The sequence below is a fragment of the Polyergus mexicanus genome, unplaced genomic scaffold (genome assembly GCF_030449975.1).
Source record: "Polyergus mexicanus isolate NDT 795.1 unplaced genomic scaffold, iyPolMexi1.0 SCAF_6, whole genome shotgun sequence".
NCBI classification, from domain to species: Eukaryota; Metazoa; Arthropoda; class Insecta; order Hymenoptera; family Formicidae; genus Polyergus; species Polyergus mexicanus.
Window position 1 is genome coordinate 2157849 of NW_027223326.1, and position 72089 is coordinate 2229937.

General features: G+C 31.3%; 2 protein-coding genes across 5 annotated transcripts; one reads left to right on the forward strand and one right to left on the reverse strand.

The window, feature by feature from the left end:
* The first annotated feature begins 273 nt into the window (after nucleotides 1-273).
* On the forward strand, nucleotides 274-59166 carry LOC138933943 (myelin regulatory factor-like protein). 4 transcript variants are annotated; one of them, XM_070297218.1, is made up of 18 exons: nucleotides 274-845; nucleotides 33569-33662; nucleotides 40736-40960; nucleotides 42032-42123; nucleotides 42216-42523; nucleotides 42596-42859; nucleotides 43833-44011; nucleotides 44087-44306; nucleotides 44383-44541; nucleotides 45498-45824; nucleotides 47811-48070; nucleotides 48367-48714; nucleotides 48806-48980; nucleotides 50745-50820; nucleotides 53312-53427; nucleotides 53512-53762; nucleotides 53845-54061; nucleotides 55722-59166. In XM_070297218.1, the coding sequence occupies exons 1-18, from the start codon at nucleotides 797-799 to the stop codon at nucleotides 55797-55799; spliced, it is 3438 nt and encodes a 1145-aa protein (XP_070153319.1). In that variant the 5' UTR covers nucleotides 274-796; the 3' UTR covers nucleotides 55800-59166. The 4 variants fall into 4 exon arrangements, with proteins under 4 accessions (XP_070153319.1, XP_070153320.1, XP_070153321.1 ...); XM_070297219.1 differs by having other exon boundaries at nucleotides 53315-53427; XM_070297220.1 differs by having other exon boundaries at nucleotides 44102-44306; nucleotides 55722-59165.
* Nucleotides 59167-69532: 10366 nt separating this feature from the next.
* Nucleotides 69533-72046, reverse strand: LOC138934120 (uncharacterized). Its single transcript, XM_070297557.1, has one exon. The coding sequence runs from the start codon at nucleotides 72044-72046 to the stop codon at nucleotides 69533-69535; it is 2514 nt and encodes an 837-aa protein (XP_070153658.1).
* Nucleotides 72047-72089: the final 43 nt, after the last annotated feature.

Here is a 72089-nt window from a genome sequence, read left to right on the forward strand (position 1 = left end):
AATGACATTTTCTCACTTTATTCAAGTGCCATTGAAATAGAGTGAGAATTGAGAGAAAGTATGAAGAATACGAAGTTTATTCTCAACAATCGCGCTGATAAGAAAATAAGTTTGATTTTGAAAGATATTAACTTGCTCAGGGTCCCGAAAGAAGTGGACACGGCATTGCTTATCGTACACATACGGGGCTACGGAATCTGTATGTATGCATGTATGTGTGCGCGTTGCATTACGTCTCGCGCGCGAGGCTTGGATTTTAGTCCGTGACACGGTATTACCGCGACTCGAGCGACTCGCGGAACAGTTCGCCGACTGGCAGGACCGCGAGACGGCGACATTTCGCGGTTATTGCTCGTGTTCTCGCGAAGAAAAGCGGAACGCGCGCGCCGCTTCCGCTTCCGCTCGTCCATCGCGCTCGTCTAAACCCGCGAAACGATTTGGTTTCGCGCGAAATGGTCGCGTTCGATGTGCATCGATACGCGTAGTCGGTAGTTGATCCAGCTCGTGCTCCGACTTGGATTGGAGGCGAGAGTGAGCAAGAAGGAAATAGTGATTCGCAAGAAGCGAGTATCCCCCTTCTCCCTTACGAGCGTGTAACGAGGCGAGATTTTGTCCCAAGGAGGAAAAAAGCAAGACCTCGCGCGGACGACTTGACTTTTCGGTTCACGCTCTTCGCTCCGGGATTATGTGGGACATCGCGACGGAGCGAGTCCTCATCGCGGCCGGAACGTCGCGGAATGGGGCCCGTTGATCGGGTCCACAGCAACGGGCTTCGACGACCATCCACGGCGGAGGTATGGACGTCATCGGTGATGGGGACGAGCAGACCCTCCAGGCGATTCTCGGTGAGTTCCGCGCTTTCTTCGTTTTTTTTTTTTTTTTTTTTTTTATTGCTTTCTTCTGTTGCATATCGCATTTGCATGATTCGAAGCGGCATTCTATAATTTTGAACATGTTTTTATAACGATACTACATATTTTTTAAATCGCGATGGTAAGCGCGGATCAAAAGCGATAATCGCGAACAATCCAGACAGCACAAAACATCCTTAGGATCATCCTGAATATGTCCAGAACGGTTCAGGACATTTGTAGGATGTTTGAAGATATTATTATAAATATATTTATAAAAGTTTAATATGCATACATAATTATTTTTAGTTGTGTCGGCTATTTTATATAATTTAGAAATCTTAAGTATTATAATAAGTATTAATGTCCTATAAATGTCCACTGGATAACCCCTGGATGTCTGTAGGATATATCTGCCCTATCTATTATATTGGATGTCTTTTGGATTTCCAGAGGACATATACATGTGCAATTAATTGTTAACGTTAATTTCGTTTAATATTAATAATTGCATTTGATGCGCACATTTTCATATATCCAAAATTATTATTTATTTAATATTTCATGAGAAATGTTACTGTTTGCAACATTCCAAAAACTTTACAAACAATAGTATTCAACCGCTAGTTCGTTGGTTTACCGCTATGCGACACGCGAACTCGTATTTGAGATTTGGTCATGAGAATTATATAAAGCTTGCAAAGAGCAACCGATGAGGAAATTACAAATGTAATTATTTTCTATTAGTTCAATTTCTGATGCAATCCCAACATAGGGAATTCAGATATTGGATTGTTTTAGAAAATATTACACTACTCAAACCCGGGAGCCAAACCTAAAATATTCATGTATAGCACGAAAGCCTCAAATACTAAAGAACGGTGAACTATTTTTAATATTAGATGTTTAATATTGGCAGTAAATAACAAAAGAATTTTAATTTATATTTAAATTTTTAAATTTGCTCCTTGAAACATACGAAAAATATCCCTAACATATCCTATAAAAATCCTTAGGATGTTCTACAGGATCTCCCTGGATTCTCCAGACGTTAATATACGGCTATCATTTACTCTTCCTCAGGATATCCAGAGGAGATCTGAGGATTACAATGGGATATCCTGAGGATATCCTACATGTATGTCCTGGATGCCCTTTGGACGTCCTAAGGACATCCTTGTGCTATCTGGGAAGTTACGATGACAGCTACGGAATGTCGCGCAAATTTGACACCGACACCGTTAGCGTACAGCTCGGCTATACGATCTTCCTCGGGGCCTCGGATGTTATGGCCACACGTAAGCGCGTACGTTGACCTTAAACGCACACCGGATTTTCAGCGTTTTCATCCTTCAACGTAGATACAGTTGAGAGGAGCTGAACGAGATGTGTCGTTGGTCCAACAATGCTTGGAATCGAAAGCGATGGAATAAAATTCGTGGAATTCGCGGCGTGTTAAATGTGGTGGGGCTGGAACCATCGCGGTTTAGGATTCAATTGCCACTGGCAAGATTCTTATTCCACCATATAGTGTTTTTGCTTTTTGCGTCGCTTCTCATTTGGGAAGAGATTCGATTCTGCACAGATAATTTAGTCGACTTTGGATTTTTTGTATTTATTCGTATATCGATATATATATATATATATATATATATATATATATATATATATATATCGATATACGAATAAATACAAAAAATCCAAAGTCGACTAAATTTAAATTCTTTTTAACGAAATAATAAAAGTCCTCGTTATCGCGAAATACGAAGAACCCTTTCTTCCTGTTCGCATTCCTCTTTACATTGGGGCTTTGAGTTTTCTTATTTACAATTCTGATGAATAGTTGGAAAAAAGAAACAAACTTACCACAAGTCGATGGTAATAACGTGAATCGAATGCAAAATATTTTAGCAACGATTTAAGTTTCATATTTGAAGCATAATTTGAAGATACTTATTGGGATTCAGTGATGTGAGGGTTAAAAGAGGAAAGTCACGCCGCTTATGTGGATACATTTTTATCCTACTTTTTCCTTGACTGCGGTTTTCTCCCCACCACACTTGCGTGAAAAACCGCCTTCACATACTTGTTATGCATTTCTTACAATTAGTTTGATGCGCATCAGCGCCGATTTTCTTTACATCCTCGCATCGAATGCGTCACTGTCCGCGACGTCCAATAATTGCGATTGCAGAATACAAAACTTCGCGGGGATACCTTCCAAGTAATCGATATATCTCGTTCCTTTGCAGATATTTGTATTTCCTTCGTGTGTACTCGCAATTTACCGCGTGCTCCACGCCGAGTGCATTCACCTGTAACGAGTCCAGCGTGGCATTCTTTATGTAGGTCGGAGGTTGTAACGCGCGTAACGTCTCTCTCTCTCTCTCTCTCTCTTCTCTCTAAATGGATGTATCGTTTCGCTTACTGGTAAAATTTTTGAAACAAAGCCTTGTTATCACGTTAAGTTTTCTCATACGCATAACAGTAGTTTAAAAAAATCTTACCCCATTAATTTATCATACATCGGATTTTATGGGATATATTTATTTAGTTCAATTATATGAGAGATTATGGAGAAGTAGATGGAATCATTATTACAAATTATGTTTATTAGTTTTTTAATCACAACAAATATTATATTTTGTATAATACTTATCGTAAAATTAGATAAAGACTTAGAAAATGATGGAGGTGTTTTCTCTAAAATGTTACTATCCAGGGACCGCGTTAGTCACTATAAAGCTTGATCTTTATGGTAATAATCACAAGATACTTTTCCAGCCGTGTTTCATATACATTTTTTTTTTTTTTTTTTGCTCTCGCGCACGCTGTCAGCATTAAAATGCTATTCTCCAACCTATTCATCAACTATTTCACTGTTCTCTCTGTTGCTGCTGCTGCGAACCGATAGTGAAAGTAGCGTGGCGAATGTTCTTTTCCGTTTATTTGGAATTAATGGCTTGATAATTTACGGTATAACCTATATCAAGACGGGCAATGTACCGCTACTATGCATTCACTTTTTAAGTGTCCACCTGTTTGTTCCAGCGATACCAACTTTTCTCCAACTTGTTTTCCGAGCCGCGTTCCTTTTCGGGAGTCATATCTTTCGTTTATTCATTAATCTATTAAATATCTATTTTTTAAATAGAATGCCCAATTAATAAGAGAAAAAACGATGCATTATTTAATGAATGATCGATTTAAGTTATTTTGTATAACTGAGAAGATGAATAAGTAATGGTAACGTATTCTTACGTACTGTATGCTTTTACACAAAGATAACAGAACATGTCATGAAAGATGCGATTTGCGTAATGACAAAACACAAATAAAATGATACGACGAAAGATATAACTTGATTTTAGTCATACGATCCAGTTTTTTTATTTATTTCTTTTTTGAGCAAATATTGTATAACGAAACATATTCGCTAATTTTTGTCATACAATAATAAATATTTAATACTTTTTTTTTACATTCTCACTACTCTATAGATTAGTATTAAGTAAAATTTATAAAGAAAATCGGGGTGAGAAAGTCCCTATATGCCTGTATATATGTATATATACATACGTGTCTATTTTATTTATTCAGGCTGTCCACTCAAATCTTGTAAAAAAAAGTCCTTGAAATTTCTCTGATCTTCATATTTTAAAGATTTTTTGTGGTGCAACTTTTTAAAATAAATTTTTTATTGCATACGTTTTTTATGCGTATGAAGGAAAAACACAGAGTCTCGTAAGTTTCAAGTGCTAGATTTGTAAATGTGCTGAGGAAAACTGAATAATTTCCATAAGATAAACATTTTTTACTTGCATAACATTTTCGTTTTTTTTTAACACTAAAAATTACAATAAAAATATGTGTATTACATATTCGATATTTTGGTAAGACATAGAATATATAAATACACAAACAAAGATATATATTTATTATATATTTTAAATATATAATTCACTTGGCTTGTCGACTGCTTACATTTTGTATAAAAACAAAATTATCGAAAAAAAAGAATTTTTTTTTAATTCCTTAAAGTTCCATGAGAACTTGCTAATTTTTCCAGGTACAAAAGAAAGCCCCGAGAATTCCAGGATTTTCATGGGAGACAGGATTTTTCTAGGGAGACATTATTTATTGGAATAACTTCTTTTCTTTGAAAGAGAGATTTGAGTAATGAATAATGCTGCTGAATTTCACATTCATCTGATTCGTTTATAAATAGTATAGCAAGTGGTTCATAAGTTGTGTAGTCTATTACACTCGATATAATAATAGCAGGCATAAATTGTAATAAACGGTGTATGTTATCGAGAGAAACAATTTAATACTTATTACTTACGCGCTTAGGCGCGAGTCTCGCGATATAGGATAGATGTCCCAATTATTGCCAGCGTCCCTATAACTGTCGTTTTATAAATTTTACTTGATAAAAAATAAATTTGTAGACAAACATGTTCAAAAAAAATTTTATTATTAAATCAATACTTTAATTTATATAAAAACAAAATAATGATACGTATTCGTTTTTACTTAGTATTTAAAAATTAATGTTAAAAACTGAACATTAAGTTTGATTATCAAAAGTAAGGTTATGTAAATAAAAGGCGATGCGAAAGTTGTACTAAAGAAAGAGCAATACTTTTTTTATATAACTTACATTGATTATGTAAAATCAATTATAATGAGCTAATATAAGAATCATTTTAATGAAATAATGTGTGAAAAAAGTGATATATTTTACGTTAAATTATTATAATTAACGCTGACAGCAATAGGGACAATATTTTCTGGTTTATCCGTCGGACTGCCATCAGTATTCGAGACAAGAAACACGTTACAAGTATATACTGACACTCACTGACAGATTACTTTAACATTTTTTCGGGCGCAGCGAAACTGGCAATGATCTAATCACAGTGTCAAAGGGACTGGCAATTATCGGGTGTCAGTCATACGGACAACATATTTTTTTAATAATAGTCATAGGGACATCGCAGATTTCTATAGATTTTTATTTATTATTAAGTTGAATATTTATATGTAACGCATAATAATTTTTTTTTATAACAATAGAGATACTAAGCAACATTATGATTCAAAGTGAGGTATTTTTTAGCTTCAACAACGCCCAAAACGGTTAAATGAAGTGAGGCTATAAGCTTAAGGTGGCAGTAATTGGGACATTTACCCTACATTTAGTTCGAAAGCTTTATTGCATCGCAGATTTTACGATAATTTGTTAGCGATTTACTTTCTTTGAAAATTAATCGAAACTTGACCTTTGCGTCCCTCGCATTTCTTCGCTTCGAAGTTTAATCGAATTTGCTCGCAAATTATTTTTATACGCAATTTTTCTTCGCCGCAATTACTTACTGATTGTATCGATGAGATCCGTCAGAGGGGAACTTACCGGGTTGCCATCGATCGCGACCTAAAATTTATTTTGAACTACGACGAATGTTTGCGACAAACTTAAATAAAACGATAATGAAAGTAGAGTTCGATCGCCGAGAGCTTAACGGCAATAGTTGAAGCACGCGGATGAGTTATGGGACTTCATCGCGCATAAGCATGGCCGTTCAGGATGCCGCGCAAACCGGAGGACGACCTGTGCCACCCACGAAAGCACATTGGTTGATGAAAAGCTCCGCCTTTCGCGAAAAGCTCGAGCATGCGCATTCTTCTTGCGATGTTGAGTAGGAGACTAGTTTATTTACCAAGTGTTTATTGTGTGTGTTACTTTTTATATACAAAGCGATCGAAATAGTCGCATATAACTTCATATATAACTTCATATTTAATTTATATACTTCATATATAACTTCATATTTAATGTCGTATTACGAGAAATAATGTCTTTTTTTTTGAAAGATTATTGTTTATTATTACATTCACATGAATTAACTCTTAATTTGATAAAAAATTTAAGAAGAAATTTCTATACTTTGGATCTCTGTGTATACAATAATTTGGTGAATAAGATAAAATAAATCAATTAATATAAAATAAATTAATTTATGTAAAATAAATTAATATAATATTAATAAAATATAAGAAAATTGTGTATATCTTATAAGATCTAAAATGTCAAATATTAAGGATTAAAAATACTTAACTGAATATATAAACTTTATGCTTTAGTATATATATTTCTAATTTATAATATTCTTTATTTATAAATTATACAACGACGCAAATTATTATTATAATTGCATTATACGCTTTTGTTTATTAATTGTAAAACATATAAAATTATGCCATGCAAACTTTTTAATTTCCACGAGAAAAAGTGTGTGCATCCATATATATACGTGTATATGGGTATCGCAAATATATTGTGAATCTCATAAATGTAGACACGTGTCCCAGACATAATGGGGCGATTTGTTTAATCGATGGTAAGTCCCTTTGATTCTGATAGGCGTCACGATCACTCACATATATATTTTCTTCAAGTATTACGAAGTGAATAAAGTCTAATAAAAAGTGTGTGTGTGTTTTTGGGTTTTGGGTAGGTTGGGTGGGTAGGTTAGGTGGGTTTTGGATAGGTTGGGTAGGTAGGTTTTGAATGGGTGGGTGGGTGGGTTTTGTGTGTGTGTGCGTGTGTATGTGTGTGTGTGTGTGTGTGTGTGTGTGTGTGTGTGTGATAACTGCATTATTATTAATATTTTTGCTTTAATTTATAATGTTATTAACATGACATGTATTTTGAACATCTTAAATATATTTGCAGTGTAATTATTCAATACATTTTGTTAGAGAGCAACCTTTTTCCATTTTAACAAGTTTCCGCAACAATTATTGCTAATATGTAATAATTATTGCTGATATTGTTGATATAGTTTTCACAATGATACCCATACAGCACTAGCTTGCAACAACATTGCTGCAATATTACAATATCGCATATTGTAGTTTAATGTTGCAGAAATATTACAAAGACATTATTTTACAATATAACTTTAGTAATGTTACAGCAACATTCCAAAAATATTCCAAAGAAAGTATTCGATAATCGCTAGTTCATTCGTTTACCGCTATGCGGCGCATATTGCGCTATCTATTCCGCATTTAATTTTTAGTCACGATGATTATATAAAGTTTACAAAGAGCGACTAAAAAGATTAAAGATATAATAACTATTTTTATTAGCTTAAATTGTATGATATAATCCCAACACAAGGGCACTCAGACATTGAACTAAGAATTCTTTTAATAGTTTTCATTCTTATATAAAATCAAAAATTTGATAATAATTTTTTAACATGCAAAAGATACTTCAGATTTTAATAAATAAATTTTGAGATTATATGAAGACAAGAGAGATGTGAAAAAACTCGTTGTATGCGTAAATCCACCACAATCTTTTTGCATATCTGAATATTTCGGATACAAAGAGATTGTGAATTTACAAAATTGCAAATTGAGTTTTTTCTCATTTCTCTTAGATATTCTCTGTCACTGAAGGAAGTCGAATGTGTATCGAAAAATTTACAATTTATAATTTCGTTATTATTATAATACAGAAAATCTATATACACACTAAATCCTGATTCTTATATGCCTAATTTCTTATTATTTTTTTCATATGTTAAAGATATTATGTCGATAAATATACATAAAGCATTATTGCATATATATTATATTGCTATGTTGCTGCAATATTATATTGCAATATTTCTGTAGGCGGACATTTTACTGTTGCTGCAATATCATAACAACATTGCAGCAACATTTCGTAATGTTTCTACAATGTTGCAATCTTGCAGAAAAATGTTGCTGCAATGTTGTTGCAATCCTGCGGCGCTGTATGGGTATTATCAAAAGCAAAAGCTGAATTCGATCGCTGAAAGTTTTACCAATGCTTTTGTACCAATTAATGAAACAAATCAATAGTATTTCTAACGAATTTCTTGAGAGTTTCTTTAATAACGTTAACAAAGGTTTATAATAGAAGTTTTCTTTTTCTACACATAACTATGTTGCTTTGTATTATTTTCTTCAGGATGAAGGTTAGATATACTAAATTATCAAATTAATTAATCTCTCGTTTATAAATCAAATCAGTTATTTAGCACGCTATCATAGTTATTAAATTTATAAATGTCTATTAATTATATAATCGAATTGAGATTTGTGATCTATTATAAGTTTGAATCGCAACAATGTTTCCATTTGCAGCAAATAATAGTCTTCGCTTTACGCGCAAATAAACTGGCCGCTCTACATTTTCATGGGAGATTGTTTATAATGCAAGAGAGAGAATGTGTGAACTACTTTTGTGACTTGAGAATCATTGCTATTGCCGATATGATTGTTCAATGTACAAACATTCTACACAGGCTATGACCATAAACTAAAGGAAATGATGAGCTTTTTTATTAGCATTTTAAAATTTGTTTTTAACTACCTTTTGAGCGCTTTGTTGTCCGAGTAATGAATTATATCGAGAATAATTTATGACTTTTTATGCTGATATAGTCGAATGAATATGGAATATGAAACTCCTATTTTTTCGCATCTGTAATAACATACATAAGAAACGCATACACATTAATAGATATTTTGTATATGAAATTGGATCAAATATATGCTTTTTTCAATTTTGCAATAACAAATATAAAAATGTTGAAGAATCCAGTATGTATGTATATATGCATATAAATTTTATTAAATATTATATTAAATATTTTTGTTATTATATATGTGATGCTATATTAGCGAAATATGTATATATTTTGAAAATATATTTTTAAGTTATAATATTTTACAATGCATTGTTTAAATAAAGTTGATTGCAAAGCATTTCTAAAGTTAGCTAAATATATATGTACAATTTCAGATATATTATTATATATTATTATATAATTTTAATAATTTATATAATTATATATATCGAAATTGAGAAATATTTCCTAACAAATACCGTTGAGCTTTTATTGGCACTGCTTTTTAAAAATTTCTTACATATTATAAATAATTTTTAATTTAATTTTGGAATATATAATCCTCGAAAAAATAAAAAAATATGATGAAAATTATTAGTTTGTCATTTTTATTCGTCATCATTTTAAAAAGTTTTATATTTAATTCTAATGTCATTTATGTTTATATTTAATCGTATCATCATAAAGTGGCACAGTGGCTAGTGAAAGCCGATGAATTCCATGATCTAAAGTTCAGGGGGCGTATCACTGTAGGAATCATACGACTTTTCTCTTTGCACTGTGTATACTTTACGAAAATAATAATGCTTAACTGAATATTATAATCATTACTATTTCGCTAATTACAATTGCAAAATAATATTTATGGATGTGATAGAATCAAAATATAATCAAGTTTTATCATATATGTACATAAATATAGGAATTCCAGTTCCAGCAAAAATTCCGTAAAGCTTATCGATCCTGAGGATTGGCTTATTGCTCTAACGTCGCTTACGAATTCTCCAAGGAGACTATTATACGATAACAAAACGATATGCTCTTTGGGCTGAATATCAGTGACATACAATGAGACGTGGTTCAACATGCGCACGGTCGTGATGAGGTGGAGAACGTGGTTATTACGGGAGAAACATGGCCCCGGCTGTTTCTGTTGATGTTCCGATGTCGTGTCTCTCGTTCGAGTCACGCTAAGTTTTCTCGCTCGCGCGTTCCCATTTTTTTTAGATCCTTTCTTTCTAGGATTTATGTCGATTTATAATACGTACATACGCGCGAACTGATAATCTCTCCTAGTTCTCGAGCACATCTGTTTTATTACGTGAATACATATACATATATGTACGCATAACACGCACACACGCACGCCCACATTAGACATATTACCATATTTATTGCTTCGGCAATAACATTCGCGCTCGTAGGCGAGTGTGTCATGGTTGAGCGATGTGTAGATGAGGTCAGGCATTTGGATTAAACGCACTGCCACACGCAAGAATCCCCGACGCAAACCTATCGTTTGCGTATTGGCGAAAAAGAATAAATATGTATCGTATTTATTTTTTGAAACTACAAATTGGAAAATCCATAACCTATAACCTATAGAAACAATATTACCATATCGCTCAGTACATAATTAACAGAGTGTCTACTCCCTGGAAAAACATGGAAAACTTAGGATTCTGAGAGATTTCTCTCGTATCTGGAAAAATGAGGAAATTTTCGAATTTTATCGAGCCTCAAAGAATTTTAAAGAAAGTCTTTTTATGATAATTGTGCTCTTATATTGTCAGCAGTCGACAAGCCAAGTGAATTATGTGTTTAAAATATATATCTATCTCTGTTTATAGTTTATATATTCAATACCTTAACAAAATATTGAACGTGCAATACATATACTTTATTGTATTTTTTAGTGATAAAAAAATAAAAACGTTATACGAGTGAAGAATGTTTATCTTATGAAAGCTATTCAATTTTTTTTTTTTTTTTTTTTCAGTATATTTGCAAATTTAATTCTTAAGACTTAGATGGCTCTGTGTTTTCTCTTCCCTCAAAGTTCCAAACATTTTTACTGTATATCGTCAAAAATATTAATTTTAGAGAAAAAAGCTTCCAACAAAAAATAAAGCTCTTAAAAAACTGAACAAAAAAGATTATGTACATTTTTTTACGTAAATCCATTATTTTGGATGTTATGTAATAAAATAATAATTTTAACGTGCTCGTGTAAAAATATATTGTTTTAATGTAAATGTAAATAAAATATAATAATATAATGTGTCTAGTTTTTTGGTAGTGGAGCTCCCCCCCCCTCCCCCCCCCCCCCTGTAGGGGAGGCGGAACACACTCTCTCCATGCATACACTTTTTAATGCGAAGTGAGGTTCCACATGGGTTTACAAGTTTTCACGCGAAGCGAGATTCAATCCAAACTAATGCGTCTAGTTCTTTGGTAGTGGAGCTTTCACGTGACGTAGGGGGCAGGGGGGCGGAGCACTGCCTCCACGCATATACTTTTTAATGCAAAGTGAGGTTTCACATGGATTTACAAGAAGAAATTGATTTGGGAATCTACAACTGAAGGAAATCTATTAATATATTTGCCTATGAATCAGGTCCGATACATTGTATTAACACGATAGCGTTAAAATTATTATTATATACACGTAACTTCTAAAATAATGGGTTTATGTAAAAAATGTATATAACCTTTTTTATAGAGTTTTTAAAGGGCTTCATTTGTTGTTGAAAACTTTTTTTCGTAAAATCAATATTTTCGGTGATATATAATAAAAATGTTTGGAACTTTGTAGGGGCATAGGGGACAAACGGGGCTTTGTCGGCAAAAAACCCTCAAAGTGCTTTATACTCAAATCAAGGACAAGCTTTGGTTAAAATTTCAATCGGAGGTTTATCGTTTTCGGAACTTTATCCGAAGTCAGTGGAAGATATACAGATGTCAGTGAAAGATATACAGATGTAGTTAACGTAACAATTCGTACTGCACAAATATTGTGAGACTTTAAATAATGCGTTGCCGGTGCAAGATCGTATATATTTATTTTTTGAAATTACTGTTCGTGAACTCATGCACGGAACGTATAATAGACAACGTTATAAATAGACAAAACACGTATATTTGAAGTGTGCCAAAAAGGATTGGATTTTAAAAAAAGATTTTTTGTTTGAAGTTGGTGACCAAATTCGATTTTTTTTTTTTTTTTTTTCCGGAAATGCCGAGGCATCTTATAATTTTTACATAGCATTGATTTACATAAAGAAAATTTTACGCAAATTAAGTTCAAAGTAAAATATACATATAATCAGAATTCAATCCTTAGTTTATTTTATATATATAGATGGAGCTTACTTTTGAATAAAATTTTAATTTAAAGTTCGCTCATAAAGATTTGCGATATCAAAAATTACTAAAAGATTGAGAATCAATGTGATATATATATGGATTTTGGATCTTGGATTCTACAATTTTTTGCAATTTTTTTGGAATCGATAGACGAGAATATGCGAGTCAAAAGAACAATACTTCAGGAATCGTGGCTTTTTTTACTCTTGATAATTACAACGGTTTTAGCCACAGTGATGACATGTATCTCTTTATTATACGGTGATTATTTTCGCGAATTTTGATTATAAAGAAGGAAATTTTATATTCTTTCTTTTTTATATATCTTCTCGCGTTACAAACTTCTACAATTATGAATCATAAATCATTTTGACACCTACATCGGTGAGCAGTTTTTAATTGCTTCATTTTACTGACATTGAAACTGAATTTGTTGATAATTGCGCGCATAAAACTTGCCTGATGTAAACGTAGTTTAATTAATAATGATTATATATGATAAATAAAATTAGTGTTTGCACGTTTTATTTGTTTTAGGATAATTTTATATCATATAAATAGATAAATAGCAACCATGGCTAATAAAAACCAGAAAACTAGCCGCAAAAATTGTTTTCAAAAAAATTTATTTATACAAATAGAAATTGGATATTTCTACTCGTTACTCTTATTACCCATATAGAAATTGTTAAAAATCTATGGAGATTGAAACGCATTATTTTTTTGGATTTTGCGTTATAGTTTCCTGCGTATAATCTTATAGCGCGAACTGCAATTCTATTATGATAAGTGTTATTTTGTTAATTTTTTGATAAATGCTGAAGATTAATAAGCCGAATGGGACTAAAACATTTACATTCTATTTGTATAATTAAACTTTTTCGAAAGCATCTTTTTGTGTTTTATTTTCTGTGCTTGGCGCTAATTTATTAGCACATTATTCTATTTATTTTATATATTTTATACAAGTCTATACTTTTATATACAAAGAAAGACAATATACCATGCTGCAAAACGTGTTTTTAACAGTATACTATAAACAAAGTATTCCATTTAATGACAACAGTATGTCTCGTATAAGCTAACATCCTACAAAAAAATATTTTAATAAACAATTACAGAGAATTACAGAGAGAAAACAATTTTCTCCTTCAATTATTTGAAACAGAAAAAAAGATGCTGATATTTACTTTGTTTGATTAAGATGTAAAATCATTCAAATATTCACATAAAATCAACCCCTTCAAAAATCAATGACCTTGACATATGTTATCAAGATTTCTACTCTCAGAGTAACGAAGAAAAGATTATAATCATCGCTGATTGTTTATTAAAAAATTATAGTGGAATTGTACAAATATTGATCTCGTAACATTGAAAGCACTGGGCAGTAGGAGTGAACCTCGCGTCGAATGAAAAGTTGTAAATCCATGTGAAATTGTAGAAACATAGACTTTTATTACGCTGAAAGCACCGGGCGATGGAGATGAATCTCGCTTCGCGTGAAAAATTCGAAACCTGTACAAAACCATTAAACTTATTTTATTAATAATTTTATTAATAACCTAACCTAACTTTTCAGTGTGAAACAAAGTTATTCATTATATGATCTCATGGATTTGCAACTTTTCACGCAATGCGAGATCCATCCCATCGCTCAGTGTTTTCAGCGAGATGAGATCTATATTTGTATAATTCCACATGGGTTTGCAACTTTCCACGTGAAGCAAGATCCACCCTTATCGCCCCTGCTTTCAGTACGAAACGAGATCTATTATCGTACGGTTTCACATTTTTAATTTTCACCACATACTATTTATAATCTTGATTTATATATAATTACTTATTTATTGGTTATTTTATGATTTTGTTTATTTTATTATAATGTTCCTATGTGTTAAAAATAATATACTAACTATATTGTATTTTGTATTAAAATTGTATTGTATTAGATGATATACAGGGTTTCCCATCTTAATAGTTCTACCCTCATAACTTTTCAGGATCAACGTTTGAAGGAAAACGACTCGGATAAAAGTTGTAGGGAACAAAGGGGCTTATCCAATAGTGACCTTGGAATTGACATTAAAGGTCATTTCCAAGGTCATTTGAAGATCAACTTCTGTTTTTTAAATGGAACACCCTATTTTTCGTTACATATTCTTGTAGCTTATCTCGAGAGCTTTCCAAAACACTATAATAAAGTATTTTTTCATTAAGTACTTCTTGAGTTATTTTATATTTTAATCTGACATATTTTGATATAAAAAATAAAATATTTCGTAAAATATTCAGTTTTCGATAATCTTACCGTAATACTTTTATGTACAGAATAATGAGACAAATCAATTAGTGCCAAAAAAAAACAAATAATTGTTTAAAAAAATGCATTGTAAATAATTTTCTTAAAAACAATTTTTTTTTATACTAATTGATTTGTCTCATTATTCTATACATAGAAGTATTACGGTAAGATTATCGAAAACTAAATATTTTACGAGATATTTAATTTTTTATATCAAAATATATCAGATTAAAATATAAAATAACTTAAAAAGTACTTAATAAAAAAATACTTTATTATAGTGTTTTGGAAAGCTCTCGAGATAAGCTACAAGAATATATAATGAAAAATAGGGGGTTTCGTTTAAAAAACGGAAGTTGACCTTCAAATGACCTTGAAAATGACCTTTAATGTCAAATCCAAGGTCACTATTAGATAGCCCCCTTTCCCTACAACTTTTATCGGAATCGTTTTTCTTCAAACGTTAATCCTGAAAAGTTATGAGGGTGGTACTTTTAAAACACCCTGTATATTGTATTAGATTATTAGAAAATACTGAGAGAGAGAGAATAACACTTATGATGTGTCACATTAATAACAAAAATATGTAATTGTATAATATTACAAATAATAAATAAGAAAAATATTGATTTTCAACATTCGTTTGTATGATCATATCTTTTATCAATAAATTTTTAACAAACAATGAGCGATAATTTACATTTTTTGCAAGTTACTCGAGGATACATCCTTGACAACATACGTCAAGGTCATTGACTTTGGAAGGGACTGATTTTATATGAATATTTACTCATCCTAGTTTTATTCTATATAAATAGAATATTTTCGAAATATTTTTCAAGATTTTTTTTTTTTTTTTTTTTACAGGGTTTATGTTTTTTCTTTCATAGTCAATTTTTCTCATTATTTTGCATGAAAAAATATCAAAGAAAATTCACATAAAAGGATTAATAATTTATGACACATTTTGTAATTTATTTTGGCATATTGTGACATAAGATATGTAAAATATGTTATACGTTTTATTTACTTTTCCACTAAAATATAATTGATAAGATAAGAATTCCGAATAACCCCTACCTCCGAATTTGACGAAACTTGCAGCAATTGTAGACCATTAGAGGACACATCCGCATCATAAAAGATTTTTTGCGGAAATGAATAGGAGCACAAAAATTGAAGAAACAAAACAAAAGGTAAGAATTTTATATATGAACCCCCCTTTGCAGTTTCGATAAACTTTTACAGGCACGTGGTACGTGCTATATGAAGTCGAATGACATTAATGCCAATTTGCGGAAACGACTAGTTTGTGAGATTCAAATTTTTATTATTTTGCTAATAGTGTGGACTGGACCTCGTTTTGCATGGAAAATTGCAAACCTCTGTGATATAATAGATCTCTACAATAATAAATCTCGTTTCGCGCCGAAAGCACAGGACGGTGTGGACTAGTTTTCAATTTTCGACGCCAATTTCTCCATTCCTATCCGTATGTGCCCTAATGACCTACAATTGTTGCGAATTTCAGCAAATTCCGAGATAAAGGCTATTCGGAATTTGAGCCTATTTTTCTTAAATTTTTTATATTAATTAGTTCAACTTATCATTTGCTGTATGAAAATATTTTTAAAAACTATATATTTTTGGAAGGTAAATACATATTTTACAAGGTATTACATATTTTATGTCACAATATATCGAAACAAATTATGAGATATATTTCGTAACCTATTGATTTTTTTATTTATTTATTCTTTTAATTATTTGAATATTAATTCATTCTGTTTTATTTTTATATACAAAATGGTAAATCGCATTATACAAAAAAAAAAAAAATAATAATAATTTTATTTAAAAAATAAATGTTTAAAAACATAAATATAACTTTGAAATCTTGGAAGCGTTTGCACTTGGGACAAACATTGTACTGATCAAATTTCACTTGACCTTTTCGAAACTAATGTAAGTATCTTCCTTCGATTTTAATAAGTTTTGAATATGTTATAGTCTAGATAAAAGAAGATGCATGTATCTTTTATTTATTTTCTTATGGCCGCCAAGGGAAAACGTCTTCTTAAAAGATCAACTTTTATATATATGAGCTAACATTGTCGAAACGGTGAAAGGTAAAATAAAAATATTTTAAATAAAAGTTTTATAGCTCAAAGCGCATTTTATAATGGTACATTTAGATTTTTCGAAAATGTACAATTTCTTAAAATACTTTTCTTTCTTTTTATTCTCAAAAATTTTTAAATCTTTTTTAAGAAAAGAATTTAAAAAACATTTACATTTGAGTACTACTCCCGTATTACTGATTCGTTATCATAAATATTTTTATACTGATGTTTGTGTAACGATGCGCAAGTTACAAGTAAAATTATGCTGCATCAATACACTTATTTACACTACACTTACATCTCCATATTTTTTAGATAATAGCTTTTAATACATAACCAAATACATTTCGCGACATTTCCTTTTATCACTTTAACTAATATGTTACTATGGTTGTATATAGAAAATTTATTCGCATGATTATACATATACGTTAAATATTCTCTCTCTTTTATTTTGATTAAAATTTTAATAAATATTATTTAATGAATATTGCAAGAAATTATGAAGAAAAAATTGTCATTATATAGCGAGCGAATGAAAATGGAAATAAAAATACATTTTCGGAAAATAATTTTTATTATACACAAAAAATGATTTAAATAAAAGTGTTATAGTTCAAAATGTGCGTTTTATAATGATATCTTTAGATTTTTCGCGAAAAAATAGAAAATTTCTTAAAATACTTTTCTTTCTTTTCGTGTATTTTTAAAAATTCTAAAATCTGTTTAATACTTATCTTGAAAAAGATTTTAGAATTTTTAAAAATACACAAAAAGAAAGAAAAGTATTTTAAGAAATTTTCTATTTTTTTCCGAAAAACATAAAGATATCATTATAAAACGCACATTTTGAACTATAACACTTTTATTTAAATCATTTTTTTATTCTCTCGTTTCACGATATTAATTCATAAAAGTCGATCCTTTTCAAAAGATTCTGACAACATAATCGATCAGACATGTACGAATTGATTTAGCTTGTATATTTATAGATAGAGTTATCAGGGTTGGGAAAGTTACTTTATAAAAGTAACTCGTTACCGTTACCGTTATTTTTTCTAAAAAGTAACTCGTTACCGTTACTCGTTACTAATTTTAAAAAGTAACTCGTTACCGTTACAGTTACTAAAATGTAACGAGTCGTTACAATTTCCGTTACTTTTTTACAATACAAACTAATAAATTATTTTGCATAAGAAAAACTTTTAAAAAATTGTAAGCAAGATTTCATTCAAGGTTTATTACAAAATAAATGATTAAATTTTATCGAAATTCTTTATTAATTTTTAATAAAATTTGTTGCTCCATAGTATCATCATTTAAATGCCCTCTTTGTGGTGTTAATACAGAACCACCGATGCTAAACATTCTTTCTACAGATGCACTGCTTGGTAGAGTTGTATTATATTTAATAAAAAGTTTTTTAAGTTTTGGATAGTCGTTTAACATTTCTATATTACAATTATTTGATTTTAAAAACCGTTGCAATTCTTCTTGTTCAAATTCATTTTGCACCGTTTTTTGCTCAAAAATGAAAAAATCATCGTGATCGTCAGATTTTCCAGCTTTTGAAGAATTTTCAGTTGATCGGATTCCCAATAAATCCTCCAAGTAATTTTCAGCACGTTTTCTTTTTTCTTCGGTTAACCAGTTTAACTTAAATTTTGGATGTAAATATGCTGCTATTATTAATTCTTTTGTTTCAAATATTGTAAGAAATTTAAAATCAAATATAGTAAATTAAGCGACATTGTTTGTTTTATTGAAATTAATACTTTTGAATCAATAGTTTAAAATAAAATAATATTTTTCAATTAAATCCTTATTTAAAATTAAATAACATATGTATTAATCAAATTAATAAGTTATCTTTTATTTAAACCTTGCTGAATAGCTTCAACTAATGAATGGCAATCTATAAGGTCAGATTTATTGAAATTTTCTAATTTTCGTTGCAAGGTACTTAGAACTGGTAGTAAATGAGAGCTCTGCTTTTCCGAAAAGATAAAGCTCTCATTGGATATCGCGTGTCGCGTCATCGCACTGGTCTGCAAGAGCCATAAGTTGATCAATCACATTCAAGCATTTTTACAACATAATAAGAATGCTAATTGGTCGATTTGCTTACGGCTTTACGGTTAAGATAAAAATTTTATCACGCACAATAGCAAGAATAATATCTTAAATAAATCAAAAAATTTGAAAAAAGTAACTATAAAAGTAACTGTTAAATTCGTTACTCGTTACCGAAAAATGTAACGAAGTTACTTTTTCCGTTACAAATAAAATTTGTAACGCCATTACCGTTACAGTTACCGAAAAAAAGTAACTGTAACGGTAACGGCGTTACAAGTAACGCGTTACTTCCCAACCCTGAGAGTTATTGGTCAGTAATATTATTTGACAACTATTTGACGAAATATCTTGTAATCTATCGAGTTTTTCGAATCGGACATAAAAAATTAATTAACGTCAATCGCTTTTTCGGAAATAGAATACTATCACTTGAGAATGTTTCATAACGACCGAGTTATACTTGCTAAACACTTATTATCATAGTCATTTTCATATTTTTTCCTTTTACCTCCTTGAGTTATTTATATCTTAGCAAATTGCATAAGTAAATCAAGATTAATTAACCGTCAGCGACATTGTTTGTAATAACCAGTCGTTCTCGCTCCACATATTTTAATGCAACGTTTCTAGATATGTAATACACGCGTATCATGTATGCTATAAAAGCATTATAATAGAATATCTTTGTGTAATAGAGATTATTAGTTCATGCGAAGCGTTACAAATCTATAAAATTTACGGAGGTGATTATATTTCTTATGAACGAGCAGGGTATTTACTTCCTAGAGAAACATGGAAAACTTGGAATTCCTAGGGATTTTTTTTTTTTGTACCTGGAGAAATCAAGAAATTCTCATGGAATTTTATTAGAACTCAGGGAATTTTTTATAAAGTCTCTCTTTGATAATTTTGCTTTTACATTGTAAGCAATCGGCAAGCCAAGTTAATAAATTATATTTAAAATATATTATAAATATATATCTGTCTCTCTATTTAATATATTCAACGCTTTAACAAAATATTAAAGTACAGTGCATATTTTTTATTGTAATTTTTAGTGACAAAAAATGAAAATATTATGCAAAAAAAAAAACATTTATCTTACGAAAGCCATTTAATTTTTTCCAGTACATTTGCAAATCTAACAACTTGAAACTTAAGTAGTTCTGTATATTTTCTCATTGTATGAGCGAAAAGCGTTGAAAAAAGGATACAATATAAAAAAAAAAAAAATTTATTTTAGAAAGTTGCATCAAAAATTTTTTAAATATCTTTTTATCCGGAATTTTGAATAAAAATATCTAGAGGAATGAGGAATTTTCTATTACAAGATTTGAGTGGATACTCCGATTTGAAATGGTGGCGGAACAAACGTAACCTGAGTAAGCCAACGATGAATAAATAAACGACCGTTTAACCAGGAGCAAACATTTGCATATTATCGGCCTACCGCCACCGCCGCCCTTTCTCAATCGCGAGCGTTTCAAAATCAAGCCTGGGAATGTGCTCGGGGTCCCTTTCGTGTTAATGGTAATATAAACGGAGGGTTGGATATACAACATACGAGAGACACGCGGGCAGTCGGACGGGCAGGCAGACTTGTAATGCGTGTCGATTACACGCACCCATGAACATTTACGCACGCGACGAGAAATGGATTCGTGCTTTCTTCCTCGCCCCCCTCCCTCACTCCTCTCTCCTCTTCACCCTCTCCCCCCCCCCCCCTCACTCTCTCTCTCTCTCTCTCTTGATATGCCAAATGACGGACGTACGAACAGCAGGTGCTTTCAACGAAAGAATTCTGATGAAATAATTGGATGATCTATTAACCTCCCTTTTAATGTATAACGCGTTTAAGTTAGTGTTAATCGATAACGAAAAAAATGATTTGTTTTACGAGTGGAAAATAATAAACGAATGGAGAACGTCATTTTCATAACAATAACATGTACTAAGCCAGAGACTATCAAATTTTGGAATACGGGTAATAGGCTTTTTTTAAAAAGTTGCCATTTACTTAATATATATTTAAAAATTTAAGTAAATTAAGTAAAAATTCAACTATAATATGTAAAATTATCGTATGCTGTGTAATGTTATCGTATGCAATGTGTGTGTTATTGTATAATCTTACAAAAAAAATTGTACATAATACAAATTTGACATAAAATCTATTCGTCAAATATAAAGAAGTATTTACATAAAGAGTGAAAAAAATTATTTTTGCAGTTGTTTTCGCAATTATTAGGTGTACAACTTTGCTTCCGCCGTTTCTTTTTCCGAAATTCGAGGCTTTATTGTAAAAAACTGTTTATTGCTTGTTGAGTCACTCCCAATGATCGTGCCAATTCTTTTTGACTTTGACTCGAGTCTTCATTAAGTAATGCCTCCAATTCTGCATCTTCGAAAACCTTCTCTCTTCCACCGCTATGCCGGTCTTCGACGTGAAAATCACCGTTCTTGAAGCGTTGAAACCACTCACGACACGTTCTTTCACTAATAGCGGCTTCACCATAAGTATTTGAGAGTATTCGATGAGCCTTAGCCGCAGATTTCTTCATATTGAAAATTAAAACCTCCCGCAAATGACGAGAATTTGGCTCGTAAACTAACATTTTCAATCGAGAATAACTTTACGATGCAGACACAAATCGACTAATGTTTCTATGGGGTTATGTTGACAGATGCCCAAGTTTATTGCATGACGTCTATGATCTATTTATTTCGACCACTACTTACCGCTAAAGCCATCTATAGGAAAACGGCGGAAGCAAAGTTGTACACCTAATATTTGTTTACACAAATTTATATTGTATATATACATGAATTGTATATGTATTTTTATATAGGGAAAAGAGAGAGTAGAGTAAAACTGGATAGGCGGGTCAAACCGGGTACCTCTGTTTTTTCGTGATAAGTGCTACTATCTTTGGCTAACTCGTGTTATTATTTGTAGATTGATGCCATCATTATTGTGAGATGAACCGCGGCCACGTGTACACGATATATCTTTTTTGAGAAAAGTTCAAAGTTTTCTAGCCAGAAAAGATCGATATTGGGGCAACAATCGAGTCGTTATGGATATATTTTTCTACACAGAGCATTCTATATATGTATATTAGAGACATTGTCACTTTGTACGCCGGAATATACAGCCGCCGTGTTTGTTATTTTCTTCATGTTGGGAAAAACCGGGTATCTATATATCTCATGTAATGAAAAGTGGAAAAACTGTTATCCTGACTTTGTTTCTTTACAAAAAGCAGTTGGAAACGAACACTATCACTCGGAAAAAGAAACCACTAAAAAAAAGCTTTTCGGGATGTCTAAAGTTAAAAAATTAAATAAGAAAGTCTTGCAGTAATGTAAAACAAAAGGATATCTTTATTTGTGATTTTTGCCAATAGGATACATCTTTGTATTGTATTTTGGTTAAAATAAATCTAGATTTTGTAATTGCATGGTGTTTTACGTTCTCAAATGGGTACCCTACTACTAATAGGGCAAAACCGGGTATTTTGACTTCTCCAAACAACCTTGTTATTCTTAGTAAGCAAATTTTTTTTTTCAGCACCTATCCTCATTCTCTCATAGTTTAAAATCTATTAAAGACTACTAACGGTTAGCAAAATTTTTTTTCCTCTCTGATTTGGTAGGAAGACAAATCCAAAAAGTAGCTCGTTTTACCCTACTTTCCCCTATATTAAAGACTATTTATTTAATGCTAAATTTTAATTTTTTAATCGATATATAATTCTATTAAAATTTTTTTAAATATTTATACAATATATGTATGGATATGTATAAGTTACGTTTCATATTATAATTGTATTTTTAATTTATACAACGTATTAATTTGCGGTTTGTAAAGAAACATTGGTCCTTTAAATCGCATCATATTATCTTATATGTGTGATAGTATATATGATGTTCTAGACCACCCGTACACCTCTTTTCTTTCAAAAACTAAACATTTTAGAGAAAAACGTTTTGAACAAAAATTGTATGGTTTTGAGGGGAATATAAGATGGTGTCATTAGTTTGATCTTGGATGGCATCGTTAAGGTCAAGTCAAGGACATCTTTAATTTCTTAAATGGAACCCCCTATTTTTCATTACATACTCTTGTAGCTTATGTCGAGAACTTTCTAAAACACTATAACAAAGTATTTTTTCATAAAGTACTTTTTGAGTTATTTTATATTTTAATCTGACATATTTTGATATAAAAAATAAAATATTTCGTAAAATATTCAGTTTTCGATAATCTTACCGTAATACTTTTATATGCAGAATAACGAGACAAATCAATTAGTATAAAAAAATAATTGTTTTTAAGAAAATTATTTACAATGTATTTTTTTAAATAATTATTTGTTTTTTTTTTGTGGCACTAATTGATTTGTCTCATTATTCTGTACATAAGAGTATTACGGTAAGATTATCGAAAACTAAATATTTTACAAGATTTTTATTTTTTTATATTAAAATATGTCAGGTTATAAAATATAAAATAACTCAAAAAGTACTTAATGAAAAAATACTTTATTATAATGTTTTGGAAAGCTCTCGAGATAAGCTACAAGAATATGTAATGAAAAATAAAGGGTTCTATTTAAGAAATTACAGGTGTCCTTGACTTGACCTTAACGATGCCATCCAAGGTCAAACCAATGACACCGTCTTATGTTCCCCTCAAAATCATACAATTTTTGTTCAAAACGTTTTTCTCTAAAATGCTTAGTTTTTGAAAGAAAAGGGGTGTACGGGTGGTCTAGGACATCCTGTATTTCAAAGAAAGGGATTGCGTATAACCACCCCTTTAGTTCGAAATAAGCGCCGCCCTCCAGTCGAAGAGGAATCCCCACTATACTTGGAATATGGTGGAGGTATTCTTGGAACCCTCCTGATAGAGGAGACTTAAATCGTGAACTACCGTGGACTGTTATATTTCGTTGTTCCAAAAATCAGAATCACACGAGTAAAACCTACGTCCTTATTTTCGCGACATATAATTGTAGAGATTCAACACTAATTTTATACTTCAATCTGAAAGTATTGTCAATCTTATCACGGATCTGTGACGAACGTTTCGATAATCTATCGTGCAATCGAGAAAGAAACAAATTATAAAGTGTTACATAAAATGAATGTAAAGATCACATGATATCTAAATAACTATATGCAAACGGAATGAAATATTTATTTTGTACGTCATATAAGCTTATTCGCGACGACAAGTTTGTAGCGCAATGAAGTGTTATCCTAGTTTTACATCAATACAAACAATCTTCCGAAAGTGATCGAAATTTATTAAAACATTTTGTTGCCATGGATTTTTCATGGGCGCTTCAGCATCAAGCTAACGATCAAAATGGACGAGATCATCCAGAGAATCATCATGAAGACGTTAACATTATTAGTCAAGTGAACGCTCGCCGACTACTCAGCGTGACAGGTAAAAAAAAAAAAATTGTGTAAGCGAGAAAGTCCTTCTTTCATTCTATAAATGTAGCTTATTCCACATTTCAGTACTGATCAAAGACTAATACTATTGTATTTTTTATGGAAACGTGAACATATATTTCCTTTTTGCAAAATTGCAATGTGTTAATATGCCAAGGATTGTCATTTGTAAGATTATTATTTGTAAGCTATCCTTTACGAGAGCTAAAATCTTTCGCAAACGGAAAGGAATGCAGAGAGTTGCATGATTATACGCAACAATGGCAATATTTGCCGATTAAGGGTAAATCTTTCTGCAAAGATGCAAAACCTGCGTAAAAGCCGCGATTTCAAGCATTTATCAAATTAATCCAAACTTGTTAAGAACGGTTTTCTTCGGGATTCCTAACATTTCCAAACGAAGAATTTTCTTTTATATTAATCCAATTTTGTTCACTAAAAATTATAATATCTCAAAAAGCAATATTTTCGAAATTCTGCAAAGAGAAAAATTTGCTTAATTTTTATTAGAGAAAGGGGGAGAGAGAGAGAGAGAGAGAGAGAGAAAGAGAAAGAGAAAGATAAAGCATAAAGCATTAAAATTGATGTAAATACAAATTATAATTGTAAAGTTTATGATATTGTATCACAATAATTTATTACATTCCTGTGAAAAAACGAAAGAACATAAACTCTCCCCATATAAAAAAAAAGAAGAAAATAATTCGTCTTTTCAAACAATATTAAAATATTGAAAATATATATAGGTATACGATATGTATGCTCGATTAAATCAATGCTATTTTTTCTTATGTTTTGAAAATTAATTTCTTCGTATTTGTTATAAAAAAGCAAGTATTTTTTTATAAAATGTTATGGTAAATATCTCATACTACGTGTAAAAATTATCAAGATCGGGTAAATAGCGTTATCTATCTCCTTTGAATTTAATGTAATTGAAAGACAATATTTTGTCAATTCTCATTTTTTTTAGTTTCAAAATATATAATTTCAAAAGTTTTATTCAATTTCTAAATCTTGTTGCTATCAATTTTTAAAATTATATTATTTTGCTTATTTTTTTCTAATGTAAGATATTCTGATAGAAGGTATGGATTGTGAAAATATTCCTATAATAAATACATATAAAAATTTATATATATATATATATATATATATATATATATATATATATATATATTATTTTATATCTCTTATTTAAACAAACATATTGTTATTTTATAATATGCATATAATTTTACATGATGATTATTATGGTGTCGAGGTTATATGTCGATACATCTGTGATCACATAAATAGCGGTTTAACACCTGTCCACAACTTGTTCAAGAGCTCCCCTCGAAAGTCTCTAATAGCCGAAAAAGAGAAAAATGCTATGCACCCTGCTAATCGTTTAGGGTTCAGGTGGGACTCCCGGTCGGATTCGTATTCGCGATATGGCAACTGCAACAACTCTACGATTAACAGGGGTGAAATCGACAACTGGGTTTCGATTAACTTCTTCCGTTCAGGATACAATCGTGACAATATACGCGTCGTAAAGATATACGCATTAATATTACGCTTCATCGCCATGTGGATTACGACAGCTGGAATATGCGAACGCGTCGCATATATTTCATCGCGAAGAATGAAAGCCAGCCAATTTTCATAGACGTGTCGCTGTTTATATATGTATGTACCGTGCGTTTCTATTTGCATCGTCGGCGAAAGTGGTCGATACATGAATCGAAAGTTTATATACATGGGTATTCTTGCATTTATTCGGGATTCGATCGATTGGAATAGGCACAATTATTTCATTACTATTGCTTTATCAATAACCGGATGCATCGCTTGAATGAAAATTGACGTTAGCGGGTTATCTACTTTTTAGAAAAATAAGAAAAATTTAGAATTCTCAGAGTTTTGTACCTGGAAAACTCTCAAGGAACTCTCATAGAATTTTATTGAATTTCAGGAAATTAAAAAAAAATTCTTCTTCTAATAGTTTTACTCTTATATTGTAAGCAATCGACAAGCCAAGAGAATTATATGTTTAAAATATATTATAAATATATATGTATCTCTTTCTTTCTACTTATATAATTAATGTGTCTTAACAAAATATTGAATATGCAGTACATATTCTGTTTTGTAATTTTTAGTAATGAAAGATAAAAATGTATTGCAAAATGTTTATCTTACGAAAGCTATTCAATTTTTTAAGTACATTTGCAAATCTAACACTTGAAACTTAAAGAGGCTCTATATTTTTTCTTCGTATGAATGAGAAACATTAGAAAACGGATACAATAAAAAAAACTTATTTTAGAAAGTTGTATCAAAAAAATGTTCAAAATATTCTTCTTACCTAGGATTTTGAATAAAAAACATCTGGAATATCAAAAAATTTTCAGGAAATTTCTTTACTAAATTTTAGGAGACATCATTTTTAGCATACATAGCGCAGCGGCAAAAGAGTGTATATTACTCATTGTCAATAAAATTCACATTCCTCTGTGTTATTGCCAATATTATAAATAATTCAAATTTGCTGCGAGTAAAATAATTGTTTTATTTTTTTGCACATTTCATATTTTGATAATTTTGTCGAAAGAAAACCTTATTGCTACAAAGTGCTTTTCGATTCAATTTTAGCTAATTGAATTCCCACAAGCATGTATTTTAAAGTTCAATATACGAGCAAATGTGTGGGTTGTAACTTTCCGTAGTAATTATTTCTTTTTATTCTTTTGTATAAAATTGTTCGGAAAAAGTATATAGAAATGTGCAAATGTCGTTTGATTTATTTTTATATGAGATATTTATATATCTTTAAAAATTACGTATATGTATATTAGACAATTTCATTTCTACAAGGCGCAGAATAATATCGACTATTCTAATTTTCTTTTAATATATTGATATTGACTCGATAATTTATAACTATGGTGCATATCTGGTATAACGTCATATTCACATTTAAACAGCCACCCATCACGGGGGCGATGTTTGGTCGATACTTCGATAAAGGCCTGGCTGGCAACGACTTATCTACCATTATAACTCACCCCTCGAATTCTTTTCATAGATGTTAAGCGCCATGCATATCTTGAACAGTGTTTGCCTAATTTAAAAAAAAGAAAAAAAGGATATTTTTTATTATGGTCAATGACAAAAAAATGCTTAAAATTTACTTTAAAAAAAAGAGTTATTGAATTTAAAATCCGAGGCATTTCTTCGAATTAGGAGCACTACTAAAAAAAAATTTGTTCTTTTATTTATATTAGTTTTTCATATAACGTTAACTCTTATTTATAATTTCTAATATTAATTAATACTATTATTTTTATATAGCAATTTACTTTTTATCTATTGATTTGTTATTTATCTTCTTAATTGAACCAATTTATTGTCCTGTAGGATCATTGTATGACTCTGAATTTTAAATTTATAATTTTAAGAAACTTGTTGGGCATTTGTTAAATATTTTGGGTCACAAAAATATACTGACAGATAATTGCTTTGTTGTACATATTTATCGCGGTTTCCATATCTTTTCTTTTTTAATATATTATTTTATACTTTTAATATTTCACTTTTATATATAATTAATAATTATTATAACTATATTTAATATACATAATTTTATATATATATATATATATATATATATATATAACAAAATTTTTGGGTACCAAAAATAACAAGATTTTATGGAGAAGACAAAGTACCCGGTTTTGTCCTACCGGTAGGGTCAAACAGGGTACCCATTTGAAAATATACAAAACACCGTGTAATTATAAACACTAGATTTATTTTAATCAAAATATAATATGAAGATGTATTCTATCGACAAAAATCACAAATAAAGGTATCCTTTTGTTCGACATTGCTGCAGGACTTTCTTATTTAATTTTTTAACATTAGAAACGACTCGATTCTCGTTTCGATATTGATCTTTTTGGAATAAAAACTTTGAACTTCTATTAAAAAAGAAATATCGTATGCACAGGGGTACGGTTTGTTTTAAAATAATGATGATACCAATCTACAACTAATAACACAAGTTAGCCATAGATAGCAGCATTTATTGCGAAAAAACAGGGATACCCGGTTTGACCCGCTTATCCGGTTTTACTCAACTTTCCTTTATATATATATATATATATATTATAACTATATTTTTGGAATCTTTTTTCTTTATATATAACTTTATGTATATACTTTTATTTTTATATTCTTAAAGAAGCTTGTCTCTCAAAATAGAATAAACTGCTATCAGTGCTATCACTACTATTACTATGCAGTAATAGTATATATAGTGATAGCAGTTTATTCTATTTTGAGAGAGAAGCTTCTCTAAGAATATAAAAATAAAAGTATGTATATATGTATACAGGGTAGGGCATTTATATTGAGACACTTAAGTATCTAAAAAATAAAGTAAGATAGAAAGAAATATTTCAGACAAAAGTTGTTCGGTTCTAAGGCGGTCATAAGATGGTGCCATTAGTTTGACCTTGGGTGGAGGCGCTTCGGAGATTTCAATGTCAATCTTGTTTTTTTAAATGGAAACACCCCAATTTTCTTACATAAATCGATTCCTTGCAATATTCTGCATAAAAAGTTATAGGAGTATGATGGCCAAAAGTTTAATAATTTACGAGATATTTTATACTTTATTTTATTACTTTACTTTGACATAATTTTACATAAACTATGAAATATCTCATGAAATTATTTATTTTGCAATAATAATATCTTAATATTTTAAGCTCAAAAGATGAGAGACATCGATTGGTGTAAAGAAAATAAAACAAGAAATAAATAAAAGATAAATATATATATGTGTATATATACAGGGTGTCCCACAAGTAAGTGACCAAATGAAAGGTGGAGGTAGATTGGGTCAAACTGAGTCGAAAAGTCCTGAACCATTTTTTTTTATAACGCTTAATAAAGGAGTTATTATTGAGTAAAATTTGGCCAATCAGCGCCGACCTTTAACCGGGCGCACGTCGGTGAGCTGTGCCCGTGAAGTGTATCTCGCCGCACACTATTAGACGCGCGGCTCACCGACGTGCGCTCGGCTAAAGATCGGCGCTAATTAGCGAAACTTTACTCAATAATAACTCCTTTATTAAGCGTTATAAAAAAAATGGTTCAGGACTTTTCGACTCAGTTTCACCCAATCTACCTCCATCTTTCGTTTGATCACTTACTTGTCGAACACCTTGTATATATACAGGGTGTCCTAAACTACTCGTATATATCTTTTCTTTCAAAAACTAAGCATTTTAGAAAAAAACGTTTTAAACAACAATTGTATGATTTTGAGGGGAACATAAGATGGTGTCATTGGTTTGACCTTGGATGGCATCGTTAAGGTCAAGTCAAGAACACCTTTAATTTCTTAAATGGAACTCCCTAACTTTTATTGCATATTTTTATAGCTTATGTCGAGAGCTTTCCAAAACATTATGATAAAGTATTTTTTCATTAAATAATTTTTGAGTTATTTTATATTTAAATCTGACATATTTTGATATAAAAAATTAAATATTTCATAAAATATTCAGTTTTCGATAATCTTACCGTAATACTTTTATATACAGAATAATGAGACAAATCAATTAGTGTCAAAAAAACAAATAATTGTTTAAAAAAATACATTGTAAATAATTTTCTTAAAAACAATTATTTTGTATCACTATTCTGTAGAAGTATTACGGTAAGATTATCAAAAACTAAATATTTTATGAGATATTTAATTTTTTATATCAAAATATATCAGATTAAAATATAAAATAACTTAAAAAGTACTTAATAAAAAAATATTTTATTATAGTATTTTGGAAAGCTCTCCAGATAAGCTATAAGAATATGTAACGAAAAATATGGGGTTCCATTTAAAAAACGGAAGTTGATCTTCAAATGACCTTGAAAATGACCTTTAATGTCAAATCCAAGGTCACTATTAGATAGCCCCCTTTATTCCCTACAACTTTTATTCGAGTCGTTTTCCTTCAAACGTTGATCCTGAAAAGTTATGAGGGTAGAACTTTTAAAATGGGACACCCTGTATATATGTGTATATATATATATATATATATATATATATATATAAAGTATATACATATCACTATATAGTAATAGTAATGATATCTATGATAGAAGTATATATATACTTTATACAACTTTAATAAAATCTAAGTTTTCAAGATAAGAATGATTCTTTAAGAGGTTTATACCAATGTAATGTTATGTTAGATAATATTTCTCGATCGAAACAACATTCGGCGAGATAATACAACACGTCGTTACGTCTCGTTATTCACTTGCAAAGTGTCCTTATATCCTCGACTCCCAACGCTCGAACATCTATGAATATTTGACCGGAAGTAACGTATTACAACGCTTAGCTTGTAGTTTTAAGCACTTAAATATACAAAGTGTATGCTGTCGTTCTTACATTTCACAACAAGATCAGAAGCCTTAACGTTGATAGAGAAGACTAATGACTGCTTTAACGATTTGAAAATTTCTTCTCGTTTAATTTCGCGCAATTTTTCATTTGAGAAAATTGTAATAAAATTGTATAATAATTATCTACAATAAGCTATTTTTCTCTCTATCAATCATATCTAAAAATGAACGTGTCTCGACGGAAACACAATGGTTACAAGAAATTTGGTTGTTATTCGCACGATTGTTTTCTCCTCCATTGATGCCCTATTCCTTCAACTATGTCTTTGAATCGCAATCATCCGTGAACTTCGTTTATATCCATTTAATAAACTGACTTTCTCTCTTGCAAGAAACTGTCGGAAACGATAACATGCAATGTTCTTATCTGAAATCTCTCTCTCTCCCCCCCCCCCTCTATCTCTCTCCTCCCCATATCTTCCCTCTCTCCCCCCCTCTCTTTCTCCCTCTCATTCGCTCCCCCCCCCCTCTCTCTCTTCCTCATACAATAAATACTTTCCTCACACGGGCTCTTGCATTTTATGACGCAATAAATTATAACGACACATACCTGTACAAAACATACAAATAGCAACAATTATATTCATAAAATTATCTACATATATAGGATATCTACTTCCTGGAAAATCAGGGAAAACCTAGAATTCTCAAGGATTTCTTTTGAACCTACCTGAAAAAATCAAGAATTCTCATGGAATTTTATTGAACTTTAGGGAATTTTTAAAAAATTCTTTTTTTTTATAATTTTGCTTTGAATTGTAAGCAATCGGTAAATCAAGAGAATTATGTGTTTAAAATATATTATAAATATATATCTATCTCTGTTTATATATTTAAGTCTTAACAAAATATATATGTTGGATATCCAGTATACATTGTTTATTATAATTTTTAGTGCCAAAAAATAAAAATGTCATGCAAATTTGATAAAGAAGGAACATTGCCAGCGAAATCAAAATGTTCACATGTCTTAATAAAACTTTAATAATTTATGCGAAACGTGATTTATATTCACTTATTTGTTTAAAAGTTTATTTGCTAAAAATTGTAGCAAAATACTTATAGTAAGTAACTCAAAATCTTTCTGTAAATTACTCTTTTTTTTTTTGGTTTCTTGCAGTTGATTCCAGGGGATATTCACGACCAAAAGTGTTTATCATAAATTAGTAAAAGTATTAATTACAATAATTTTCTTTTATAAAAACGTTAAAAACCATATTATTTTGTGATACTTTATGTTCTTTTTACAATCCAGTTTATTTATTATTGATTTTCCAAACAATATGAATATAAGAAATATATTTCTTTTTTTACTTTCAACAGCTTTTTATTACTATTATTAAGCCCAAACATCCTTAAGTGGCTTTATGTTTTTCTTTTATATAAGTGAAAAACATTAGAAAAAGGGCATACAATAAAGAAAACTTACTTTAAAAAATTGCGCCAAAAAATCTTTGAAATATTTTCTTTATCTGGAATTTTGAATAAAAATACTTGAAGATCAGAACAGTTTCAGGCAATTTTTTTACAAGATTTGAGTATATATGCAAAAAAAAATTATTTATTATATACGTATATGGTAAAACATAAAAGGTTACACCGATTTTATCACCACTTATAAATATGTTGTAGAGGTTTTTCTGAGTAATTCTCCGAAAAGAAAAAAGTGGGGGACGACATTAATAAGTTTAAAAGATATAACAAATTAAAGTTTGACATTAAAGTTTGTATATACTGTAATAATCTGTTATTTTTTTATTAAAAAGGCTGTTTACGATATTTATGCGTGAGTGGGAGAGAGGCGGAGCCTTTCCTTCTGCACCTCCATCCCGAGAAAATTCTAACCTAACCAAAATCTATTTTCAGTTTTAAAAATAAAGTTGGGGTGGGTTAGAATTTCTTTGGGTAGAGGTATAGAAAGAGGGGTTCCATCTCTCGCATGCCTTCAATAAATAATATTTTTCATTTTAGATATATTTATTTACCGGAATAAGATAAAATGAGGAAAAATAATAAACTACATGTATAAACATTTAATTTATCTTTTTAATTTATCATAACCATCATTTAATTTATTATGTACCTACCCCGTAAATATAAACAAAACTTTTTTACGTCTACTCTACAAGAAATACAACGTATACAAATTTTATTGTTTCTAATGTTACTTTATAATACCTAAAAAAGGCATTAAAATTGTAAAACTTTAATTTGTTATATCTCCTAAACCAATGCCATCCCTCGACTTTTTTCTTGCGGAGAATTACTCAGAAATCCCTCCTCCCCCCCCCCCCCCCACAATATATTCAAGTAAGCGATAAAATTGTTAAGACGTAACCTTTTATACAGTTTTACCAAAATGGATATTGTTGAAACGGATAAACCTGCCGATTGATGACGATTAATAGATGATTTATTTTCATTTTAATACAGAATTTTTTTGTTTTTTTTTTCCAGGTCGTGGTGATTTCGTCGGGGGTATAGATAACGAGGCTCTGGATTTTTCGCAGTTGGAGGACTTTATCAATAGTGACAGTGAACAACCTGCAACGTAAGTCTAAAGAACATTAATCTTCGATATCTGTAGGTATTATTATTTATTTTCATTTTGCTACTTGTTACATCTCGGATCGGTTGAAAAAAAGACTCAATCAGATGAGAAACCTGATCTCGGGTATCAAAGGTATTCGATCTGGCAACGAGTTTAACTACATTTGGAAGCCATGGTTAACGCCTACATCGGCGCGTGTCTGTTGCACGTGAATACTGCGTGTCGCTAACGTAATATAATCGCAAATTCGAATTGTTATTTCTCAGAGAGAAACTGTGAAATATTTTATGGCACTAATTTATAACAATTTATATCAATAAATCTGTTTATCGAAAAGTTACATTAACTAATTTCCTCGATCTGTAAATAATAATATTTCTCTCATTCACATTTTACATTTTATATACCGATGGGAGACAAAAAGCTTCTTTAAACGAAATAAATATGTTTTCTTAAATCTTTATTTTTGATGAAAGTAATTGTTTATTCCTCATTACCATCTTTTTAAACTGTTTATTCTATATAAAAAAAATATTAAGTTTGGAGTAAATATGTATATTACACTCTAAGTACACAATATTTTATTTATACATTCAAATAACACTTTTATAGAATGGGATTTTTATGGGATTCTGTGTATTAAATAAAGTAAATTGATTCTTAAAGATGAAAAATTTAATTTTTTTTATTATTTAAAAATACATTTTAATAAAATAACATATTATTTTGGTATAAATTTTCTAAATTAGTAGTAAACACAACATGTTTGAAGAAAAAATGTATTTTTTTTCTACATAATACAATTTTTTAAAGAAAGAGTGATATTCAAAATGTAATATTTAAAATAAAGTATATATATATAGAATGTTAATTAATGTACCATTAAATACATAATGAAAGAAGAATTATTAAATAAATTTTTATTATAGGGGGAAAGTAGGGTAAAACCGGGTATCTTTTTGGATTTGTCTTTCTACAAAAAATCTGAGAGTAAAAAAAATTTTTCCTACCGTTAGTAGTCTTTAGTGAACCTTAAACTATGAGAAAATAAAGCTACTTGCCGGAAAAAAAAATTTTTGGGTACAAATAACAAGGCAAAAATAACAAGATTTTGTGGAGAAGTCAAAGTACCCGGTTTTGTCCTACCGGTAAGATCAAACAGGATACCCATTTGAAAATATGCAAAACACCGTGTAATTACAAAATCTAGATTTATTTTAATCAAAATACAATATAAAGATGTATTCTATTGACAAAAATCACAAATAAAGATATCCTCTTGCACTTACCGAAACAGATGCTTTATATAGAAAAACTGCACGATCTTTTTTGGACTAAAAACTTTGAACTTTCGTGCTATACGGCGTGCTTTTCTCGTATTCAATATTTTGTTACAAACGAATATAACGCGCTTGTAAAGCGCCACTAAGTGTAAGATTACAAGTATAGTATATTTGTTCTATCAGTTTAATATTCGATGCAATTTCAACAGAGAATTTAGAATATTAAAGTGATTGTTTAGAGCGATAAATCGAAAGTTGTTCTTTTATTGCTTATTTAAAAAGTAAAATATAACATTAATATAATATATTACTATTTCTTCAATTTAAACAAATTTTGTATTGGAATATATAACCATTTTTTTATTTAATTATTTGCAATAATTATTTAATTATTTGCAATAATTATTTAATTATTTGCAATAATATATATTTTTTTTGGTTTCCTATTCATATTTTCTTTCTTCTTTAAGAAGTGTTTATATATAATTTGAATATTATTTCAAATACAAAGAATATATTTAAATAAATAATATAAATAAAAAATTTTGTTTTTTTATACAAATAAATAAGCTATTAGAACTTACGAAATAAAATCTTTTTTTATAGAATAAAATTTTTTTGTATTAAAATTATGATAATTTTTTTCTCAGTGTATATAAAATCTGAAAGTAATTTTGATATATTAATATACACACACAAATATATATATATATATATTGGAAAGCTCTCGAGGTAAGCTACAAAAATATGTAATGAAAAATAGGGGGTTCCATTAAAAAAATTCAAAGTGATTTTTATATGACCTTGACGGTGCTATTCAAGGTCATATTAATATTATTATATAATGCGCCACTTAGAGCTCTACAACTTTTGCATGAAACATCTTTCACGAAAATGTGTTGTTTCTTCAAAAAATTGCTGATACAGGCGCTCTGTTACACTGTATATATAATATATGTGTATATGTATATACATATATAATTCGAGGATATAAATGTATAAAAATGGAGTTATAAATATGGTTAGAAAATATTCCAAAAATTCTAATGAGAAGCGTAGAATTTATGCGAAAATAGCCGCATGCGATGCCATTTCGAGGCGCCCCTTTTCAAGTTATGCTAATTAACAAATTTAGATAATATGCTTTTACCGTCCAACAGCATGAGCACGCGTTTCCTGCGAATGACACGACCAAGTATCAGGCTAAATTTCTAAATTGCTCTATCTTGACTCTATATATTCAGGCTGTTCGTCACTACGGCGATTATCACAGGAATGGTTATTATGTTTTGATAATATCCATATTTTATTAACTGAACTGCTGTGATATATTTTAATTTTTTTAATATTTTTAAACAAACAATGTATATATAAAACGCACAACCAAAAAAGGAAATAAATCTTTTTTATTTTTTTATTACCAGAGGAAAATGCGTCATATTATTTGTAAAGTGATCTTTAGATATAATCAATCAAGAAATCTACATAAGAGCTTTAAAAATGCAGTTGTCATTACGTATATGTCGTCGATAATACGGTAGAAATTAAATATTTCAGAAATATACATGATTTTATTGAGGAACTTAAAAAATTCCAGGAAATCATAAGAATTTATGATGCTATTATATAAGTAGAAAAAAATAAATAGATCTAATAAGTTGGAAGCTCTGTAAAAAAAGTAGAAAAAAATTAAAATAAATTAATTAGTTAAAACGAAATTATTCGTATATGTGTATATAAGATTATATGACATTAATCGATGATTGTTAATGTATAACGTATTAAACTTAATAATTTAAACTTGCATATTCCGCAACGGATCTATAAGAATCTTTACAAAAATAAGAAAACAAACAACACACGAAAATACAACAGATTCTCAACTTTCTATTAATAGCTTGGGGCACAAAAACATCTTATTCCAGACCTGCTTGCGTATACTGACGTAATCATATATACCCAGGAAACGCATCCACCTATTCTTTATACGCAAACACAATATCGCCCGTATCGTGCGTATATACACTTGGCTCATATACAGACGTCCATGCAGATAACGACCGCAGAGGTGTAATGATATAATGACAGAGGCAGACAGAACAGAATTGATGGAATCACAGCATGCACAGTGGTAACCCTGCTAATCCAGCACTCGTCTTTCATTAAAAGTCCCCCAGAATCATTGCAAGAGAAAAGAATTAATGGAAAAAAATTTATTTATCTAACATAAGTAATATTTGAATACGAGATGTCATCTCGTTTATCCAGTAAAATTAAGATATATATACCTATCAAATATATATATCTATTTAAAATATATACAGGGTGTCCCATTTTAAAGGACCCACTCAAATATCTCAGAAACACTGCGTTAAATCGAAAAATGTTTCAAACAAAAGTTGTGTGGCTTCAAGGGGGCCATAAGATGGTGACAATGATTTGACCTTGGAAAATCATTTGAAGGTCATGTGAAGGTCAACTTTAAAATCTTAAACGGAAACCCCCATTTTTTATTCAGTATTCTTGTAGCTTGCCTCGAGAGCTTTCCAAAACACTTTAATAAACTATTTTTTTATTCAGTACTTTTTGAGTTATTTTATATTTTAATCTGACATTTTTTGATATAAAAAATTAAATATCTCATAAAATAGTTAGTTTTTGATAATCTTACCGTAATACTTCTATGTACAGAATAATGATACAAATCAATTAGTATAAAAAAATAATAGTTTTGAAAAAAATTATTTACGATGTATTTTTTTTTGCACTAATTGATTTGTCTCATTATTCTGTACATAAAAATATTACGGTAAGATTATCGAAAACTGAATATTTTACGAAATATTTTATTTTTTATATCAAAATATGTCAAATTAAAATATAAAATAACTCAAAAAGTACTTAATAAAAAACTTACTTTACTTTATTATAGTGTTTTGGAAAGCTCTCGAGATAAGCTAAAAGAATATGTAATAAAAAATAGGGGGTTCCATTTAAAAAAGGAGAAGTTGACCTTCAAATGACCTTGAAAATGACCTTTAATGTCAAATCCAAGGTCACTATAAGATAGCCCCCTTTGTTCCCTACAACTTTTATCCGAGTCGTTTTCCTTCAAACGTTGATCCTGAAAAGTTATGAGGGTGGAACTTTTAAAATAGGACACCCTGTATAAATATGTATATATATATATATATATATATATACAGGGTGTCCCATTTTAAAAGTTATATATATTAATTATATATATATATTCAATATATATATTTACTAATTATATTTTTTTACAACTTTAAATATCTTAAAAATTTCTTTTCTTATTAATATTTCTGTTTATCTCTTTTTATATATACATCTTATTCTTGCGATTCTGCGTGAGACGCATATTTTGATGTGTACACGTGTATGCATCATGATCAACACGCAACAGATATGTTATTTAAAAAAACATTAGTTAGATAGATAAGAGAAGAAAATTCATAGTCGTGACGCAAATGCGAAATGATTTTATGTGAAATGGTTATTTGGCAAAAGAGAAGAGTCTATAAAAACGTGCTCACTCTTATTATTTTTTTTTTATTATACATAGTTACATTAATTGGAGAATAATAAGAAAGATAATGCAATTTTAGAAGATATCGGAGTAAAAAAATAAAAATATAAAACATAGAGAATAATAATGAAAACAATACAGTTGGCTATAATTTATACTTAAAGAATGAAGAATTTCCAACTGACAATATAATTACTGGCTGGCTTATGCAATGAAAAGGAATGGGTATTTTACATGATTCTTTTTATTCGATAGAGATTGTTATCAAGCGAATGTTTTCATTATTTTCTAATTAAGAATTCGCGGAAAATTCTCTCTCGTCGAACAAAAGTATAAATTGTAGCCAAGTCTTCAACACGGAAATTGCATAATAGTACCCATACCGTGCGGTGAAACACTCGCGAGTTTTCTCAACTCGTGGGACAAAACGCGAATTGTCAAAACATCATTTTCTACGGAATACTGAATGATTCAGACGATAACGATATCTCGTGTTTTGCAAATTCAATTGCGCTCTTGGCACGCACAGTTCTCGAAAGATCAATAAAAAGGCATTGGTATAACACGTATACAACGTATGATATATATATGGTTTTTATCAAATAATTGTACATCTCTCTTCTCTAAAGAAGATATATTAGAGTGTCTACTTTCTAGAAAATGTCTACTTTCTAGAAAAACAAGAAAAACTGGGAAAATCTGGAATTCTCAAAAATTTTTTTTTGTATTTAGAACAATCAAGGAATTCTCATGGAATTTTTTTGCGAGAAATATCTTAAAAAATTCTCTCTTTGATCATTTTGCTTTTATATTGTAAGCAGTAGACAATTCACCGATAAGCCAAGTTGTATAAATTATGTGTTTAAAATATATTTAAATCAGGGTTGGGAAGTAACGCGTTACTTGTAACGTTGTTATCGTTTTTTTCGGTAACGATCGTTACTTTTTTCTGTTTGTAACGGTAACGGTAACGTCGTTACATTTTTACAGTAACAAATTAGCCGTTACTTTTATCGTTATTTTTTGGTTTTTATTATCTTATATCTATTCAATAGATGTATTTTTTGAAAAATATTTTGTAGCCTTCTATCATAGGCTGCATTCTGATAGTCACTGCCAGTACTGAAAATCTATAATAACGTAAATTATAGATTTTACAATACTGACAGTGAATATTGGGATACCCTTAATAATATCAATATTTCTCTTATCAATATTTAAAAACAATGTTTGATAAAAATTTTCGACAAGATTGAAATTTGTAAATTACAATTTAAATTCCTATAAAGATAAGTGTATTAAAAAGTAAAGATATTAACATAAAAAATTAGAATCATTAAATAAGTTTAATATAAAAAACGCTTGCTATATAGGTAGAGACTAATTTAGAGTTTTTAATTTAACATAGATTATTACATTTAATATTGATTATTAAATAATTTTATAATCTAACAGTTTATTTTAGCATTACAAAAAACAAAAACATAATGAAAAAGTAACGAGTCGTTACTTTCCAAGTAACGGTAACGGCGTTACTTTTTAAAATCAGTAACGAGTAACGATAACGAGTTACTTTTTACAAAAAGTAACAGTAACGGTAACGCGTTACTTTTATAGAGTAACGTTCCCAACCCTGATTTAAATATATATCTATATGTCTGTGTTTATATATCCAATATCTTAACAAACTATTTTGAATATACAAAATACATATATATATATTTTTTTTTATTGTAATTTTTAGTGAAAAAAATTAAAATGTTATGCAAATAGAAAATGTTTATCTTCAAAAGTTATTCAATTTTTTTCAGTTTTTACATTTGCACAAATCTAGCACTTGAAATTTGAGTGGCTCTATGTTGTTTCTTTTTTTTCTTCGTATGAGCAAAAAACATTAGAAAATGGATACAATAAAAAAACTTATTTTAGAAAGTCGCACCAAAAAATCTTTAAAATATATTCTCTTTACTTAGAATTTTTAGTAAAAATATTTAGAAGATCAAGGAATTCTTAAAAATTTTTTTTATAAAATTTGAGTAAAGACACCCCTTATATATACACCCACGCGCGCGCGCGCGCACACACACACACGCATATATATATATATACAATACTTATATCTTCGTTGTATAAATATTAAAATATAGCAAATAATAATTTGCAAGCATGTTATAGAGGAAAAAATAAGAAACAAACGTATCGGAAGATATATTAGATAAAAAATCTGAATTTTGCGTTAGATACTTTGCGGACACTCTCGCGCATAATGAAAATGGGGGTGGAACTGCGCTTCACAATGGCCGGATCGAAGCACCTACGTCGCAACCGGTCGTCGCCCAGCAGCAATCATCACCACGATTACCTTCGCCGATGACACATCCAGTTTTGATAGCGTGCATTTCTGGTACTACGACAGTACCTAACAATAATGGCGGTTACAAAGATCCGCAGTTGTATGTTCACCCGTAAGTTGAATTCGCATAAGAATTATTGAAGTGAATCACAGACATACAAAAAATAAGATTTCCTGTTGCATTATAAATTTATTTACTATTTATGCACAAATTGAACTTATTGTGTTAAAATATAAGCTAATGATTACTTTTCAATATAGTCTCTTCGAGAAGATTGTTGCACTTGTCCCACCTTGGCACAAGTTTGAAGATTCCCCCTCGGTAAAAATCCGGCTCTCAATATTTAAATCATTATTGAACAGCATTCTGTATCGCTGCATCATCTGAAAATCGTCTTCCTCCAAGATGCTTCTTTAGCCGCCCAAATAAATGATAATCAAAAGAAGTCAGAACTGAACTCTAGGAAGGATGTTCCATGTCCATAATGTTTCAAACGATCAAATAATTACAAAACTTTCTGAGTTTAATGTGCAGAATGAAATCCGGTATTATCGTAAGAAATTCATAAGAAAGAGGCCTGGACTTCTTTAGAGAGAATTCCAAGCCGCTTTCTTCGAATTATCTTTTTGATGATGTAACAGTACAAAATAGTATTCAAGAATGATTTAAACATTAAGAGCCAGATTTTTACCGACAGGAAATCTTCAAACTTGTGCCAAAGTGAAACAAGTACGTTAAATTATATAAAAATATTATATAAATATTTATATCTTTTTTTACACATTTTAAGATTATATTAAGTACAATAAATATTAAGTGTAAAATTGCACTCTGCGTTAATAAAAAAAGAAGAGAGAGAGAGAGAGAGAAGCTTTTAAAACATAATATTCCTAGATCTATATTATAAAAAAAAAGTATCACATATATCTCTAATGCGTATCACTGTTTTAACTTAAAAACAAATTATATTTAGAAATAAGTTCTCTTTTTATTGATTAAGAAATAATCATTGTTAACTTTTCGACGTCTCTTTTCTCGAGAAAGATTTTAAGTAATATTTTTTTTTTTTTTTTTAGAGAACAGAAATTAAGTTTTAAAATACAGTTTAATAGAAAAATGATTTTCAGGCATTTTAATATCTTGATGAAAATTTATCTATAGAGAGAACATTGCACTTTTCAGACATGCATTACCAGAAAGTCCTCCGGACAGCGGAAGCGAGCCACCGTATTCACCGCCGGGACATAATGACACTCAACACGTGCATTCGCCACGTGAGTTTATAAATTAACGCTTACGTAAAATATTTGACAATAGAACATAAAATTATAATTCAGCAATTGTATGTATATATACGTAATTGCAGATCAAAAAGCGGCCTTACAAGAAATTCTCATGCATCACCAAAATAACCAATATCCGCCTAATTTGTTACCACCTTCTCCGAGAGCGTTGCCTTCAACGACGACAGATCCTCTACTATTAACGCCGGTTTTGACATCTCATCTCACATCAGGAACATCGAGTCTTCCGACGCAGTCTCAGATAGGACCATCTCTGGTACCATTATCGCACGAACACAGCCCGGCTGGCGTTAATACGTTGTACTCATCTCTACAATCAGCTCCGAAAAAGAGAAAGCTTAGCCAAGATGGCCTTATCCACGTCAAACAGGTGCTTTCACGTTTCGGATATAATAAATTTTTGTTTCGATTATTATTATTTGCAACATTATTGACTCTTCAGGAACCTGAATTGGGTACCGTGGAGCACAGTTGCAGTAGCAGTAGCGCGGTATTGGATAGTGATGAGGTCACTGACAGCAGTTACATCGACGCTAGTTACCAATGCATTCGGTTCCATCCTTTTCAACAAACATCTTGGCATGTTCTTTGCGATCACAATCTCAAAGAATTACCGATACCACATTACAGGGTGGACGCGGACAAAGGATTCAATTTTAGCAATTCGGATGATGCATTTGTTTGCCAGAAAAAGAATCATTTCCAGGTAAAGGAAAGCGAAATATATCGCAGATTAAATTTTTCCTGAATCTAAATATGTATATAATAGCAAAAGTGTATTGTAAAAATTGTGAATTTTTTAAATATATTATATATTTTATTATACATTTTATGGGTGTAGTTCCGAAAAGTACTCACCCCCGATTTTTTTAAAACTCAGTATTCTTACGTATTTTGATGCGCTGATTACGAATATCATAGTGAAAATCGCCGACTATTTGATTTTCATGGTGAAAACCATGAAAAACCCATAAAAATTATAACTTTTTACGCTTATCTCAGTAAATACGGAAAATTGTGATAAATGTTTTAGATAAAAGATTTAGATCTCATAGAGATAAACATTTCATGTCCTATTCATTTTTACCGTACGAGTGATAGTTTTCGACAAAAACGATGGTCTCTAAATCTTATATCTGTCCTCCCATCTAAGCATGTACTTTGCAGTATATATACGATTCCACATGGGTTTGCAACTTTCCACGCAAAGCGAGGTTCCACGCAAACCTATTCGTCTAGTTTTTTGGTAGTGAAGCTCCTCACAGGGGGGCGGAACCCACTATTTCCACGCATACACTTTTCCATATGGGTTTGCAATGGGGACTCACAGTTAAAAAACACTCTAAAGTTAGGATTTTTACGTTAACGCTGTTACTGTCTTTATACTCCATTTATTCGAAAATTATTATTCGTACGGTGAAAATGTATAGAACCTAAAATGTTTTGATCTCTATGAGATCTAAAACTTTTGTGTAAAACATTTATCATAATTTTCCGTATTTATTGAGATAAGCGTAAAAACTATAATTTTTATGAGTTTTTCATGGTTTTTACCATGAAAATCAAGTAATCGCCAATTTTCACTATGATATTCGTAATCAGTGCGTCGATATACTGAGTTTCAAAAAAATCGGGGATGAGTACTTTTCGGAACTTTATCCCACGCGGTACATTTTTAGATAACATGTCACTCGCAACTTCAAGGAGAGGCCATATTCGTTAGAACTGGTGAAGGTCTGAAAAAGATAAGTGGTTTCCAATTACATTTCTACGGAGTCAAAGTGGAGTCTCCGTCGCAAACAATTAGAGTCGAACAAAGTCAAAGCGATAGAAGCAAGAAACCTTTTCACCCTGTAACGTAAGTTTATATACAAGCGCAGTATATAGAGATCTCTGTAATGTAATTGGATATTGCTGAATTACGCTACGATAGATATTGGTGTTACAGAGTCGAATTAAGCAGCGAACGTGTCACGAAAGTGACGGTTGGTCGCTTACACTTTAGCGAAACTACGAGTAACAATATGCGCAAGAAGGGAAAACCAAATCCAGATCAGAGGTATTTTCATTTGGTCGTCGGATTGCACGCTCATACCGCGGATCAAGCCAGTTATCAAGTAGTGGCTCACGCATCAGAACGTATAATTGTCAGGGTATGTAAAATTAATAGTCTAAAATAATTTTGTGAAGAAATTGTAGATTGACTCTCATACGTCTTATGCGTTACAGGCAAGTAATCCAGGACAATTTGAATCAGAAGGCAGTGGTGCAGGCGTTGAAGGTGGATGGCAGAGAGGAGCCGCCCCGGATAGCGTATATCATGCAGGCAGAGTTGGAATTAATACGGACAGGCCGGACGAAGCTCTTGTTGTACATGGCAATATGAAGGTATACAACTTTTGGATTATATTACGAGAACGGGTGTCTTGTCTTTTACGCGTAATTAAGATTTTCTCTGATTTTATTATCTTACACGTTGTTTATAATTTCTCTTGATAAATGTTAATGTAATGCTAACAGGGTTAATTTAGTATTATTAATATAATATACATATACATATAAAGTAAAAAGTAAAAGAAAATATTTATTGTTTACATAGTTAAATAAACAATATTTATTACAAATATATCATTATGCATATAAAATTGTAAATATATATATTTGTAATAAATAAACATATCTATAATTCAGTATTATTTAAAGAAATTTTTATTTAATTTGTTATTTTTGATTAAAATTTTATTCATTATTTATATTTATTATTTGTGTTATCCATTATTTATAGTATTTGTTATTTGTATTATCCATTATTATTTTTATTTATATTATTAATTAATATAATATATTAATATACTATTCCAATTTTCATTAAATATAAAAATATTAAAACAAGCTTTAATATATGCAATTCAATTTTCTTCAGTTTTTTTGCCAATTTTGTAATATATATTTTGAAAATATATAAGATATCTCTCTCTAATTAATATGTAAAAGAATTTTATTTACATCATTATTATTTATATAAACAATTGTTATATTTATGAACAATAAATAACCAGAATATATTATTTGAATACTCTTATTTAGAGATATAAAGTTATTTAAATAATATCATTTATAACTGAAATTGTTCTTCGAATAAAAAAATATATATATGGTAATTATTTACATCTCCGAAACAACCTTGATTTTGATATAGTATATAGATATAGATATATTTATTTTTTATATTTTTATTCAATTTTTTCTCTAAAGTTTTGATTATATCGATAATATAAACATCCGTTGTTCACGTTTTTTTACGCATGAAATTCAATATCATTCAAGAATTAAATTTGTTATAGGTAACAGGTCATATCGTTCAACCTAGTGATGCAAGAGCCAAGCAAAGTGTTCAAGAAGTGGATACGCGTGAACAGCTACGAAACGTACAACAGCTACGCGTTGTTCGTTATCGATATGCCCCGGAATTCGCTCAGCACTCGGGTCTGGATGTGAAACAGGAAGACACTGGTGTCATAGCGCAAGAGGTTCAACAAATTCTACCGGAAGCTGTGCTGCCGGCAGGTGATATCGTTTTACCGAACGGTCAGAGAATAGAAAATTTCTTGGTGGTAAATAAAGAGAGGATATTTATGGAGAATGTTGGCGCCGTCAAGGAATTATGTAAGGTAGGATCTCAAAAAAAAATATTTTATACGATATTATGTACACATATGCAGATGGATCCAGAATCATCAGAATGTCATGCATTTAATAAGAGATTTTCTAATGACAAATTTGGACACGATTTTTCTTTAGCGAAAATGTCGAGACAATTATTTAATAATATTCGAGGTATACACGATTAGAAAAAGGATTTTTCACAAAATAAGTTAAAAATTTAAAGAACTACGTTTTTAACCAAATATTATAGTTAATGTCAGATGAATTTACTTCAATAGAATTCTAATTTGCAACTATTAAAAACTATTAAAAATTTAATTTAAAACTTACATTAGCTAATCGTTATAACTTAGAACTATAATCTATCGTTATAATATTAGCTGCTTATTGCAAATTATTATATTTATATTATATTTTTAATTATATATATATATATATATATATACTGGGTGGCCCATTTTAATCCATCTAGTCGAATATCTCAAAAACCAAGCCCGGAAGAAAAAAATGTTTCAAACAAAAGTTATGTGGCTTCAAGGGGGCCATAAGATGGTCACAATGATTTGACCTTGGAAAATTATTTGAAGATCATGTGAAGGTCAACTTTAAAATTTTAAATGGAAACCCCATTTTTTATTTAGTATTCTTGTAGCTGACATCGAGAGCTTTCCAAAACATTATAATAAAGTATTTTTTTATTAAGTACTTTTTGAGTTATTTTTAATTTTAATCTGACATATTTTGATATAAAAAATTAAATATCTCGTAAAATATTTAGTTTTTGATAATCTTACCGTAATACTTCTATGTACAGAATAATAAGACAAATTAATTAGTGCCAAAAAAAAACACATAATTGTTTAAAAAAATACATTGTAAATAATTTTCTTAAAAACAATTTTTTTTTATACTAATTGATTTGTATCATTATTCTGTACATAAAAGTATTACGGTAAGATTATCAAAAACTAACTATTTTATGAGATATTTAATTTTTTATATCAAAAAATGTCAGATTAAAATATAAAATAACTCAAAAAGTACTGAATAAAGAAATAGTTTATTAAAGTGTTTTGGAAAGCTTTCGAGGCAAGCTGCAAGAATACTAAATAAAAAATGGGGTTTTCCATTTAAGATTTTAAAGTTGGCCTTCACATGACCTTCAAATGATTTTCCAAGGTTAAATCATTGTCACCATCTTATGGCCCCCTTGAAGCCACACAACTTTTGTTTAAAACATTTTTCTCTTCCGGGCTTGGTTTTTGAGATATTCAACTGGATGGATTAAAATGGGCCACCCAGTATATATATATATATATATACATATATATTATTTTTTTTAAACAATATGTTTTTTACACTAATTAATTCCCCTTATTATTTTGTTCATAAAAGTATTGAAGCAAGATAATGGAAAAAAGAATATTTTATGAAATTTGTGTTTCATATAGTTTATGTAAAATTATGTAAAATTAAAGTATAAAATATCTCGCAAACTATTCAATTTTTGACCATCATAATTCTTACAATTTTTGGCCATCATATTCTTACAAACGCCAAATATTGCGAGGAATCAATTTGTACAAAAAATTAGAATAGTTTTATTTAAAAAACTAGGTTTACTTTCACATGACCTTAAAAAATGATCTTAGTTAAAATTCAAAATTATTAACTTTTTTCGTTTTCTACACTCTATAAATTTTATCTGAAACATTTTTGGTACAATATCAAATTTCAGGGAAAACGTCTTGTAACACTTTATGTGAAACAAACATCTTGTACATATATTTAAAAGAATTGGAAAAATTGAAAATTTGCAAAAAATAATAGTCTACTTCGATATTTTCGTCAAGAAAAAAACGACTTTAAACTGCCAAAAAAATCTGCTTGACACATCCAATGATTTTGTGTGATACACTCCATATAATATATAAATAAATTTATATAATGTATATCCTTTATCTAAGTAAGTATATACGGCTTTATTACAGGTGACAGATAGTCTAGAAACGAGAATAGATCAATTAGAGAGAATAAATAAACGATTAGCAAAATTGAAACGGGGCGATAGTCTAAAGAGCTCCATCAGCACAGTATCCAGTATATCGGGCAATAAATATTCATCTTCCATCAATAATAAGTCATCTTTACACGGAAAGACGAAAAGGCTTGAAAGAGAGGAAGAACTTCTCTGCAGCAATAAATTTATTCAAATTATCATTGTTATACTTATTCTCATCATGGCGTTTTGGTAATTGTTTAGTTCCTTAATTCGTAATAGTATTTTAATCCTCGATATGACAAATTACCTGACTGTCATCCATATGGCAAATATTGGATTTATTTGGATTTTTAGTAGAATTTTACCTGGTTTTGAATAAGAATATTTGATTAACAATATACGTTGTACATTGTTATTTTATACTTTAGATACTTTTATCTAGATAAACATTATTAAATAAGAAATTTAATTTGCCGGTGAGAATTAATTCGACTTTATTTTTATAAAATATTCTCTAATTAATATATTGATATTAAAATTTTCAGCCTAGTTGCAATGGCAACCTTATATTTCTTGGAATATCAGAAACGTAGTAGCATTGAATGGTCCAACATGGCAAGTAATGGAATGTTGGCCATTGGTCCAGCTCATCCATCGATGATATCCACGACTTCTAATTACGAGAACCGTTATAATTCATTGTTGCATAGTACATTATCTCCTTTGTATACAAAGCATGGATCTTACACGAGGGGATTAGATGGAGGATTATCTGTCAAAAGTAATTCCCTGACGACATCACCTCCTCACACAAAACAGCAATTGTATTCTCAGGAAATAACATGGTATCCAATAAGCCATCCGGGTTCCCAACCTAAGCTCGAAAAAAATAAGTCAGTAAATTTTTTTATGTTCATTATAAAAGAAAATATTTTATTATATACAGATTTATTAAAACTATTATATTCGTAATACATTTTTCAGCGAATTTCCTGGAAACTGGCTCAGTAGAAATGGCGCGGGCGCTATCCCTAGTAACGTAGATGAAAACGATCAAAGCTCAGATGTAGATTCCTCATCCGCTAACAAAGGTCCGATTCCTTTAGGAAGACCTGAAGAATGTCCCGCACACTTTACTGAACTCGAAAGTCCATGTCAGGTACTCGTATAATTTGCAATTATAATCTCAAATAGCCAAATCTGTCGAGAAACCTGCTATAAACTGTTGTCAGCAAGAATAAAGACTATAAATTTGATAGAGGAATTGTTATTACCATATCAATCAATTAGTATAAAAAAATTATTGTTTTTAAGAAAAAGTATGTAATTATTTACAATGTATTTTTTTAAACAATTATTTGTTTTTTTCTTTACACTAATTGATTTGTCTCATTATGCTGTACATAAAAGTATTACAATAAGATTATCGAAAACTAAATGTTTTACGAGATATTTTATTTTTTGTATCAAAATATGTCAGATTAAAATATAAAATTACTCAAAAAGTACTTAATGAAAAAATACTTTATTATAGTGTTTTGAAAATCTCTCCAGATGAGCTATAAAAATATGCAATAAAAAATAGGAGGTACCATTTAAAATTTTAAAGGTACCTCCCGCCCCCTTTAGACGGGGAGCGGGGGCATTTTTATGTTTACGTAGTTAGAAAGGCCCCTTGAAAACATGAAACTTTCTCATGAACAATTTTTTTGATTTGACAAATATTTTTAGAGTTATTAGCTTGTAACACTTTACGTGAGCCACTCTGTATATATCTAATATTTAATCGCATATTTATATTTAATCGTTATATAATACGATTACACAGGGTGATTCAAAACAGCCTGATGTCCTTGAAATGTCATATTCTTGAGCAAATTCTGAAATGATTTTTCCTTTTACAAAATTTTGTTCCAGGTTTATAAGGAAACCTACCCAAGTGTTACACTCTGATTTTTTTCAAATTTGGCACAAATGTAGAACTACTAAAAATATTTGACCCGTATTTTTTCATTTGTATCCATAAGCGGTTTTACGGGTAGTTAATACCCTTCAATATTCAATCCTCTACCATTATAAGTACAACAAAAATGCAAAAGAAACAAAATTTAATGCAAGATGTAGAAGTTTTTCGAATCGCTAATTATGAATGTAAAGTAAGATTTGCAAAATTATTTGTTTAAATAATGAAATGTTGAAACAAATCAGCAAAAAAGTTGAAAAAATACAGTATAATGACCATATATTATAAAAGTTATTCGCGTAAGTGATTCTAAATATGGCATTAAATTTGTAAAGTGCATTGTTTTAAATTATTCAAACAATAAATGGTTTAAATAAATCAGCAACAAGATTGAAAAAAAATTGAAATGCTTTATTTAATTGAAGTGGCTTAAAACATAAAGGATTTTTGGGTTGCTCATTACATATGTTATTAACCTAACACACACATTTTATAATTATGAGCACAAATGAAAAAATACGGGTCAAATATTTTTGGTAATTCTACTTTTGGTAAATTTGTGCCAAATTTGAAAAAAATCGGAGTGTAACACTTGGGTAGGTTTTCTTGTCATTTTTTGAGTTATAATTGAAAATAATTAACTATTTACGAGTGCGGTACAACGGGCAGGCAGGAACTGCGCAACGCGTCACGAGATTCACTTTATAATTTCGCAATAAATATAACTGGAAACATTATTGTTTTTATTGCAATACTTTATTATCACTCGCAAATATCAATTTCCGGTTCGATTGAAATGATAGTTTACCATAAAATTACGTAATATTTCAACAAAATTTGAATCTTTTTTTATCGTTATGTCGATTTTCGAAAAATCAGAATTTTATCATATACAAAAATATATATATATATACATATATATAATATTATTAATTAATTTGAATAAACACTGTTTTTTAGGTATATTGTTGCACAGCTGAGATTCATCAGTTGGAAGATTCTCAGCCTGATCATCCGCCAGAGAAGAAATCCATTTGTAAGTTTCATATCAATTTTTCTATATTGAATTTCAAACGTATATAGATTAGAATAACCCAACAATGCATAACATACTTTATTCGATAAATCTCTACATTAATGTATTTTCCCTTCCCCTCCACACACATGTAATAATTTTGTCATTAATATATACAGGATGTCCCATTTCAACTTTCACACCGTAATATTTCAAAAACCATGCATTTTCAAAAAACATGTTTTAGACAAAAGTTATTTGACTCAAAGGGAGACATAATAAAGTGTCATTGGTTTGAATTTGGATAGTCATTTGAATCTCACATGAAGGTCAACTTTAATTTCTTAAATAGAGAAACTTCTATTTTCCATTACATATTCTTGTAGCTTAGCTCGAGAGCTTTTTAAAACACTATGATAAAGTATTTTTTCATTAAGTATTTTTCGAATTATTTTATATCTTAATCTGACATATTTTGATATAAAAAATAAATTATTTCGTAAATATTTAGTTTTCGATAATCTTACCATAATACTTGTATGTACAGAACAATGAGACAAATCAATTGGTATAAAAAAATAATTGTTTTTGAGAAAAAATATGTAATTATTTACAATGTATCTATTTTAACAAATTGATTTGTCTTATTATTCTGTACATAAAAGTATTACGGTACGATAATCGGAAACTAAATATTTTACGAGATATTTTAGTTTTTATATCAAAATATATCAGATTAAGATATAAAATAACTCGAAAAATACTTAATAAAAAAAATACTTTATTATAATGTTTTGAAAACCACTCGAGCTGTACTACAAGAATATATAATGAGAAATGAAGTTTTCCATTTGAGAAATTAAAGGTGATCTTCATGTGACATTCAAACTATTATCCAAGGTCAAATCAATGGCACCTTCTTATATCCTCTTTTTAGTCAAATAATTTTTGTCTAAACCATTTTTTTTGAAAATACATGGTTTTCGATATATGTATTTCGATATATTGGTGTAAAAGTTCATGATTTACGATAAAGTAATTTTCAAAAAGTTTTTACCCGTCATTTGTTCTTTATTAAATGGTTATGAGCAAATCAAAGTTTGTACATGGATTGACGATGAAAAATGCAATATAGGACACAGTTTATATGTTTATTAACCCCTTTATGACTTTACGACACACACATTTATTCGTTATTTAAAATTTTTAATTTTTAATTGTGAAATTAAAAATCTCGAAAATTCATACATATGAAATTCCAGCTATTGTAATAGCGTTTTTGAATATAGCAGGTTTAATCGCTTTGAGAGCGATTAATGACATCACTGCATCGTCTCTCCCAATAAAAGACTTGAATTCGTAGTAAAATATAGTGATTAATCGATCCGGATTGGATTAACCTGTTCATTTGAAAATGCTATAAAATTCAAAGAAGAATATATAACCGAGCAGAGAGAATACGGTTGCATGGAGCAGTGCGTGACTCATAATCGATAGCAAGATACTAGTCGAAGTTGAGAGCTAGGTCGTAGGATAGAATTCCGGATATTTTTCTTCTGCGACTCGAGAAATATCTTACACTATTTATAGTGTAATCCAGTTAATTTTTTTTTTTACTTTGGCTGCCATATTGTATTTTCTATTTTGAATTTTTAAATTTTGTCTTCATATTTGTAATCAGCGATCCCATAAACCCCATATAGTTTGTTTTAGCAAAATAAAACCAATTGTATTGCAAAGATTTAAATAATAACCAAACTCTACACAACGTACACTTAACGAACATGTAGATCTTTAAAAATACTAAAAAAACGAGGATGTGAACGAGGCCCTATATAAATTTGCAGCTTTCTATACAAAATAACATTAATTCCACATCGTCCAATACTTTTGGTGCAAAAACGATGTTTATAATTATATATAAATTATATAAGTTTCCAACTTTCCACGCAAAGCAATGTTCACTCCACATTTAGTACTTGAAATCCCAACTTTTTTTTTTTATTATGTGCTTTTGAATTTGAAAACATCGGGCAATGTGGGATCACCTACTTTGCGCGAAAAGTTACAAACTCTTCTTTTCATATTTCATATTAATAAAATGCTATACATTTTTATGAAATTGTAAAACTTTTCGAATTATAACATATTTTTAAATGTTTTATATGTATAAAGGTTTGTGTATTTGTTTAAATATATGTATAGTATGAATATAGTATATATAAAATATACTCATATAAATTACATCCAATATATGGAATTTTTCATTGTCAGTTTACGTTCGAAACTTGATAACGCGTGCGTGCGTGCGTGCGTGCGTGCATGCGTGTGTGTGAGAGAATCTTATATTAAAAATAACTTTTAATAAACAAACAATGGCTAAAGCTTTTTGTAGATTACTCAAAATCATAATTTTGACAAGATATGTTACGATCAAGATTATAAGAAGGGGGAAGAGGAATAAATCTCTATTAATATAGAGAGATTTATTTTTTATTCTATTACTTTTTAGCAGATCACTTAGAACAGCCATTGAACATGCCACATGAAGAGAAACGGAAATTAGCTAAAGGTTTCCAAAATGGTATTAGTCCATCCAATCCTAGCACTCAAACTCTTGTGAAAGAGGTATAGAATTTTGTTTAAAATTCTCATCTCTTTTGGATATATTTATCATAACAAATATATAAATGCATATACATTATTTTCTAGATTAATTACAAGTATTTACATAAACGGACAAGGCGAGAAACTGGTGCAGATTGGGGAGAAGTCGCTAGTAACGCTGCGGGATCCTTACCACCGGAACCTAGACCGCAATTATTCGTGGTAGCGAAAAACTTCAACACCTCTTTGGATCAAAGATATTGCTCGCCATCATCGCCAGATAGACCCAACAATATTAGTTGCATTATACCTTTGTCGAAACATATGCCGGATACGCATTTAACACTACATTTTGTGTAAGTTTGGAATGTGCGTATACTTTTATTTACGCATAACAGAAATACTGAATTTCTGTCAATGCATTAATAACATTTTTAGCGGCATGCCATGGTATTGGCAGATCGTGCAACAGTGTCCCTTTTCGCCGAACTCCAATATGGACGAAACAATGTGCGGCTGGAGTTACACTGTGCCGCAACAAGCTCAGTATATTAAAAATAATAATCAATCGGGCGATCAGTCGTTTTCTCTCGACGTCGCTCATTATCTTAGGAAGACTTTGAAGTTTCGAATACCTACGATACAACCTCAAGAGGTAATTATATTAATGTAATATATTTATTAAGTTTTTTTCACAATGTTTATATACTTTGATTTCAAAAAGTAAGGTTTCCTATTTTATTACGATTTTTATTTATCACTTATGCACAAATTGTGGTTACAATGGACTTATTGTATTAAAATCAGAGACCGTAACAAAATTAGGATTCGATTCCGATTACAGTTTAATAAAATATTTAATAACTGTTCCGATTTTGGTTTTGGTTTCTTGATAAATAAAGGAAACCGAAACCATTTAAATTACGATTTTTTCGGTTATGGTTCCGATTCTTTTAAAATTATTGCTTTTCTATCTTTTTTCTAACAAATTAGATTATTTTTTATTAGCAAATATATTGTTCTTTTTATGTAAAAATACAGAATTTATTAAATTTACTTCTTTTTTTCTTTTATATATATTTTATTATAAAATAAAAAAAAAGTAATATCAAATAATTTTTTTATTTTCTTGAAAATACAAAAACTTAATTTTAAAAGTAATTATTTTTATGCATTTATTGTTTTTTATTCATTAATTTTTTCACCGTTGATTTTTTGAAAATTTTATTTTCATGAGATTTATTATCTTCCAATGATACCTAGCCAAAAAAATGACAAAAAATTTAAATTAGTAATATAAAAATATAATAAAAATGTTTTATAGAAATAAATTGCAAGAACCGAAAAAATATCGAAAAGAACCGTAAATTTAATAGTCCGATTATGGTCCGGTCTTATAAATTTAACAGAATTTCAATACGGTTTACGATTTCGATTCTATTAAAAAAACGGTTATCGGACGGTTATCGGTTCTGGTTTCGGTTCGGTCCGGGTCCCAGATTAAGATTTAAGCTAATGACTGGTTTTCAATATAGTCTTTCAAAAGATTGATGCACTTGACCCACCTTGGCAAGTTTAAAGATTTCCTTTTGGTAAAAATCCGGTTATTGGTGTTTAACCCATACTTGAACAGCATTCTGTATAGCTGCATTATATAGAAATCGTCTTCCTCCAAGGTGTTTCTTCAGCGGCCCAAACAAATAAAAATCGGAAGGAGTCAGAGTCAGGCTGTAAGAAAGATGCTCTATAATATTTCAAACAAGGTTGGATTTATTGTGTTAAAATAAAACTTTTTGATATAGACTTTGAGAAGATTGATACACTTGTCCCATTTTGATACCGAATTTGAAGATTCTCTCAGTAAAAATCCGGCTAAAAATGATTACAAAAGTTTCTGAATTCCATGTGCAGAGTGAAATCTGGCATTATTGTGAGGGAAGTTCACAGGAAAGAGGCCTAGATTTCTCTAGGATTCTAGGGAGAAATCCAGGTCTCATTTTTTGAATTGTCTCTTTGATGAAGCAATACAGAATACTGTTCAAGAATAATTTAAACATTAAGAGCCGGATTTTTACCGAGAAAATCTTCAAATTCGGTATCAAAATGGGACAAGTGTATCAATCTTTTCAAAGTCTATATTAAAAAGTTCTATTTTAACATAATAAATCCAATTTGTACTTAAGTTGTAAATAAAAATCGTAATAAAACAGGGAACCTTACTTTTTAATTACTATTACATTAAACACTTCTCCTTGAAAATAACATCTTGTTTTTAATATAACTCTACAATAATTTCATTAATTACTTTATTACAGAATATTTGCAGAAACAAACATGGTGTCGATTATTTGGAATTTACATTGCACTTTTATCGAGATTGCGATGAACAATAAATTTTCTTTTCTTGTACAGTGCACAAATGTTTATTATATAGTAAGAAATTTAACGATAAATTTCTAAGAATCTAACAGGAGTTGGACTTTTCACCTTATAAAAATAAAGTCTTTGTGCCTTTGTAATCTTTTCTCTGCTTTCATAATTTGCAGTACATACAATATGTATTTTATATATCATTGTGTATTGCATTATACACACATATAGTATATTATTTACTAATATAAACGTAAAATATATATATAAAATATATAGATTTAGAATTCTATATAGTTAATATAATACATATCAGATTGTGCAGGAAATTTCTTTAGGTATTACATGTGTGAAAAAAAATATATAATAATAATTATCTTATTCATCACAAAGTAGATAACAATAATGACAAACGATCAATCAAGTAGTTGATGGGTATATTATTTCTCACTGTTTGTTTCTCATGCTATAAATCAGAACATTTTATTATATTTTTGTTGTGTTAACAAATTGAGTATGATGCATCGTCAATCCACTGATAATATTACACGGGTGTAAATATAAGAAATTATTCATTAAACTTCGATATATGAGATAAGAAGATATAGAATGTTCCAAATTGTAACTTGGAAATTATTGACGTCTTGACATTTTTGTTAAAAAAAATATCGGGTAACTATTCACTCATTCATTTTAACATGAATATTTACCAAAAATTATCAGAAAATCTATTGCTACTGTGTTACTGCTATTAAAAGGATATTTGATGGTTTTGAACACCATATTATTATCGTGCGCGTTACGAAATGTATATGTCGTAGCCAGGTTACATATAGTCCGTCGTTTTATAAAACATCTAGGCATTTTATAAAGTGCGGCCACACTCTTAAATCATAGTTGAAAATGAAATATTTTACAATCTGGTTAAGAATTTTAGTCTTTTTATAAAGCGCTAACTAATCACGTATATTCCTAAATGAAAAAAAGCTTGTATGAATACTTGTTATATTTATTACAATGAAGGTTTTATAAAAGTAACATAAATAAAATTCTTGAAAATAATGTTCGAAAACAAATAATAACGAGAGATATAAGAAAAAAAATATAAAAAACATTTATTATGACTATTTTATCAAATAACATAAAGTAAGATTGGTAAAAACGCGCTGTTCATAAAATGATTGAAATGAATCAACCAGGATCTAAAATGATATATAAATCGTTGCATTTGACAATGTGACGGGTCGCTTGTTAGTGTTTTATAAAAAAAACTAAAATTCTTAGCCAGATTGTGTAATATATTTTATTTTCAATTATGATTCGAGAATGTGTGGCCGCACTTTATAAAATGCCTAATTTTATAAAACAACAGATTATGTAATCTGACTATGACATATATATTAATGAATAAATCAAAGGGTTTTATATGCTTTATATTTTATTTTATACCCATCAGCATGCTACATCTTTTTAATTTATTGCTAATAGTTTCCTCTGAAACTTTCCATATAGCACAGAAAGATTGCAAACATATTGCATAATATATTTTATTGAAAAATTGTAATATTGCGCAATATTACGTTGCAACTTCCAAGATTGTAACATAATGCTACAAAATAATTGAAATATTCTGTGCTGTATGAATTCTCTCTCTCTCTCTCTCTCTCTCTCTCTCTCTCTCTCTCTCTCTCTCTCTCTCTCTCTCTTTTTAAGTTTAATCATTTTGTAAGTATGTATATTTTGCATATATATTTAATGTAGATGATATCTTAATTGTGTATAATATATGATACTAATCGATAGCGGCATATTAAATATTTGCAAAACTGAATAAACTTATTAAAATAAATGACCCAGTTTCTGACACCGCCGTAGTTTCTGACACCGACGGTGAATTTATATTTGTAATAAATAAAGTTTTCGTCAAATATCAAAAAAATTACAGGCAAATTAAAAATTTTACTGTTGATTATTGCAGACACATTTTTTAAAAAATCTTTCATATTTAAATTTATCGGTGAAAGGGACGATTTTCGCGTTTCAGTGGCTTCCGAATGGCATTCCTAGTTGAAACACCGGTAGCAGATATAAAATCGCCGATTTTTAGCGTCATGTAAGTATCAAATGACATAAAAGTTATGTGAACATGTTCAGCACGAACCACATTATCGATCAGATAAATAATAGTTTATCTTCATATTAGTTTTTCTCTTAAATTCCCGGAGTCAATAAGTGCGTCACATATGGTAATCAGGGTTATGTCTCAGTTTTTGACACCGACTTTTTTTTGACAGCGTTCTTTTTTTTTACAGATACATTTTGTTTTCTGTTTTTTATTTTCATATATTTTTTTGTATTTTAATATCTTGATAATATACATATGAAAAAGAAAAAATCTGTTGCAGTAAATAGAGACAGAGAAAGAGATGATGGAGATTTTGGAGACAGTTAATTCAATACGTCTTATTTTATATTATATATAGTTTTTGTATATATATGTAGACGAAATATAATATCTACAAGTTAATTAAACATTGTTTATTACTGCTGAAATTATACGCAGGACAATTTGACTTCTTTTCGAGATGACATCTTGAACATCTCGAAGTGTCAGAAACTGAGTACTCGTTGGTGTCAAAATGAACGCTTCGACAGTGTCAGGAACCCCGACAGTAGTATTATTAAAACAGTAATCTAATTATTACATCTGAATGATTTAACTTAAAATATGGATGAATCTTACTCAAAAAGCTTTAATGCACATATTAAAACAGTTTGTTTTGGATTTGACAATATATCGTGTTCGTAAAGAATAGAAAAACGGGACCGTTGCTCTAAAGATGTCAGAAACTGGGCCATTTACCTTATCATCAAAAGATATATGTTGCACGAAAAAAAGTATCATAATGTTTCAATTGTAAAAAGTCGCATCTGTTGTATAATTAATTTTATGTCATGATTATGTACAAACAATGCTGAATATTTAATGTTATAATATGTTATATGATATTATTATTCAAATAAGAAAACACACGTAATTTACCGTTGGTTTCGAGTAAGTTATATTTACAATTATAATTTGAATATTTCTTATTCAAAGTAACAGAATAGATATCATCAAGGCAACTATAATCGTTTTAATATATTTTGGTTTTCAGTATATACTATTTGTATTTATATTAAAATTAAACGATATTATAGAATTGCGAGTTCCTAAAAATATTGTACAGTAAATGTTTAATGCGTAATGGAGAGTCTATATGCACATACTTTCTCACAATTGTATTAAAAATTATAGAAATGTAGACATAAATATCTTAGAGTAAATGACATTTATATTACAATAGCAAACATATATTCTGTATCCTTGATTATGTACGCGTGTGCTCACTTTAATTTTTATATAATGGAATAAAAGAACCAGTTTTTTTAATTTAAAAATAATAGTTGACGATATATCTAAATTATATAATTAACATTTAAGTTCGCTTAATAGCGATATAAACGAATTTTCATAATTTAAATACGAACCATATAATGTTATCGAAGTTGCTTAACAAGCAATTTCCAAGCGCTTTAATTATATATGCATTAACATTCTTACGGTCTACGCGTGTATTCTGTATGAAGAAAAATAGTTTATATACACACACACATATATATATATATATATATATATATATATATATATATATATATATATAAGTGTGTATATAAACTATTTTTCTTCATACGTATATATATATATTTTCACGTATATATATATATATATATATATATATACGTGAACAAGTCAAATATAAACCGAATTTTTTCTAAAACATTTTATTAAATCAAAATACTTCCAACGCACATCCAAGTCATTTTTCTACATAGTTTTCATTAAAATCTAAGCATTTTTTGCCATCGGATTGGCAGTTTTTTTATTTCCGTGTCATAAAAAGTAATCGGACGTGTCCGAAATCAATTGCGCAAATCGAACTTTTTCCAAACAATTCTTTATTTGATCAAAATATTTCCAACACATACCCAAGTCATTTTTCTCCATAGTTTATACTAACATCTAAACACTTTTACCATTAGATTGGCAGTTTTTTTATTTCCGTGTCATAAAAAGTAGTGGGATGTACCTGAAGCTAATCACGCACGGAAAAAATGTTGCTTCTGTACGACAACACTAAGCCTCACACCGCCGCCGTAATCCAAGAAATTGGCTCAACTGCTCTGGACCACCATTGAACATCCCCCCTACAATTCCGGTTTATCCCCATGTGATTGCCATTTGGTCCGAGAAAAAGAGGCGTTGGGAGGACAATGATTCAACAATAATGAAGAAGTAGAAGAATTTGTGTGCAATCAACTACGGACACGTCCCACTACTTTTAATACGAGAATAAAAAAAAACTGCCAATTTGGTGATAAAAGTGCTTATTGTTAGTTGTTAGTCGAAATTATGTAGAAAAATGATTTGGGCATGCGTTGGAAATATTTTGATCGAATAACAAATTTTTTGGAAAAAGTTCGGTTTGCGCAATTGATTTCGTACACGTCCCACTACTTTCTATGACACAAAATTAAAAAAATTGCCAATCCGGTGGCAAAAATGCTTAGATTTTAGTAGAAATTATATAGAAAAATTACTTGAGTGTGCGTTGAAAATATTTTGATCCAATAAAATGTTTTGGAAAAAGTTCAGTTTATATTTGATTTACCCACGTATACAGGGTGAGACATCTAAGACAGGCCACTCGAATAACTTCCACTAGAGAGCCTCTAGGAGAGAGAGACGCCAACCAGCCATTTCGTGATTGGCTGGCATAATATGTGCCGATTTGGTCATTGCGACGCCAATGCAGAGCAGATGGGATACGAATTCTCGGACCGATGATATCAAATGTTTATGGTTATATTACGCATATTACAAAATATAATGCGTAATATAAACTCAAACATTTGATATTTTCGGTCCAAGAATTCATATTCCATCTGCTCTGCATTGGCGTCGCAATGATCAAATATATTGTACAATATTATGCCAGCCAATCACGAAAAGGATGGTTGGGTTGGTACTTCTCTCTCCTAGAGGCTCTCTAATTCCTACAGTTTTGGAGATAGGAGAAAATGTTTGAAATAAAAGTTGTATGGTATCGAGGGGGAAATCTTGTGGAAGTGAACAACTTTTTTTAGATGGAAACGCTTAGGAGATTTGAAGGTCATCTTCATTTTTTTAAATGGAACTACCCTAATTTTTTTATACAAATCGCTTCCTCGCAATATTTGGCACAAAAAATTATAAGGATAAGATGGCCAAAAAATGAATAGTTTACGCAATATTTTGTACTTTATTTTGATATAATTTTACATAAACTATAAAATATTTCATAAAATATTCATGTTTACATTTGTGTTCCCTCTGGTGTTATCACTTTTATACGGATTGTAGAATGTAAATAAACATTCTATCACCTTGTACACTTTAATCTTTATGTATTAATATTATATGTTGAGTTTAAGTAAGTATGGATTATAAAGTACAAAATATTGCGTAAACTATTCATTTTTTGGCCATCTTATCCTTATAATTTTTTGTGCCAAATATTGTGAGGAATCGATTCGTATAAAAAATTAGGGTGGTTCCATTTTAAAAAATGAAAATGATCTTCAAATCTGCTAAGCGCCTCCACCTAAAAAAAAATGTTCACTTCCACAAGATTTCCCCCTCGAGATTTCCCACCTAACCATACAACTTTTATTTCAAACATTTTCTCCTATCTCCAAAACTGTAGGAGCTATTTGGGTGGCCTGTCTTAGATACTTCATCCTGTATACAAAGTGTTTATTTGAAAAGTTTTCACCCTGTTTATTTTGTGACTGACTAATTTTTGCGAAAAATGTCAAAAAGATCAATTATGTTTTCGAGGGGGACATGTAAGTACAATAATGTAACGGTATTGCTTCATCCACTTCGTCGGGTAGCTATCCCTTTAAAAATCTAAATAGCAAATAGCGATCAAGTAGCACATCATTTTATATTTAAAATATGTATATGTATATACAGGGTGTCTCATTTGTCCCATCCCAAATAACGTTTTTATTCTTGATTATAGAAAAAAATGTTTCAGACAAAAGTTACATGATTTCGAGGGGGCCACATGATAAAAATATGACTTGACTTTGAGTGACCTTTTCAAGGTAAGATTAATGTGATCGATGTTTTCTTAAATGGAACCCTCCATTTTTCATTGCTTCCATTTTTCATTCTTGTAGCTTATCTCGAGAACTTTCAAAACATTATGTTTAAGATTGAAACGTTGAATTTAATCGATAAAGAACCCCGCACTAATCATATGGAAAATCTGTCCCGGTCAAATCAATTGGTTTTTACATATGTTGTAGCTTATGACCTACTGAACAAAAGATGTAATGCGCACAAAGCTCAATAATGGACAGTTATCGAGTTATAACCAGTCAAACATGAAAAATTCGGACTGCCGAATAGTCAAATCTCGGAAGGTATTGATTTTTTTGAAAAATGTTTGAAACAAACATAGTAGGGTTTTACTAAATCTGTTAGTTGGTGACATTATTTGTGAATTTTGAATGACCTTGAAAAGCTCCGTGAACAAAAATCTTCCACAAAAATGCCTATTTTTTATTATATTCGTGTAGCTAAATTCGAGACGTTTTCAAAATATTTTTGATGAACCTTTTTTCTACTAAAACTTCTTGAGAACTAATATACACGATTTACCATCTCTGGTTATGAGCGTAGAGTTATGTGTAGAGCGCTCGATTCGTACAGCTAGAGCCGTCAAGCGACTCATCCCCACTGCTACACTGCGGGCGGTATACTGTACGACTCGCGTATAGATACCCGGGGTGCCTCGCTGTTGCTGTGCATGACTTGGCGCGAGACACTACCGTGTCTCTTAATACTCTATCTGCAATCTGTGAGAAATCATATTGGTTGATATTGCTAGCGCGGCATTGTCATCACTAAGCGTATCTATTCTAGCGTTATTGCTGCCGAATGCTATTACTTTCTGGCATTACTACGTCCGATATTGATATTATTGATTTCAGTGTATTCTGTTCATTTTGGTCTCAGGAATTATTTCACCAGAAAAGTTTTTAATATCTAATCAATCTGATATTGCTACGCAATTCGATAATAAAGTATTATCATGGCTTACAGACATTGTTATGTTTGCGATCGTGCTTTTCAAGCTCGACAAATGGTACGAATCAATGGCGATAATGATGCAATTAAAAAACAAATCGCTGTTTTTAGGCGAACTGGGCTGGGTAGGAGCCCATTGATATAGACAATGAAAGCCGATTATGTTTTAATTGCAATGTATCTATTGTACATGAAATAGAACAGATAGAACTTGATCCGACTTGCCTACGACTCAACGTTATTACCCAAATCCGAAATAATTCTTGTTTATTTTGCAATGCTATTGTAAATATTAGACCACTGTCGTAGAATCCAGGGTAAATGTCTTTGTTCTGAAAAATATTTATATTCCTGAACACGTTTATTGTTGTGACTAACATTTGGATGATCGCGGATTTATTTTACAGTTACTGCTGCCAGGTTTGCGATTTATTTATAGACCATATGTAATAAAAGGTCAGCAACTGCAAGTTTTCTTAGAAGCTCTTCGTAATATAGCAAATAATAATAATCGTTATGAAAACGAAAATAGTTTTACAGAGGATGAATTTAAATGTATAGCACCCATTACAAAACAACAGTTTCAAGAATTGTATACATATTGCGATCCTATATTCCAAGAACGTGGTATAAAAAACGTTACTAAAAAAGATCTTTTAATTTTTTTATGCAAGCTGCGACAAGGACTGTCTGACGAATTTCTTAAAGTACTGTTTCAGTATTCCTCTAAACAAGCAGTGAGTTTAGCGATTTCCAAAATTCGGCAGTCTTTAATAAACAGATTTGTCCCTGATAATATTGGTTTTCAAGCTATAACTCGAGAAGAGTATATAATGAGACATGTAACACCTTTTGCAAACGAATTATATAATTCTGAGCTAGCTATTCCAAAAGTAATTCCTTATATTGACGGGACTTATTCTTATACTCATAAAAGTAGCAACTTTCGTGTTTTCCGACAAACATACTCAATGCAAAAAGGTCGACATCTGATAAAACCTTCTCTTATAGTTGCTCCAGATGGGTATATACTGGCTATTCAGGGTCCTTACTTTTCTGATTCTCGTAACAATGATGCTCGAATATTAAATAATGAATTTCAACGTGATGCGGACAATATGAGAGGATGGTTTCATGATGGTGACATTTTTATATTAGATCGTGGATATCGAGATGCTCAGCCATTACTTCGTGAATTAGGCATTGAGTATAAAATGCCAGCTTTTCTTGGACCTCAACAGAAACAATTATTCACTGAAGAAGCTAATGAGTCTCGATTGGTGACAAAAACAAGGTGGATAATTGAAACTAGAAATGGACATATCAAGTCTATGTTCAAGTTTTTTGATCATACAATTATAATGCCTCATCTTCATCACTTGGGCGAGTTTTATAACATTGCAGGTGCTATAATTAATAGATATCATCCTTTAGTTTTAATGGAAGAAGCTAATGCAGGATTAGCAAGAGAACTTCTTGATAAATCTAGAGAGGTTAATATTGTTCAAGCGCGAGTTGAAGTAGAAAGGATGTGCTACAGAAATGCACAATGGATACATTTACATGAAGGACAGTTACGTGACTTTCCACGCCTAACATTAGAATATTTACGAGATTTGACTATTGGTACATTTCAGGTTCGTCTAGCAAGATCTTATATTCAAGATAAGATGCAGCGTGATGCACAAGAAGAATTTCAATTGGATTCGTTGTTTGATGAACAAGGTTTCATAAGGGTGCGAGTGTTTTCACGATTCCGTAATGCTACAAAACATCAAATATTTATAGCTTACAACATAAGAGATGCAGATAATATAGATGATGAGAGGGAGACGATTTTTGGTTATTACTGCACCTGTAAGTCAGGCGCACGGACTGTGGGTACATGTGCACACGTAACCAGCGTATTGTGATATTTAGGATATGCACGACACCAGCCCAATGTTCGTTATCCCTCTTCATCATTATTGAACACAATATTAGATGTTCAGAGACCACCACAGCAGGATCCAAATAATGAGTAATATACAATAAGATCATTTATTTTATTACCCCACACATACACACACACACATACACGCACAGCAGAGAGGGTTTGGAGTCAAAAAATACTACGGGAGTGGGAAACCGTGGGGTCCTTATCTCTGCTGTGACACATAAAGATTTTTGTTCACGGAGCTTTTCAAGGTCATTCAAAATTCACAAATAATGTCACCAACTAACAGATTTTGTAAAACCCTACTATGTTTGTTTCAAACATTTTTCAAAAAAATCAATACCTTCCGAGATTTGACTATTCGGCAGCCCGAATTTTTCATGTTTGACTGGTTATAACTCGATAACTGTCCATTATTGAGCTTTGTGACCATTACATCTTTTGTTCAGTAGGTCATAAGCTACAACATATGTAAAAACCAATTGATTTGACCGGGACAGATTTTCTATATGATTAGTGCGGGATTCTTTAAACTGTAAATTCAACCGACAAATCTGAACGGTAAGAGCCGAAATCAAAACACGAGCGAGGGTAAACACCGTCGATCAGCCGATCAGCGCGTGATCGCGTAATATTCGAAATGAAAAACTGTGACAAACAGCTGGATCTCGAAGGTTCGACGTCGAAAAAACCCTGTTATTCCCATCGGCAGAGTGCGAGTTTCCGCGGTCTGTCGATTTAGTCTGCCTGTAACGACGTTTCGAGCCGGTCGACGTTCGTCGAGCTCGATCAACTTTCTGTCTATTCTCGCTCGTGTCGGAGTTGGGAGTGGTGCACTTGGACACAGTATAATTGGACACGGTGCAAATGGACACGTTACAAATGGACACGAGATTTTGCACACGGTTCAATTGGACACAGTGCATTTGGACACAGTAATTTTGGATACAGTAGCTTTTGGACACATAAGAAAATACGCATCGTTTACTTGGACACCGCTCACTTGGACACTGTTCATTTGGACACCGTTCGTTTGGACACAGAAAGACGCGTACCGTTCATTTGGACACCGTTCGTTTGGACACCGTTATTTGCCCACCGTTCGTTTGGACACCGTTCATTTGCCCACCGTTCGTTTGGACACCGTTCATTTGCCCACTGTTCGTTTGGACACCGTTCATTTGCCCACCGTTCGTTTGGACACCGTTCATTTGTCCACCGTTCGTGTGGACACCGTTCGTTTGGACACCAAAATTTGATTTAAGTTATACGACGTAATCCACACCAAATTTTTGTTTTAAATAAGAAATAGGTTTGGGTTAGGTTATATCTTCCGGAAGTGGAGCCCTCCCGCAGGGGGGGCGGAACCCACTGTATCCATGCATGACATCCAAATATGCGAAAGGCTAAACAAAGTGCTAAAAGCAATGTAAAATTAATGACATCAGTATCAGAGATATATAAGTATGAATATATTTTATTTTGTCAGATATTATAACCTTCAAATGTATCTCCTTTTCACGATTTCATATTTTACATAGATTTACCAGTATAAAGTGTTATAAGAATACTGATTATATTTTCCCAAAATGATTTTTATTTCTCTCTATCTGTTACATATTCAAACAAACAGTGCGCATGTTTCTGTGTACAAATGAACGGTGTCCAAACGAACGGTGGGCAAATGAACGGTGTCCAAACGAACGGTGGGCAAATGAACGGTGTCCAAACGAACAGTGGGCAAATGAACGGTGTCCAAACGAACGGTGGGCAAATGAACGGTGTCCAAACGAACGGTGGGCAAATAACGGTGTCCAAACGAACGGTGTCCAAATGAACGGTGCGCATCTTTCTGTGTCCAAACGAACGGTGTCCAAATGAACAGTGTCCAATTGAGCGGTGTCCAAGTAAACGATGCGTATTTTCTTATGTGTCCAAAAGCTACTGTATCCAAAATTACTGTGTCCAAATGCACTGTGTCCAATTGAACCGTGTGCATAATCTCGTGTCCATTTGTAACGTGTCCATTTGCACCGTGTCCAATTGTACTGTGTCCAAGTGAAGGCCACTCAACGAATAAACGCCGCGGAGAGTTTTGTTTCCAAGATCGAAGCGCGCGACGACGTTCTAAGTAAACGGATAGACGCTGTGGAAAATTCCGTTTCGAGAACAGAATCTAACGCTAACGCTCTGGGTAAACGGATCGATGCTTTGGATAAACGAATTAACAGTTTAAGCGATCGAATCGATGCCGCAAAAAATATGATATCGCTCAATGCCGTGGAGTCTTCGACGAAAAGCGCGAGCGACCGTAAAATACTGTTCAATCAGGGTAAAATAATACAGGAACTAACCCAAAAATCGCGCGTCGCGGCGAATTCCGCAGCGAAAATACGAGAATTGGAAAATTCAACATCGCGATTAAAAAGAGACGCGGACGAGCTATCGGGGAGAGTGACGGAATTAGCGAAAATTCGCGAGACTAGCAGCGATACTCGGAGCGGCGAGCCGCTCGAGAGAGAGATCCCGCCCAACGTCATCCTTGAGAGAAAGAAAAGAGAATTATGAGCACCGAAAAATGAAGACTAGTCGAGGAATTGCACGCGCCCGCGAGAAGAAACTTTCCGCGTCGTCGCGTCGCGATACGCGGGTACGACGATCTATGGCAAGCGGATGTGGTCGAGATGCGTCCTTACGCGAGACTCAACAAAGGCCACAACTACATACTCACCGTTATCGACGCGTTAAGCAAATACGCTTGGGCCGTACCGCTTAAAAGCAAGAGCGCGAACGAGGTTACCCGAGCGTTATCTAAGATAGTGCGAGACTCTAAGCGGTGTCCGAAAAATCTGCAGACCGACAAAGGAAAGGAATTCTACAACGCTGAGGTGAAAAAATTCGTGGAAAAGCGCGAAGTGAATCATTACTCGACGTACTCGGTGATGAAAGCGTCGATCGTCGAACGATTCAATCGCACACTCAAAAATTCTATGTGGAAATATTTCACACTAAGCGGAACGTATAAGTGGATCGACGAATTACCTCGACTCGTCGAGGAATATAACGCGCGAAAACATCGCACTATAGGTATGAGACCCGTCGACGTGACCCCAGCAATCGCCGATAAACTTTTAAATACGGTATATAGCAATATAAAAATCGCAACTCCGGCGAAATTCAAAATAGCCGATCCGGTACGCGTCAGCAAGTTTAAGACAATCTTCGAGAAAGGCTTCACACCTAACTGGACCACCGAAATTTTTCGAATAGCCAAGATACAACGAACTAATCCCGTAACGTATCTGCTGAAGGATTCGCGCGGCGAACCGATCGCCGGAGGATTTTACGAGCACGAGTTGCTGCGCGTCAATGATTCCGACGTGTATCTCGTGGAAAAGGTGCTGCGTCGAAGAGGCAACGAAGTTTACGTGAAATGGTTGGGAATGGACGAGTCGCACAATTCTTGGATAAATAAAACGACTGTATTATGATAAAAATGTATTTTTATTAAATAAAATTACATATATTAAATACAACTACATATATTAAATAAAACTACATATATTAAATAAAATTATTCGTTAGAAAAATAAAAATTATCATGAAATTATCGCGTTCTATACGGATTCTCTCTCGCGCTCCATACAGGTTCTTTCTCGCGCCGCTACGCGGCCGCCGCGTCCTGCGTTTTCTCTTTCGCGCTTTGTACGGACTCTTTCTCTCGCTTTATATGAATTCTTCATTGCGTCGTTAAGCGAACGTCGTATCTCACGGTTACCTTTTTTTGCATTGCTCGATATATATATATGCTTCCGAGAACATAACAGAGATCATGGAAATCGTCGCTCTGTCTAACTTGTGACAAATCTTGACTTAGATTTGGTAAATTTTTCCAGTCAAAATTTGGAGTAACTTACCAAATCTGGGTTTAGATTCGTCGCGAATTAAACAGAGCGGCGATTTCCACGATTTTTTATAATACGTCCATCCTTCTCGCATTTCATATGGGTTCTCTCTCGCGCTCCATATAGATTCTTTCTCGCGCCGCTACGCGGCCGCCGCGTCCTGCGTTTTCTCTTTCGCGCTGAAACGCGAATATTAAACGCGAATATTAAAAATAGAACAGCTAGGAAATTTCCACAATTTTTTAAGATGTGAAAATACTCGAAAAAATCGAGTATTTCATACCTTCGCGTATTCCGTCTTTGTTATTTTTAAAGATGTGAAAATACTCGAAAAAATCGAGTATTTCATACCTTCGCGTATTCCGTCTTTGTTATTTTTATCTCGAAATATTTTATTAAAGTAAATATTGTTTATAAAATATACTATATATTATTTATATTAACAATAAGTTGAAAGTTTGAACATTTTAAAAAGCGTCTCCGAGAGCGTCGTAAATAGAATGGCGAACGCGCGTCTCGCGAAATTACAAAGCATTCGTGAAAAAACGCGATTCCGTGAGTTCGATCCTCGCGTTCGTTTATAAATATTCTCGCGATTTTCGCGAAACATGCGCTCGTTATTCTCTTATATCGCGCTCTCGGAGTATTTTATTAAAATAAGCTATATTAAAATAAACTATATTAAACGCAAATATTATTTATTACATTCTCGATATACGACGTTTTCCTCGCTCCTTACCGCGGTATTTTATAATGCCCCCACGGTAAAGTATCCGTAGTTCCGGATATCACATATCGTTTATCGTCATGTGGGCTAAGCGCAATTTTCAATTCCGACACCGTATACACCTCGTGTAACTTAGATCTTATGCAAAATTGTTCGCGCCTCATCTCGATTCTTCGTCGAAGACAGCGCGCGTAATCTTCGAACGTTATCGTTCTCGCGACGACGCCGCTCTTAACACCCTTAATTCTTTTCGTATCGTTTCTACCTTCGACTCGTAGCGCGTACATCTTCGCTCTAAGCCCGACGAATTCCGTCATAATCGCGCCGGCATTCTCGTCCTTCATAGCACCAGGTATTTTTTTATTAGCTAGAGGCATACCATACGCATTATCCATCGCGTAATCGCTCGTATCAAATCTGTTAATGTCGCGCTTCATATCTTCATACACATCCTCGCACGCGATGTAATAAATGAGGCTATCCGTATCAGTATACATTATTTTACATTTATCTCGATACAACGGTAGCATATACTCGTAGTGAAATTCGTATAAACGAATCTTAGACACATCGAGAATACACATACCCACATAAATCGGTTTGTTAAACTTAACCTCGAGTTTGCGCAATTTCACGGCTACGAGATTCTCCGCGAAGACGCTTCTACTGTGAAAGTTCGGCTTCGCGATCATCGCCTCCGCGCCGTATCGCCCGTCCCATCGAGTCACGAGCCGGACATCCGAGTGATTGCGCACATTCTCCATAGTCTTACCGAACACGGCGTTATTCATCAATTTGTAAAGATTTTTCTCGAATTCATTTTTCGCGTTAATTCGTAGTCGCGTATTTAATTCGATGTATCCGTACAACCATGAAGATTGCGCGAATTGTAATATTCTGTGTATTCTCGTAACGCGTAATCCGTGTCGAATGCATTGCTGCAAATTGCGATAATATATTACGTAACGACTCTTATCGCACAGCGTGGCGAGAAGTTTCTCGTCGCGTTTTCCGGGCGGCTTATCGCGCGTCGGGCAGAATGGCAAGTCAGCGTGAGAATCGTGAAGATTAGGCGGATACGCAAGGTCGACCTCTAGAATATAACCGATAGGCGAGTTTGATGTCACGGACATTAAGTTGATACTCGTGACATCGTCGACCCATCGAAAATCTTCGTAAGGTAAAGATTGACACATCGCCCATTCGTATAAATTATTTATATCGAAATACATAAGATAAGAAGACGGTTCCGAAGAATCGTAAGTCTGCAAATACTTGTTATTAGCGCGCGCGTACCTATTGGAACATTGACTTAGCCCGCCGCGTATCCCGCGTTCTACGAACATTACCATATCGATATCAGTTAATAACTCGAATCGAATACCCGTGTGCTTTAACATAGCGTCCCACGTATATCCAGGTAATGTGTAATAGTATGCGGGATCTAAATTATAACTTTTCATACACGCGTCGCGAAAATTTTCGAAGACATCGGCTAATAAAAGAACATCGGTTTTTAAATACAAATCGCTATAGTCGCCCAACGTCTCGATGCGAAATCGCTCCCAGACTCTTATCGCGCGCGCGTAATCGCTCTCGGATATCGCGTCACCGGTCAGCGAACTATGGAAAGCCTCGCGCGGTGGTAGACGAGTCTCTAGTAATTTATCAACGTCGTCGACGTACTCATAAGGAAACACGCCTTTTCGCGCGAGAAGCTCGAAATCAGCGTCGTCAAGATCGGAAAATTCCGAACGCGCGATTCTCAGCTCGCTCTTGTCAAGATACGACGTCAATTTTTCGAGACTCGCGCTTAGAAACTTGAAAGAATCCACGAAGCGCAATTTCAGGCGTTTCCCGACCCATCCCTCGTTCGATGCATCCTCAACGTTCTTCGTGAAAGAGATATACATTTCCTTCGTTAGCGGCAATAACTCGATGCTGCCGGGAAAAGCGTTAGCCACATCTTTAATAATGAAATGCGCGTCGTAGCCCGATAAATTGTGAAAGAATATAGGAATTACGTAAGTCTCCTTATAATTTAAATTACAATTCGAATGCGCCGGACCTCTATACCGTCCGGTTAGATGACAGTGATCGCGCACGCGAGCGTCTTCCGATTCAAACGGTTTCTCGCATACGCGGCAGTGCGTCGCGCTCATGAATCTCTCCCATTCGTCCGGTGTAAGATCCGTCATAGGCGCATCGGTGCTGAGAATAGTCTTCGCGCGAAGCGCTAAATCGTACAATTCTTTAACGAACCATGATACGCAATTCTCGCCGCGATAGGCTTTATAAGTCGAACCAGCATCATCAAACGCGCATCGCGCGTAATATCCAGCGCTATAGACTTTGTGATGCTGAACGATAGACGTGTTCGGCGTTCTCTTCTCCTCTTTCTTCTCCAGCGCGCATTCGAGATCGGCGTACACCACGAATGGAAGTCTCTCCTTTCTACAGTAATTGCGAAATTCTAACCATTTGTCATCTTCGGTAGGAAGAACTATAGCGCACTCATTCATCCTTCCACAGTCCGCGCTGTGAGCCAATAATTTATCGCTCGTT

Bases quoted from the DNA above. Each gene is read 5' to 3' on its own strand.
- LOC138933943 (XM_070297217.1), top strand. From the start codon at position 797: ATGGACGTCATCGGTGATGGGGACGAGCAGACCCTCCAGGCGATTCTC. The intron at 44,542-45,497 runs GTATACAACTTT...AATTTGTTATAG, and splicing joins TTGTACATGGCAATATGAAG to GTAACAGGTCATATCGTTCA. The intron at 53,428-53,511 runs GTATAGAATTTT...ATTATTTTCTAG, and splicing joins CTCAAACTCTTGTGAAAGAG to ATTAATTACAAGTATTTACA.
- LOC138934120 (XM_070297557.1), bottom strand. From the start codon at position 72,046: ATGAATGAGTGCGCTATAGTTCTTCCTACCGAAGATGACAAATGGTTA.